This window comes from Phocoena phocoena, chromosome 7 (genome assembly GCF_963924675.1).
Source record: "Phocoena phocoena chromosome 7, mPhoPho1.1, whole genome shotgun sequence".
Taxonomy (NCBI): domain Eukaryota; kingdom Metazoa; phylum Chordata; class Mammalia; order Artiodactyla; family Phocoenidae; genus Phocoena; species Phocoena phocoena.
This window is the reverse complement of record NC_089225.1, coordinates 65,628,566-65,700,654: the sequence shown is the minus strand read 5'-3', so window position 1 is coordinate 65,700,654 and position 72,089 is coordinate 65,628,566.

The following is a 72,089-nucleotide window of genomic DNA, read 5'->3' as shown; positions in this document are numbered from 1 at the left end:
TTTCAATTTTTCTAAATTAATATTTAGGTTATTTCTAGTTTTTTGTTTGTTTTACCATTATATGGCAGAGCACAGTCAATGGGTGAGGATGTGTAATCTTACAGGCAAGAGAGAATAAATTACTTGAGTCAACTATACAATTTGCCTTATGGTCTTTTTATTTTTTTCTTTTTAACATATTTATTGGAGTATAATTGCTTTACAGTGGTGTGTTAGTTTCTGCTTTATAACAAAGTGAATCAGTTATACATCTACATATGTTCCCATATCTCTTCCCTACTGCATCTCCCTCCCTCCCACCCTCCCTATCCCACCCCTCTAGGTGGTCACAAAGCACTGAGCTGATCTCCCTGTGCTATGCAGCTACTTCCCACTAGCTATCTATTTTACGTTTGGTGGTATATATATGTCCATGCCACTCTCTCACTTTGTCACAGCTTACCATTCCCCCTCCCCATATCCTCAAGTCCATTCTCTAGTAGGTCTGCGTCTTTATTCCCATCTTGCCCCTAGGTTCTTCATGACCTTTCTTTTTTTTTTGGATTCCATATATATGTGTTAGCATACAGTATTTGTTTTTCTCTTTCTGACTTACTTCACTCCGTATGACAGACTCTAGGTCCATCCACCTCACTACAAATAACTCAATTTCATTTCTAGTTATGGCTGAGTAATATTTCATTGTATATATGTGCCACATCTTCTTTATCTATTCAACTGTCAATGGACACTTAGGTTGCTTTCATGTCCTGGCTATTATAAATAGAGCTACAGTGAACATTCTGGTACATGACTCTTTTTGAATTATGGTTTTCTCAGGGTATATGACCAGTAGTCGTATGGCTGGGTCATATGGTAGTTATATTGTTAGTTAATTAAGGAACCTCCATACTGTTCTCCACAGTGGCTGTATCAATTTACATTCCCACCAACAGTGCAAAATGGTTCCCTTTTCTCCACACCCTCTCCAGCATTTATTGTTTGTAGATATTTTGATGATGGCCATTCTGACTGGTGTGAGATATCTCATTGTAGTTTTGATTTGCATTTCTCTAATGATTAATGATGTTGAGCATTCTTTCACATGTTCGTTGGCAATCTGTATATCCTCTATGGAGAAATGTCTATTTAGGTCTTCTGCCCATTTTTGGATAGGGTTGTTTGTTTTTTTGATATTGAGCTGCATGAGTTGCTTGTAAATTTTTCAGATTAATCCTTTGTCAGTTGCTTCATTTGCAAATATTTTCTCCCATTCTGAAGGTTATCTTTTCATCTTGTTTATGGTTTCCTTTGCTGTGCAAAAGCTTTTAAGTCTCATTAGGTCCCATTTGTTTTTTTTGTTTTTGTTTTTATCTCCATTTCTCTAGGAGGTGGGTCAAAAAGGATCTTGCTGTGATTTATGTCATAGAGTGTTCTGCCTATGTTTTCCTCTAAGAGTTTGATGGTGTCTGGCCTTACATTTAGGTCTTTAATCCATTTTGAGCTTATTATTGTGTATGGTATTAGGCAGTGTTCTAATTTCATTCTTTTACATTTAGCTGTAGAGTTTTCCCAGAACCACTTATTGAAGAGGCTGTCTTTTCTCCACTGCATATTCTTGCCTCCTTTATCAAAGATAAGGTGACCATATGTGCATGGGTTTATCTCTGGGCTTTCTATCCTGTTCCACTGATCTATATTTCTGTTTTTGTGCCAGTACCATACTGTCTTGATTACTGTTGCTTTGTAGTATAGTCTGAAGTCAGGAAGCCTAATTCCTCCAGCTCCGTTTTTCTTTCTCAAGTTTGCTTTGGCTATCCGGGGTGCTTTGTGTTTCCATACAAGTTTTGAAATTTTTTTTCTCGTTCTGTGAAAAATTGCCAGTGGTAGTTTGAAAGGAATTGCATTGAATCTGTAGATTGCTTTGCATAGGATAGTCATTTACAAAATGTTGATTCCTCCAATCAAAGAAAATGGTATATCTCTCCATCTATTTGTATCATCTTTAATTTCCTTCATCAGTGTCTTATAATTTTCTGCATACAGGTCTTTTGTCTCCTTAGGTAGGTTTATTCTCAGATATTTTATTCTTTTTGTTGCAATGGTAAATGGGAGTGTTTTCTTAATTTCACTTTCAGATTTTTCATCATTAGTGTACAGGAAAGCAAGACATTTCTGTGCATTAATTTTGTATCCTGCTACTTTATCAAATTCATTGATTAGATCTAGTAGTTTTCTGGTAGCATCTTTAGGATTCTCTATGTATAGTATCATGTCATCTGTAAAGAGTGACAGCTTTACTTCATCTTTTCCGATTTGGATTCCTATTATTTCCTTTTCTTCTCTGATTGCTGTGGCTAAAACTTCCAAAACAATGTTGAATAATAGTAGTGAGAGTGGGCAACCTTGCCTTGTTCCTGATCTTAGTGGAAATGGTTTCAGTTTTTCACCATTGAGGATTATGTTGGCTCTGCGTTTGTCATACATGGGCTTCAGTATGTTGAGGAAAGTTCCCTCTATGTCCACTTTCTGCAGGGTTTTTATCATAAATGGGTGTTGAATTTTGTCGAAAGCGTTCTCTGCCTAGATTGAGATGATCATATGGTTTTTCGCCTTCAATTTGTTAATATGGTGTCCCACACTGATTGATTTGCATATATTGAAGAATGCCTACATTCCTGGGAAAAACCCCACTTGATCATTGTGTGTGATCGTTCTAATGTGCTGTTGGATTCTGTTTGCAAGTGTTTTGGTTGAGGAATTTTGCATCTCTGTTCATCAATGATATTGGCCTGTAGTTTTCTTTCTTTGTGACATCTTTGTCTTGTTTTGGTATCTGGGTGATGGTGGCCTTGTAGAATTAGTTTGGGACTGTTCCTTCCTCTGCTATATTTTGGAAGAGTTTGAGAAGGATAGGTATTAGCTCTTCTCTAAATGTTTGATAGAAGTCGCCTTTGAAGCCATCTGGTCCTAGGCATTTGTTTGTTGGAAGATGTTTTAATCACAGTTTCAATTTCAGTGCTTGTGATTGGTGTGTTCATATTTTCTATTTCTTCCTGGTTCAGTCTTGGAAGGTTGAGCATTTCTAAGAATTTGTCCATTTCTTCCAGGTTGTCCATTTTATTGGCATACAGTTGCTTGTAGTAATCTCTCATGATCCTCTGTATTTCTGCAGTGTCAGTTGTTACTTCTCCTTTATCACTTCTAATTCTATTGATTTGAGTCTTCTCCCTTTTTCTCTTGATGAGTCTGGTTAATGGTTTATCAATTTTGTTTATCTTCTCAAAGAACCAGCTTTTAGTTTTATTGATTTTTGCTATTGTTTCCTTCATTTCTTTTTCATTTATTTCTGATCTGATCTTTATGATTTCTTTCCTTCTGCTAACTTTGGGGTTCTTTTGTTCTTCTTTCTCTAAGTGCTTTATGTGTAAGGTTAGGTTGTTTATTTGAGATGTTTCGTGTTTCTTGAGGTAGGATTGTATTGCTATAACCTTCCCTCTTAGAACTGCTTTCCTGCATCCCATAGGTTTTGGGTCATTGTGTTTTCATTGTCATTTGTTTCTAGGTGTTTCTGATTTCCTCTTTGATTTCTTCAGTGATCTCTTGGTTATTAAGTAGTGCATTGTTTAGCCTCCATATCTTTCTGTTTTTTTGTTCTTGTTTTTTTTCTTTTTTGCAGTATGTCGGTCTCTCACTGTTGTGACCTCTTCCATTGCGGAGCACAGACTCTGGATGCGAAGGCTCAGCGGTCATGGCTCATGGGCCTAGCTGCTCCGCGGCATGTGGGATCTTCCTAGACCAGGGCATGAACCCATGTCCCCCCCATCGGCAGGTGGACTTCTCAATCACTGTGCCACCAGGGAAGCCCTGTTTCTGTTTTTTACAGGTTTTTTCCTGTAATTGATATCTAGTCTCATAGCATTGTGGTTGGAAAGGATACATGATACGATTTCAATTTTCTTGAATTTACCAAGGCTTGTTTTATGTCCCAAGATATGATCTATCCTGGAGAATGTTCCATGAGCACTTGAGAAGAAAGTGTATTCTGTTGTTTTTGGATGGAATGTCCTATAAATATCAATTAAATCCATCTTTTTTAATGTATCATTTAAAGCTTGTGTTTCCTTATTTATTTTCATTTCAGGTGATCTGTCCATTGGTGAAAGTGGGGTGTTAAAGTCCCCTACTATGATTGTGTTACTGTAGATTTCCCCTATTATAGCTGTTAGCATTTGCCTTATGTATTGAGGTGCTCCTATGTTGGGTACATATATATTTGCAATTATAATATCTTCTTCTTGGATCAATCCCTTGATCATTATGTAGTGTCCTTGTTTGTCTCCTGTAATAGTCTTTATTTCAAAGTCTGTTTTGTCTGATATGAGAATTGCTACCCCAGCTTTCTTTTGATTTCCTTATGCATGGAATGGCTTAGTATAAAAGGGAGAAAAAATAGAAGGAAAGAAGGAAAGAAAGAAAGAAAGAAAGAAGATAAAATAGTTATTAAAATAAACAATAATTATTGAGAAAAACTTTTTTTAAAGAAAAAATAAAACAAAAACTTGGACAGAGAGAACCCTAGGACAAACGGTAAAAGCAAAGCTATACAGACAAAATCACACACAGAAGCATATACATACACAGTCACAAAAAGAGGAAAAGGGATAAAAAATATATGTATCTTTGCTCCCAAAGTCCACCTCCTCAATTTGGAATTCGTGGTCTATTCAGGTATTCCACAGATGCAGGGTACATCAGATTGACTGTGGAGATTTAATCCTCTGCTCCTGAGGCTGCTGGGAGAAATTTTTCTTTCTCTTCTCTGTTCGCACAGCTCCTGTGGTTCAGTTTTCGATTGGCCCTTCCTCTGTGTGTAGGTCGCCTGAGGGCATCTGTTCTTTGCTCAGACAGGTCGGGGTTAAAGGAGCATCCGATACGGGGGTTCTGGCTCACTCAGGTCGGTGGAAGGGAGGGGTACAGATGTGGGGTGAGCCTGCAGCGGCAGAGCCCAGCATGACGTTGCACCAGCCTGAGGTGCTCCGTGAGTTCTCCCGGGGAAGTTGTCCCTGGATCACGGGACCCTGGCAGTGGCAGGCTGCACAGCTCCCGGGAGGGGAGGTGTAGATAGTGACCTGTGGTTGCACATAGGCTTCTTGGTGGCTGCAGCAGCAGCCTTAGCGTCTCATGCCCATCTCTGGGGTCTGCGCTGATACACGCAGCTCGCGCCTGTCTCTGGAGCTCCTTTAAGTGGGGCTGTTAATCTTCTCTCCTTGCGCACCAGGAAACAAAGAGGCAAGAATAAGTCTGCCTCTTCAGCAGTTCCAGACTTTTTCCCAGACTCCCTCCCGGCTAGCCGTGGCACATTAGCCCCTTTCAGGCTCTGTTCACGAAGTCAACCCCAGTCCTCTTCCTGGGATCTGACCTCCGAAGCTGGAGCCTCAATTCCCAGCCCACGCCCGCCCTGGTGGGCGAGCAGACAAGCCTCTTGGGCTGGTGAGTGCTGGTCGGCACCGATCCTCCATGCGGGAATCTCCGCTGTGCCCTCTGAACCCCTGTTGCTGCGCCCTCCTCCGTGGCTCCGAAGATTCCCCCCTCCGCCACCGGCAGTCTCCACCCAAGAAGAAGCTTCCTAGTGTGCGGAAACCTTTCCTCCTTCACGGCTCCCTCCCACTGGTGCAGGTCCCGTTCCTATTCTTCTGTCTCTGTTTTTTCTTTTGCCTTACACAGGTATATGGTGAGTTTCTTGCCTTTTGGGAAGTCTGAGGTCTTCTGCCAGCGTGCAGTAGGTGTTGTTCCACATGTAGATGTATTTCTGATGTATTTGTGGAGAGGAAGGTAATCTCTGCATCTTACTCTTCCACCATCTTGAAGCTCCCAATCTGCCATATGGTCTTTTATAATGTGTGTGTGTGTGTGTGTGTGTGTGTGTGTGTGTGTGTTTCTGTTGTGATCTTTGACTTTGATTCTTTTCCTCTATTGTTTCTGAACTTCCTGATTCCCTGACAAATCACTGAGACAAAATGAATGCATGCTGTACACAGGCCAGAAATATTGAGCAGAATAGGCAACTACTTTGTGGTATGAATTCATGGAATTTATAAAGACTCTATAATCACCTCAAATCCCTCTTAAATTGCTTGCTGACATTTCTTTGTCTTAAAGTAATTGTAAATTTCACTGAGAGAGCTAACACACTGTCTCATCAGAATTTTATGTATTATATTTTAATACTTTTGTCAAGTCCTGCATGAGATAAGTTTTTATGTAGAAAAAGCAAATGAGTTAAAGAGAATTTTAAAATATACATTAAACTAACTAAAATCTAAAAAAATGCATCAAGGAAGATTAAGACAAATTCATCTAAATTAACATTTTATAGAAAGGAAGACCTAAACAGATGATTGTGTCTCAAAAATATTTTGGAAATCAAATACAGTTCAATATGTTGTGTCAGTCAAGGGCCTAAGGTAATTGAAATATTCAAATTGGGTTTTATCCTTCTGCCTGATAATAGATGGCAGAAGAAACCAAAATAAAGCATATTTTGATGTTTCAGATGCATTCAAATTTCATGGTTGGCAGAGCCAAATTTTGTGAGTTTTTTTTCCCAGATGCAGGACTCTTGGGATCACCACTTTCCTTTCCAAGAGTAAGAAAATAGTGAAGTGTAGCAAAAAGCAGAACATCTGAGTTCCTGTTAGACTTTAGGGAAATTTCACAGCAACCATTCTCTGTCTGGTGGTTATGAAACAGATCCCAGTAATGAATGTAAAATCATTCTTTCCATCATAACGTACTTGACAAATATAAGAGGTTATCATTAACCATCCTAAGAACATTCCTATTTTTTAATCAAACAAAAAGTTTTTAAATGTGAAGAGACCCTGATTCCACACACACACACACACACACACACACACACACACACAATCCTTGGAGAACTAACTCCTTAGAGTATCTTAAGCAAAAATATTAGCTTTATGGATTTTTATTTTCTCTACAACCAGTTCCCCAGGGCCTGAAGTGCCACTGCAGAAAGACCTAAGCGGAACTAACTAAATAACACTTTCCTTCCACATCCAGGCAGAAACCATTATAATTGCACACTTTTCTTTCTGAATTGAACTTTACTTTATCAGAGACATTTCCTTAATCATAAGAAATGATCTCTTAAAGTCATAGGGCACGACTGTGGCAACTGATGCTGTGAAATCTATCAACAGAGGGAAAGCCTAACATTTGACATGCTCCAAGATTTTATATAAACTGACTGAAAGATTACTCTCCAAAAGTAAAATAAAAATGAATAAAACACAACTAAAAAGGGAAAATTAAACAGATACTTTCTAATAGTTCACATAGGATTATCAAACAAAGTTAAGAAAATATAATATTATAGTTATACAAGGTATTCATTAAAATGGGATATATTTGGCATTAAAACAGAGCCTGTAAAAGGGAGGTTTGATGATGGATTAACTTGAAAAGACTAATTAGGAAGTCATCATTAAATAGAATAGGGCAGATTTTAAAATAATTAAAGAAAATAATAACTATATTATTGAATGAACTGAAATCAATAATATTCAAAAATAACAACTTGATCCTTTTTTATGACCATCCTTTAAACTAGTTCCACTAAATTATTTTTTTCTGGTAGTAAAAATCCATTCTGATCTAATATCAAAGCTTTAGTTTTTCATTTATACTTCTATGCTCCTTTGCTCTCTCTGCCTGGGCCTGTCTTAGGCTGAGAACTCTTTAGTCTGAGAAAGGTCATAATTGGATTTTCACTGTTTCACCACTTTGTTCTTCTCCCCCTTCTCCCTGATTCATTTTGCTGACTTTTGGGTTAGAGTCTGGAAAAGAAGAGCAATAGTAAATTTACTAACACTTCTGGTCCCTTCATTTCATTATGTGTGAAATAAAAGAAATCAAATAGGTTACCTATATTTGAACACCTGAATAAATTCTCATTTTCCCCTCACTTATCCAAATAAAAATGAGTACAGAAAAGAAAGTGAAAAGCCAAATGCCAGTTTCACTTATCTGCCATTTTTTTCTAGGGCTCTTGTCATGACAGCAGCCTTCAAACCACTGAATGCCACATGTGTGCCATATATTCTGGCCTTACATACAGTCTCCTGTTCAGCAAACTGATTTTAATAAAGATGCATAATTAGGACTTTACAGGTCAGCTGAGATAAATGTGAAAGAAGTCATGAATAGCTAGAACTTTTGTTTCTGTCATCAAATACTGCCTACTATGTATTAGGCTCAAATCTAGTTCACTATTATGTGAACAAGACAGACCAAGACTCCTGACCTCACAAAACTTATGTTCTGTTGAGTCATAACAGACAATAAATACTAAATGTAAATTGTTACATATTGCAGAGTATGTTCAAAGTTGTGAGATGTAATAGAGAAAAAGGAAAACAAAAATCAGGCCAAGGGGATATGGAATGTGCAGGTGGTGGGGAAGGGGTTGGTTAGCATGTGGCAGTTTTAAACAGGATGGTCAAGGTAGCCTCATTGAGAAAGTAATATCTAAGCAAAGACTGGAAGCAGGTGAGGGAGGTAGCCAGAAGGAAGAGGCAACAGTCAATGCAAAATTCCTAAAGCTGGAGCTCATTCAAGGAAGAGCAAGAGTGCCTGATTGCTTGATGCTTAGTGACTGAGAGGGGAGTATGAAATACTGTGTTCATAACGCTAGGGTGGGAGTGAGGTGTCATATCAGGCAGGGTCTCTTCAGTCATTGGAAGACTTTGACATTTTACTCATGTGAAATGGGGGGAGCATTTCAGAGTTTAAATGAGATAAATTGCATAATCTGATTTACAATTCTAAATAGTTCACCCTGCCTACTGTGTTGAGAAAAGACTGGGTATAGAGAGGGGTCGTGAATCAGTGTAGACTAAATTATACTGTGGTAGCATCCAACACTAAAACTTCAGAGGGTTAGAAAGCAAAGAAAAATGAAAAGTTTCTTTCTTACATCACATAGCCATTGTGGGTCAGCTGTGGCTCTGCTCCAACATTCCCTTCTCTCTGGGATCAGACTGATAGAACAGTTGCTATCTGGGACAATTCCAGTCTCATGGCAAAGGGAAAAAAGATACAGGCTAGACCAAGAGCTGGCTCTCAAAGCTCCTGCTCAAAAGTGCTCTCTCTGGATTACATCCAATCACATCTCATTGACCACTCCAAGTCATGGGGTCAAGTCTGATATCAAAAGACCAGAAATCTATAATCTTCCCACTGGGAGGAGAAAAACCTCAAGAAAGTCATGCAAGTACTTAGAATAACAATACAATTCTCCAAAGCAGGGGAGAGAAAAAAAGGGAGATTATCTAGAAGGTTAGTATAATGCTTTAGGTGAGAGATGAAAAGGACTAGCTCTATCTTGGTTACATCTCAAACAATGGAATCTTGAGATTTCCAAGGGTATTGAATAGAAAGGATCTGGAGATGTGGCAAAGACTAGAGGTTCATACAAGAATCAAAGAAAAGAGGCATAGAGGCCTGTAAAAGGAAAAACATAAGATCAAGAGAGGTATGGAGGAAACTCAGTAAAAACTGGTAAAAAAAAAACCAAAAAACCAAACACCACAAATCATAGAAATAATATAAACTTATTACATCTAAACACTTAAAATACCTAATGGGTATATTTTCATGAGTATTTATAGTTAAAATTCTCCAGGAAAGATTCCAAATAAACTTATTTCTAGTGAAGAGAATGTGATGACCTATGCATTGCTTTTTGTAGATTTAGCTGACATTGTAATTCAGAAGGAACAGTTTTGCTAATAGCACGCCAATTTTGCCTCCTTTATTCAATTTGATCTGTTATCTTAACTTGACAGCAGGATCACTCTGTTGATTAAATCAAGTATTTCATTATCCCTGATTCCTCTACATGTTGTTGAGTAAGTGTAGAAAGGTGACAAAATTCAATTTATATTTCCTATTCCTACTCCTACATCTTTCCTTTGTAGACTCTTCAGGACAATAGTGAATCCCAAAGTTTAATGTCATTATGTCTTTTATTTTTTCTACCACAATTGGTCTATTTCATTTCTGTTTCATTTCTGTTTATTCCTGACATGTACCAGGAAACATGCTAGATAATACGGATACTAACATACAAAGAACTACTTCTGTGCATGAGGTTCTTATATTCAAGGGATAAAGATAAACTGGGTTTACTGAGGTAAATGCTATTTTGGAGGAATATGTGATGTGCAAAGATAACAGAGAAAGGAAAGTCAAACTCCACATAAGGAGGCTTCAAAAAGACGAGATGTTTTGGATGAGTCTGTGTGAAGACAGGAGGGGTGGATTTTTTTTTTAATGCAATAAAAGGAATTTCAAGCAGAAGAAAAAGCATATAAAAAGATGTGATAAGGTAAAAACAATATTTGAGTAACAGAAACAAATGGATGAAAAACAATATGTAAAAGGGCACTGCAGGAAGATGCAACTGAACAGATGAAAAGAGATGAGATCACAAACAAGCGCTTGTGTCAAGATTAAACACTAACCAGGGAGCTATTGAAGAGATTCAAGGAAGGAATTAACATGATTTCATGTTCATGACAGTTATTGATTGCTTTAAATAAATGATCATTATTTTTTCCCTATTACTGTTTGTGAAACACAGGAAAGCATCTTTGCAGGGAAGAGTCAGTCATGGAAATATGTGATGCCATTCAAATATCAAACCAGATCTAGAGGCCCATCAGGACTCCGGTCTTTGCAATTTCAGAACTCAGGTTTTTCTCTGTTGCCTTCCACTCTCTCAGGATTTCATGGCACACCTCTCAGAGTCTTTATCTTAATTTCACAGCTCTACAGCAATAGTTCTCGAACATTTTGGTCTCAGGATTTTATGATCTTAAAAGTCAGCAAAAGGGAATTCCCTGGCAGTCCAGTTGTTAGGACTCTGTGCTTTCACTGCTGAGGGCTTGGGTTCAATCTCTGGTCGGGGAACTAAGATCCCACAAGCCACACAGCAGGGCCAAAAAAAAAAAAAAAAAAAAGTCACTGAAGACTCCAAAGAACTTTTATTTGTATGGGTTATATTTATCAATATTTACTATATTTGAAAATAAAACAGGGGCTTTGGGGGTGGTGCAGTGCTTAAGAATCCACCTGCCAATGTGGAGGACATGGGTTTGAGCCCTCGTCTGGGAAGAACCCATATGCCACAGAGCAACTAAGCCCGTGTGCCACAACTACTGGACCTGCACAACACAACTACTGAAACCCGCGCGCATAGAGCCCATGCTCTACCACAAGAGAAGCCCCCGCAATGAGAAGCCCTTGCACTGCAGCGAAGAGTAGCCCCTGCTCGCCACAACTAGAGAAAGCCCGCGTGTAGCAACGAAGACCCAACACAGCCACAAAAATAAAATAAAATTTTAAAAAAAAGGAAAAGAGAAAAAATTTCATATTTGTTTATTAATCTATTTAAAATAACAATAATAATGCCATTACAACTAGTTAGAAGGGGTGGTTTTATTTTATTTATGTATTTTTTAAGTGTATTCTTAGTTCCCTGACCAGGGATTCAACCTGGGCCCTCAGCAGTGAGAATGTGGAGTTCTAACCACTGGACCACTAGGGAATTCCCAGGAGTGGTTTTATACATTTGCAAGTTTCCTTAATGTCTTGCTTAATGAACAGATTCTCATCTGCATCTGCATTCAATCAGTTGCAATATATTGTTTTGGTTGAAGTTCATGAAGATAATCTGTCCTCACACAGATATGTAACTAGGAAACGAAAAACCCTTTTCAGATAATTGTGAATATTCTTTCAAAATAATATGCCCAAATTCATTAAGTGGTAGTTTCACAAACTTTGTTGCAATGTGCAATCTGAAACAATATCATTGCAGTTTTTGGACTCTGTGGCATTAAAGTCTCTTGATTTACCTTTCATTTTAATGACTTTCTTACCCTTGCAAGATATTGTTACCACATGCATTGATCATTTGTAAAGTATTTGTTCATTGAGTTATGCAGATTTTACAAATTTGGGCACATATATTATACAATATTAAAAAACCACACATTTGTTAATACCTCATCAGAAATCTCTTACGTATTGTTAAGTTTTCAAGCTTACAGTGGCAGATGCAAATTTTCCAAAATTTTAATTTTTCTTGAAAGTTTACATTTTATGATTAATAACAAATACTTTCATTTGTTTCAAGAAAATGTATACCAAATATCCAAATTAGAATAACTATAGTTTGTCAGCCATTTCTCAAATGAAAATGGTGTTTCATGAAAAAGAAATTGGCTAGTTCAGCTCAGATACCAATCACACCAGGGCTTTTCTTTGAGATAACCAGCATACTTCAATGTACAGCAGAAGTGCTTCATGCATACTTCCTATTTCATCTTATACACTATTAAAACCCTTTTCTATTCAATTGTCTATCTTTTTTAAATGATTTGTATGAGCAAAATATATTTTCTTCATTGGATAAAAATACTTTGTTCATTGGATCTATGTATTGCAAATACCTTCTTTTACTCTCTGGCTTGCTTTTCCACTATCTAAGTGGTATCTTTTAATAAGCATAAGTTTTTAATTTTCATGTAGCTTAATTTATGATTTTTTTTCCTCCATGGTTACTGATTTTCTGTCCCATTTAAGAAATCTCTTTTTATGCCAAGATCATAAAGATACTTTCTTATGTTTACTTCTCAAAAATGTTTTGTAATTTTCAGTTTAGGGGTATTATATATGTTTAATTGGTTTTATTTTTAGGTATTTTACATATTTTTATGCTATGGCAAAGGATACCTTATTTTCTCACTTTCTATACTTTATTGCTTCTATGTAAGAACACAATTGATTTTTATATATCTCTGTATCCAGCAACTTGATTCATTAACTTAATAATTCCAATAGTTTTGCTGTAGTCTTCTGAAATTTTTCTGTATACAATCATGTCACATGCAGACAATGACAGTTTTGCTTCATTTTCTCCAAATTATAAACTTTTTATTCTTCTGTCATGTCTCATTTTACTGAATGGAAATTCTAGGACAATATTTAATGGAAGAAATGATAACAGCATTGTTTCAAGATTTTTTTCTTGATTAAAAAATACATTTTTATTCATAGTTTTAATATAAATTTCTGGTTTTACTGGAATCATAATCAGAGATTATGGCCTATAAGATCTCTTCTGTAAGACTAAACATGTAATGTAGATAATGGACAAAAGATTACAAAAAGAAAGAACAAGTCATCTGAAAGTAAGTCCGTTATTTACAAGGGAAATCACTGGGATTCATTACTTGGGCTGGGTAACAAGTCTTAAAAATCTTAGAGCTGTGCTAGGTAAAGCAGAAAGGTCATACTAGAAGATATCACCATCCCCTGAAAACAAAACAAACAAACAAAAGAGCTACGTGTGTGGCTTGAAAGAGACGTCTTACTAAACTATAAAACTTTAGGGCCGAGGATACCTTCAAGATGGCGGAGGAGTAAGACGTGGAGATCACCTTTCTCCCAACAAATAATCAGAAATACATCTGCATGTGGAACAACTCCTACAGAATACTTAGTGAACACTGGCAGAAGACCTCAGACTTCCCAAAAGGCAAGAAACTACCCATGGACCTGGGTAGGGCAAAAGAAAAAACAGACAAAAGAATAGGGGTGGGACCTACAACTCTGGGAGGGAGCTGTGAAGGAGGAAAAGTCTCCACACACTAGGAAGCCCCTTCACTGGGAGAGACGATGAGGGTTGATGCGCGGGAAGCTTCCGAGCCACAGAGGAGACCGCGGCAACAGGGGCAGAGGGCAAAGTGGAGAGATTCCCACACAGAAGTTCGGGGCCAACCAGCACTCACTGGCCTGAGAGCCTTGTCTGCTCACCCACCTGGTCAGGTGGGAGCTGGGAGCTAAGGCTCCGGCTTTGGAGGTCAGATCCCAAGGAGAGGACTGGGGTTGGCTGCGTGAACACAGCCTGAAGGGGGCAAGTGTGCCACAGCTAGCCGGGAGGGAGTCCAGGAAAAAGGCCGGAACTGCCTAAGAGGCAAGAGACCATTGTTTCGGGGTGTGCTAGGAGAGCGGATTCAGAGCACCACCTAAATGAACTCCAGAGATAGGCATGAGCTGAGGCTATCAGCACAGACACCAGAGATGGGCATGAGACGCTAAGGCTGCTGCTGCAGCCACCAACAAGCCTGTGTGCAAGCACAGGTCACTATCCACAAATTCCCTCTGGGAGCCTGTGCAGCCCGCCACTGCCAGGGTCCTGTGATTCAGGAACAGCTTCACTGGGAGAACACACGGTGTGCCTCAGGCTGTTGCAGCATCACGCCGGCCTCTGCCACTGCAGGCTTGTCCCATATTCTGTACCCCTCCCTCCCCCCGGCCTGAGTGAACCAGAGCACCCTAATCAGCTGCTATTTTAACTCAGTCCCGCCTGAGCAAAGAACAGATGCCCTCAGGCAACCTACATGCAGAGGCAGGGCCGAATCCAAAGCTGAACCCCAGGAGCTGTGTGAACAAAACAGAGAAAGGGAAATCTCTCCTAGCAACCTCAGGAGCAGCAGATTAAATCTCCACAGTCAATTTGATGTACCCTTCATCTCTGGAATACCTGAACAGACAACGAGTCATCCCAAAATCGAGGAGGTAGACTTACGGAGCAACGATATATACATATATTTTTTCCTTTTTCTCTTTCTTTGAGTGTGTATGTGTATGCTTCTTTGTGTCATTTTCTCTCTACCTTTTCTTTTACCACTTGTCCTAGGGGTCTGTCTGTCCGTTTTTTGTTTTAGTATAGTTGTTAGCACTTGTTAATATTGGTGGCTTTGTTTTTTGGTTTGGGTGCTCTCTTCTTTCTATCTTTCCTTTTTCTTTCTTTATAACTTTTTAATTTTTATGTTTAATAATTATTTTTCATTTTAATAATATTATTTTATTCTATTTTATCTTCTTCCTTCCTTCCTTTCTCTCTTTTCTTTCTTTATTTCCTTCCTTCCTTCCTTTGTTTCTCTCCCTTCCTCCCTTCCTCCCTTCCTTCCTTCCTTCCTTCCTTCCTTCCTTCCTTCCTTCCTCCCTTTTCTTCAGAGCTGTGTGGCTGACTGGGTCTTGGTGCTCCAGCCGGGTGCCAGGCCTGTGCCTCTGAGATGGGACAGCCAAGTGCAGGACATTCGTCCACCAGAGACCTCACAGCTCCGCATAACATCAAATGGCAAAAGCTCTCCCAGAGATCTCCATCTCAACGCTAAGACCCAGCTCCACTCAAAGACCAGCAAGGTACAGTGCTAGACACCCTAGGCCAAGCAACTAGCAAGACAGGAACACAACCCCACCCATTAGCAGAGAGGATGCCTAAAAACATAATAAGGTCACAGATACCCCAAAACACACCACTGGATGTGGTCCTGCCCACCAGAAAGACAGGATCCAGCCTCATCCACCAGAACATAGGCACCAGTCCCCTCCACGAGGAAGCCTACACAACCCACTGAATCAACCTTAGCCACAGGGGTAACACACCAAAAACAACAGGAACTACGAACTGGCAGCCTGCGAAAAAGAGACTCCAAACACAGTAAGTTAAGCAAAATGAGAAGACAGAAAAACACAAATCAGATGAAGGAGCAAGGTAAAAACCCACGAGACCAAACAAATGAAGAGGAAGTCAGCAGTCTACATGAAAAGAACTCAGAGTAATGATAGTAAAGATGATCCAAAATCTTGGAAATAGAATGGAGAAAATACAACAAACGTAAAACAAGGACCTAGAAGAACTAAAGAGCAAACAAACAATGATGAACAACACAATAAATGAAATTAAAAATTCTCTAGAAGGAATCAATAGCAGAATAACTGAGGCAGAAGAACGGATAAGTGACCTGGGAGATAAAATAGTGGAAATAACAACTGCAGAAAAGAAAAAAGAATGAAAAGAATTGAGGACAGTCTTAGAGACTTCTAGGACAAAATTAAATGCATGAACATTCGAAATATAGGGGTCCCAGAAGAAGAAGAGAAAAAGAAATGGACTGAGAAAATATTTGAAAAGATTATAGTGGATAACTTCCCTAATATGAGAAAGGAAATAGTCAATCAAGTTCAGGAAGCAAAAAGAGTCCCATAGAGGATAATTCCAAGGAGAAATACACCAAGACACATATTACTCAAACTATCAAAAATTAAATACAAAGAAAAAATATTAAAAGCACCAAGGGAAAAACAACAAATAACATACAAAGGAATCCCCATAAGGTTAACAGCTGTGCTTTTAGCAGAAACTCTGCAAGCCAGAAGGGAGTGGTAGGACATATTTAAAGTGATGAAAGGGAAAAACTTACAACCAAGATTAGTCAACCCAGCAAAGACCTCATTCAGATTCAGTGGAGAAATTAAAATCTTTACAGACAAGCAAACGCTAAGAGAATTCAGCACCACCAAACCAGCTTTACAACAAAAGCTAAAGGAACTTCTCTAAGCAGGAAATACAAGAGAAGGAAAAGACCTACAATAAGAAACTCAAAACAATTAAGAAAAGGATAATATGAAGATATATATCAATAACTACCTTAAATGTGAATGGAATAAATGCTCCAACCAAAAGACATAGACTGGCTGAATGGTTACAAAAACAAAACCCATATATATGCTGTCTACAAGAGATCCACTTCAGAACTAGGGACACATACAGACTGAAATTGAGGGGATGGAAAAAGATATCCCATGGAAATCAAAAGAAAGCTGGAATAGCAATTCTCATATCAGACAAAATGGACTTTAAAATAAAGACTATTGGGCTTCCCTGGTGGTGCAGTGGTTGGGAGTCCACCTGCCGATGCAGGGGACACGGGTTCGTGCCCCAGTCTGGGAAGAGCCCACATGCCGTGGAGCGGCTGGTCCTGTGAGCCATGGACGCTAAGCCTGCACGTCCGGAGCCTGTGCTCCGCAACGGGAGAGGCCACAGTAGTGAGAGGCCCGCGAAACCACAAATAAATAAATAAAAATAAAGACTATTACAAAAGACAAAGAGGAACACTACATAATGATCAAGGGATCAATCCAAGAAGAAGATATAACAATTGTAAATATATATGCACCAAATATAGGAGCACCTCAATACATAAGGCAAATGCTAAGAGCCATAAAAAGGGAAATTGACAGTAGCACAATCATAGTAGGGGACTTAACACCCTACTTTCACCAATGGTCAGATCATCCAAAATGAAAATAAATATGGAAACACAAACTTTAAATGATACATTAAACAGGATGGACTTAATTGATATTTATAGGACATTCCATCCAAAAACAACAGAATACACTTTCTTCTCAAGGGCTCATGGAACATTCTCCAGGATACATCATATCTTGGGTCACAATTCAAGGCTTGGTAAATTCAAGAAAACTGAAATAGTATCAAGTATCTTTTTTGACCACAACCCTATGAGACTAGATATCAATTACAGGAAAAAATCTGTAAAAAATACAAACACATGGAAGCTACACAATACACTACTTTATAACCAAGAGAACACTGAAGAAATCAAAAAATACGTAGGAAGGAATGACAATGAAAACACCACAACCCAAAACCTATGGGATGTAGCAAAAACAGTTCTAAGAGGGAAGTATACAGCAATACAATCGTACCTCAAAAAACAAGAAACATCACAAATAAGCAACCTAACCTTACACCTAAAGCACTTAGAGTAAGAAGAACAAAAACACTGCAAAGTCAGCAGAAGGAAAGAAATCATAAAGATCAGATCAGAAATAAATGAAAAGGAAATGAAGGAAACAGTGGCAAAAATCAATAAAACTAAAAGCTGGTTCTTTGAGGAAAATAAAAAAAATTGATAAACCATTAGGCAGACTCATCAAGAAAAAAAGGGAGAAGACTCAAATCAATGGATTTAGAAATGAAAATGAAGAAGTAACAACTGACACTGCAGAAATACAAAGGATCATGAGAGATTACTACAAGCAGCTATATGCCAATAAAATGGACAACTGGAAGAAATGGACAAATTCTTAGAAAAGCACAACCTTCTGAGACTGAACCAGGAAGAAACAAAAAATATAAACACACCAATCACAAGCACTGAAATTGAGACTGGGATTAAAAATCTTCCAACAAACAAAAGACCAGGACCAGATGGCTCAAAGGTGAATTCTATCAAACATTTAGAGAAGAGCTAACACTTATCCTTCTCAAACTCTTCCAAAATACAGCAGAGGGAGGAATACTCCCAAACTCATTATGTGAGGCCACCATCACCCTGATACCAAAGTCAGACAAAGATGTCACAAAGAAAAAGAAACTACAGGCCAATATCACTCATGAACATAGCTGCAAAATTCCTCAACAAAATACTTGCAAACAGAACCCAACAGCACATTAAAAGGATCATACACGATGATCAACTGGGGTTAACCCCAGGAATGCAAGGATTCTTCAATATACGCAAATCAGTCCATGTGATAAACCATATTAACAAACTGAAGGAGTAAAACCATATGATCATCTCAATAGATGAAGAAAAAGTTTTCGACAAAATTCAACACCCATTTATGATAAAAACCCTCCAGAAAGTAATCATAGAGGGAATGCACCTCAGAATAGTAAAGGCCATATATGACAAACCCACAGCAAACATCGTTCTCAATGGTGAAAAACTGAAACCATTTCCTCTAAAATCAGGAACAGTAGAAGGATGCCCACTCTCACTACTATTATTTAACATAGTTTTGGAAGTTTTAGCCACACCAATCAGAGAAGGAAAAGAAATAAATGGAATCCAAATCGGAAAAGAGGAAGTAAAGCTGTCACTGTTTGCAGATGCCATGATACTACACATAGAGAATCCAAAAGATGCTACCAGAAAACTACTAGAGCTAATCAATGAATTTGGTAAAGCATCAGGATACAAAATTAATGCACAGAAATGTCTTGCATTCCTATACACTAATGATGAAAAATCTGAAAGAGAAATTAAGGAAACTCTCCCATTAACCATGGCAACAAAAAGAATAAAATACCTAGGAATAAACCTACCTAAGGAGACAAAAGACCTGTATGCAGAAAAGTATAAGACACTGATGAAAGAAATTAAAGATAATACAAACAGATGGAAAGATATATCAGGTTCTTGGATTGGAAGAATCAATATTGTGAAAATGACTATACTACCCAAAGCAATCTACAGATTCAATGCAGTCCCTATCAAACTACCAATGGCATTTTTCACAGAGCTAGAACAAAGAATTTCACAACATGTATGGAAACGCAGAAGACCCAAAATAGCCAAAGCAATCTTGAGAAAGAAAAACAGAGCTGGAGGAATCAGGCTACCTGACTTCAGACTATACTACAAAACAACAGTAATCAAGACAGTATGGGACTGGCACAAAAACAGAAATATAGATCAATGGAACAGGATAAAAAGCCCAGAGATAAACCCATCCACCTATGGTCACCTTATTTTTGATAATGGAGGCAAGAATATACAAAGGAGAAAAGACAGCCTCTTCAATAAGTGGTGCTGGCACAACTGGACAGCTACATGTAAAAGAATGAAATTAGAACACTCCCTAACACCATATACAAAAATAAGCTCAAAATGGATTAAAGACCTAAATGTAAGGCCAGACACCATCAAACTCTTAGAGGAAAACATTGGCAGAACACTCTGTGACATAAATCACAGCAAGATCCTCCTAGAGAAATGGAAATAAAAACAAAAATAAACAAATGGGACCTAATGAAACTTAAATGCTTTTGCACAGCAAAGGAAACTATAAACAAGACGAAAAGACAACCCTCAGAATGGGAGAAAATATTTGCAAATGAAGCAAGTGACAAAGGATTAATCTTCAAAATTTGCAAGCAGCTCATGCAGCTCCATATCAAAAAAAACAAAACAACCCAATCCAATAATGGGCAGAAGACCTAAACAGACATTTCTCCAAAGAAGATATAAAGTTTGCCAACAAACACATGAAAGGATGCTCAACATTACTAATCATTAGAGAAATGGAAATCAAAACTACAATGATGTATCACCTCACACGGGTCAGAATGGCCATCATCAAAAAGTCTACAAACAATAAATGCTGGAGAGGGTGTGGAGAAAAGGGAACCCTCTTGCACTGCTGGTGGGAATGTAAATTGATACAGCCACTATGGAGAACAGTATGGAGTTTTCTTAAAAAACTAAACATAGAACTACCATATGACCTGGCAATCCCACTACCGGGCATATACCCTGAGAAAGCCATAATTCAAAAAGAGTCATGGGGCTTCCCTGGTTGCTCAGTGGTTGAGAGTCTGCCTGCTGATGCAGGGGGACACGGGTTCGTGCCCCGGTACGGGAAGATCCCACATGCCTTGGAGCAGCTGGGCCCGTGAGCCATGGCTGCTGAGCCTGCGCATCTGGAGCCTGTACTCCACAACGGGAGAGGCCGCAACAGTGAGAGGCCCGTGTACCACAAAAAAAAAAAAAAAAAAAAAAAGAGCCATGTACCACAATGTTCATTGCAGCTCTATTTACAATAGCCAGGACATGAAAGCAACCTAAGTGTCCATTGACAGATGAATGGAAATAGAAGATACGGCACATATTTACAATGGAATATTACTCAGCCATAAAGTGAAACAAAACTGAGTATTTGTAGTGAGGTGGATGGACCTAGAGTCTGTCATACGGAGTGAAGTTAAGTCAGAAAGAGAAAAACAAACACTGTATGCTAACACATATATATATGTAATCTAAAAAAGAAAAAAAAATGGTTCTGTAGAACCTGGGCCATGACAGGAATAAAGTTGCCGACATAGAGAATGGACTTTTGGACACGTGGAGGGGGAAGGGTATGCTGGGATGAAGTGAGAGATTGGCATGGACATATATACACTACCAAATGTAAAATAGATAGCTAGTGGGAAGCAGCCACATAGCACAGGGAGATCAGCTCAGTGCTTTGTGACCACCTAGAGGAGTGAGATAGGGAGGGTGGGAGGGAGGGAGATGCAAGAGGGAGGAGATATGGGAACATATGTGTATGTATAACAGATTCACTTTGTTATAAAGCAGAAACTAACACACCACTGTAAAGCAAGTATCGTCCAATAAAGATGTTTAAAAAAAAAAACAAAAAAACTTTAGGGCCAAATAAATCCCTGCCTAGAATCTCCATCTGCATCCCTAGACCAACCCTTTTCTAACACTACCAACAGATCATCACTACAATGTCTGAAAACTATTTTTAGCTGGAAAGAATCAGCAGACATCAAGAAAATAGCAAATACAGCCATGTACACAATTTTATATACTGATAAATCTGTAGATGCAATTTCTCAAATTTTGGTCAAAGAATATGAAATTTTAAAAGTAATAAATATCACCAAATTGTCTTCCCAAAAGATTACAGCATTTTATTCTGACAATAGACCACTTTTTCTTATGTCCCTCAGTATGTATGTCTTCAAATATTTTAAATTTTCTAATCTTACAGATAAAATAATGTTATCTCATTTTTGTTTTAATTTGCATTTCTCCAAGCACTACTGAGGTTTATATTGAAGCATATGAACTTTAACAATAAATTTATATAACTTCTTTGTTTATTGAAGACATTAACCCTTTGCCATTTGGCTTTCTTTTGTCTACAGACTTTGTCAAGTCTTTGCTGTTTTTTTTTTAAATAAGTAATCAAATAAGTACATCACTTGTATGTCTTCTGAGTGTACATTCTTAGGAAGATCTTCCCACTCTTAAAGTGCCAAAACGCTCTCATTACTTTTCTTTGACTATTTTATTTGTAGTCTTTACATCAAAATCCTTAATACATCAGTTTTCCATTTTTGTCCGTGATGTGGGTAGGGGATAAATGTTGCAATCACTTTACAACTGAGAAGTCTAGGACTTAGAGGTTACGTAAAGAGGGCATATAAAACAAAAGCAAAAACATAAAATGATTGATGGTGGGGGAAAAACCGCATGGAAGGATTTATTGTGTTTATCTTACTGTGCTAGGCAGTTTGATTGTTTTTCTTAAATTTAGTCAGCAGTCTTTCCAGGCCTAACAACTTGCCTATGTGAGAGTTTGTAGCATTTATGTATAGCAAATACATGCATGTTCTACCTACAATTTATTTGCATATTAAATATCATATTCCACTGGTAAGAACTGGGAGAAATGTTCGAGGATGTGAGAAAGGTTAGAAAAGGTCAGGAGCATCATTGGTGGTAGCCTCTTCTCTCTCAGTCATTTGAAAAATGTAATCATAAAACTGAATGCCATATAAACAAGAGCTCTCCTGAGCTTTAGTTTAATGAACATGAGGAAATGTTTGACAGCTTAAATAACAGAAAAAAATGTAATATGAACACCTTTACTAGATGTTAAAAAACATTTTAAAAAAATCACTGCAGGGAAACATATAATAAAATGCTAATGTAAAATAGGCTCACTGAGGCATACAGCTATATTTAGTCTATTCAATTAATGAGGGATATATGGGGAGTAAAAAGAGCAAAATTACAAAAAAATTAATTGCTTACAATACCCAGTGGTAGCCAAGTAAAACATAGAAACATTCATTCAGAAAATGATTTTAAGACTTAGGAAAAAACTTCTTTCTCAATATATATGCTTGCAACAGAAAACCTCCATATCTGGTTAGATAATTCATCATTAGATTCAAAGGATGAAAACAAATCAAAACTGTGTTAGTTTCCATTGCTGCATAACAAACTACCACAAACTTAATGGATTTAAACAACACACACTTATTACCTCACAGTTTCTGTGGGTCAAGAGACCAGGTAGAGCTTAAATGGGTCTTCCGCTTAAGGTTTACAAGGCTGCAATTAAGGTTCCTGTCATGGCTGGATTCTCATCAGAAGCTTGACTGGGGAGGAATCTGCTTTCAAACTTCCTCAGATTATTGGCAGAATTCATTTCCTTGCAGTTGTACAGCAAGTTGCTTTTTCAAAACCAGCAACAGAGAGAAACTCCAGCAATATAGGCACCACAATCTTATGTAATCATCTATCCGTAATCAGTGCATGCTATTGGTTACAATCACAGGTGCCACTCACACTCAAGGGGAGGTAATGAACAAAAGTATGAATACTAGGGGCTGGGATTATGGGGGCCAACTTAAAGTCTGATCACCACAAAAACAAAATTCATGGTATTTGAAATTCTCTTGGATATGATTTGCAATGTTTATTTTTTTAAGTCTATATTTTTCTAAAAGCAAAAATTAATTGCTTTAATGCATATTTCCCAGGTGATCCAGTGGTAAAGAATCCATCTTGCGATGTAGGGGACGCCAGTTCGATCCCTGGTAGGGGAACTGAGATCTCACATGCTGTGGGGCAACTAAGCCTGCGTGCTGCAACTACAGAGCCCACACGCCACAACTAGAAGAAGCCTCTGCGCTGCAACGAAACATCCTGAGTGCTGCAACTAAGACCCGAAGCGGCCAATAAATAAATAAATGAATAAATATTTTTAAAAATAAAATAAATAAATTGCTTGAATGATTTCATAATACTTAACTCCATCACTAAAAAAGTCTTAAGGCAAACTCATAATTTATGTAACATAGCAGTCAATCAAATGCAACCAACTACATGACATTATGGAGAAAACCATGAAAGTAGGAGCCAAATTTGAATTTTGGCTCAGTCACTTACTAAATATGTTTACTTGAGATATCTTCACGAACTTCTAGGGGCTCTGATGTCTTTATCTATAAAATGGAATGAATTTATACTTACCTAACATGGGTTTTTTATCAATTAGAGAAAATATTTTTAAGTACATTGAATAGGTCTGGTGCATAAGAGTTGTTCAGCAAAACACAAAAGTCAGTAGTATAATCACAGCACTTAAAGCCCACTGTGTACGTAACACATTTCATGACATTATGAGATATTTTTTAAGAGTTTAAGTAATATCCTCTATTTCTAAGGAAAATATAATTTATAAGGGGAAATGGGGCAAGTAAACTGACTCAGCATGCACCAAAACGAGCAGTCAAAATGTATACATGCAGACATGTATTGGTACATAATAAATAATATGTTCATGTTCCTTTGAACACTTCATGTACATTAAACTTCAAGTTGTTTCTTTTGTTTTTGAGTCTCATTTCTTCCAATAGATACCAAGCAGCCTTGAGTGTATCTCTCAACTTAGAGTACTTGCAGTGACATTAACTATGGAGATTCCCAGACAGTAATCTCTGAAGATGGAACCGAGTCTACATTTTAAATAAGGCCTCTTATTTGGAGGACTGGATTTTTATGCAGAACAAATGTTTAAGAACCACTGGCTTACTGTTAAACCAAAGGAATGAAAGTAGACACTCGTCTTCAAGATCTAGGGAGTTAGGACATAAATATTGCTGATCCTGACTCTGATTCCACTTCTGATCACCAACTAATGATTCTGACACCCAACTTCAGAGTGTGTGTGAGTGGGTAGGGGGTGGGAGGTGGTTTCTCACACCAATTCTGACACTATCTACCTGGAAATATCACCAGATTCCACAGGTTAAGGCTCAGTCCCACAAAACTGCCCTCACACTCTCACTTCAGATGTCAATCACAAGTCGAGGTTGTCCCCTCTACTTCTGACCAATTAGCTATAGATCGGAGTTTCCAAATTGGGCGATTACTTTGCTAGAGTGACTCAGAGAACTCAGAAACATTTTACTTACCAGATTACTAGTTTATCATAAAAGGCTATAACTCAGGATCAGCCAGATGGAAGAGATGCATAGGGCAATATGGGGAATGAAAGAGGAGCTTCCATGCCCTCTTCAAGCACAGGCCACTCTCCCAGAATCTCCATGTGTGCACCAACCCAGAAGCTCTCCGAACCCTGTCTTCTCGGAGTTTTTACAGGGGCTTCTTTATGTAGGAATGATTCAGTAAATCATGCCCACTGGTAACTGAACTCAACCCAGTCCCTCTCCTCTCCCTGGAGGTATGGGGGTGAGACTGAAAGTTCATACTCTCTGATCACATGGATGGCTCTACTGGCAACCAGCCCACATGCTTAGATTGGTTCCAAAATTCACCTAATTAACATAACTAAAGACACCTTTATCACTCCCCTCACTGGATATTTCAGTGATTTTAGGAGCTCTGTACCAGAAACAGGAACTAAGACCAAATAATACAATAAATAAATCACAATATGCTTACAGTATTATAAATATGTAAGTCCCTTTACATTGGCTCATTTCCCTCTTTCTGTTTTCAGGGGCATTGAAAATAAAATATCAGTTAGTATGCAGATATGTATGAGTGAAAACTAGGAAACATAACAAGTAAAATTAAGAGAACTAGAGCTGAAAGGGAACTTAAAATCATTTAGAGAAGATGGCTGGTTTCATTATGCTTCAAAGGGGGAAAGTGTTTGAATACTACTTAAAGAACGAAAGACTATAAGTAAAGGTTTATATGAAAGAAAATATAAGGTTGCAGATGAAGGTTGGGCAGACTGCAATGGATCTGTATTTAGAAAAATAATGAGTAATGACCTATAGGTTGTAGAATGGGTCCAGTAGATAAATAATGCTTTTGATAATGATAGAGTTCTATTTTGAAAATTATTTTGTTCCTAATGGCTTGAAAGACCACTTAGCCCTAGCCAAGTATTCATATACAATCTGATCCTAATGAAGTTGTTTGCAAGAGCAACATAAATATAATCCTTGAGACTAAAGGCCAACCTGAAAGGAATCAAAGTTTCTTATTGGATAGAACCATTTTAGGAATCAGCTCATAGCTTTGAAGAGAGGGAACAAAGTTGCAGCGGAAGTTATCATAGCAATCTGGCACAAAAATATATAATGTATATAATAGGATGACCAAAAACAAAGATCTGTAATGTCATTGTTACATTTGTAGTAACAGATTACAAGGGTTAGGACGAAACTTGTGGCTGCCGAGACAGGAGACAATGGCTAGATCAGGGTGATATAATGAAGGCAATAGCTACATCAATTCAGTTATTTGTAAAGGTCAAAAAATCCTACATTTTAGATAGTGAGGTCTGAAAATAAAAAAAATTGTATCATAATATGGTGTTCAAAAATGTTAAGGTTCACCAAAGAATTAGCACAGAGTTAACATGTAAAGGGAGTGGAAGCTTTAATAATTTATTCAACTTTTAAAATATTCTTTATTTGCATATTATTTACTCAACAAATACAAGTCACCTAATATAAGTCAGAGGAAAAACTGGAAACCACAGTCAAGCCAGCACAGCACTGATCTCTGAGCCAAAATGAAGCAGAAGTTTGAAAAGCTATTCTCATATTAATCCATTTGTATTTTCACACCTTCCTGTAATACCTTTTCTTTTTCCTGTTTGTAAAATAAAATATAATTCTGACCAAAGTAGAGGCTGCAATTGAGTTCTAGAGATTGTCTTAGTCTTCTAATATCACTTTTCTGCAAAAGTCATATGTTTTGAAGATCAAGAAGATATGGATATTTTTACTATGTTGGGTATCAGGGAATCTTCCAGGTAACAACAGTATAACCCAGTGCCTTTACCTTGATTCTTAGTGCACAGACTTTTTATTATACTAAATCAACCACTTATAGTCTTGAGTAAATGAAGTAATAGTAATTACTTTACTATCGATAACTACCATTATCGATTGCTAAGATTACTACGACTTAGAATTAGCTGACCCACCAGCATTACACAGAAATTATCAAGATGGCAATTACTAAAAGCAGTTTGATTCTTGATTAGTTGCTTGATAATACTTTGTAACAAAACAAAGAAAAATGAATTTGAATAAAACTCACACCACTTTTTGGCAACTACTAATGAATTCATTGTGCTCTTTGTATGTATTTGAATCCTGTTTTTTGACTACTCTCTATAAACATCAGGGGTAATAAGTTCTTACTTCTTTCTCAGCCTTATTTATGACAAGAAATGACCTTGTGTGGCAATTATTTCTTGTTACACTTGATTTTAAGGGTATGTAATTACAGGCTGCATGCTGATTCCCATAGAAGTGCATGGGATAAAGTGTTAGAATAAGCATATAATTTCAAATGTTTCCTTCTTTAAAAACTCTTCTATTTTTCATCCTCTTCGTTCATTTTATTATGATGATATATACATGGTAAAAACTTATAAATATCATTGAAAATTTAGTAAATAGAAAATATTGTATTTTAATCTTGTCATATCTATAGACATATTCAATCAAATGCTGAGTAATGCTCAAATTAGAATTACCATTCAGCCAGTATATGACTATTGAAGTTGTTTTAGTTCCAATATAGTTCCATTAATTTAGTTCCAATGTATGTTTTTCATAAAATTTTCATATATTTTAGGAGTATACTGATATATTCTGACTTCCTATATCAATCCTAAAAGTGTTTAAACCTTCAAAAACAATTCTCCATTAATGAGAATATCACAAATATACCACTTAGATAAAAAATGATTATCATCTATTAGTAATGGTTTCTTCTTTTGCAGTTCCCAAGGCTTACATGAGACCTTGAGATGAGAGTGCATGTCTACCATTTCTAGAGCAAGGTAGGCTGCTAATTAGCAGAGTCTTAGGAATTAAAAGCATAAATTAATTTTTATTTTAATTAAGCAAGTAAAGTTAATGCAAAAAAAAACCTTGCCAGAGAAGGTCATAATAGGCTTGCTTGTGTAGACATTCCTGACAACATCCTGCTGAGAACAGAATCAGCCTCCAAAGAGTGTCAACCTAAATAAGATCATTCTGGGAAAATCACTGGGGTTTTCAGAGATGGACAAGAGTCAGATCAACACCACAGTAGGTATCTGTGCAAGCAAAAGAGATTTCAAAGGGAGACATTGCTTGGAAACATGCTCTAATACTGTCTAGTTGATTAAACCATCTAGCACTTTCATTGTGCCTTAAGGCTTAAATATAATTGCATGCCATTATTGAAACATCACAGTGGTTATTTGATATTTGGAATGTTGTTCAAAAAGATTGCAACAGATAAGATCAGAAAAAAAGACTCTTGCATTCTCTTATGAAATGCTTTCTAATCGACGTCATTTTATAGCTAGATTTCATAATGTAAATAAAACTATTCCCCTAGTGGGGTACCATATACAATTATAAATGTTTATGTATACACATAGATATAACAGCTGCTTATTTTGGCTTCGCTTTGGTTATTCTCTATTTTATTTGGCATTATTGCCATAGAATCTTGGTCCTTTCTGTGTATCCACTGTTCCATTCAACTTCACTGACAGTTATTTTTTCCCTTGAGAGCAATCACTGTTTACCATACCTGGCTACACCTTGTGTCTTTACTGATAAACAATGACTTAAACACCAATGTCAAGCAATGTCATTCAACACATCTGTTTCCTTAATGCAAATTGTGATGACAATCTGAACCCTCCTCTCTGATTTCTCGTTGCATAACTACACCAGAAGCAAAGCAAGGGGACCATACCAGGAGCATATAAATGATGTGCCCCTACCACAACATCAGGGAACACAGAACATCTTTTAAAAGTTTCCTCATTATTGAGCTATTTAACTTGAGTAGTGACTAATTAATAATACTGTACTGCATATTTGAAAGTTGCTTAAAAAAGTGTCCCCAGGTAAAAACAATGTGGAGTTTTATTTTAAAAACAATAAAATACTATATTTTTATAATCTATAGATTCTAAGATTACGAAAAATATGTAATTTTCCATGTAAGTCACTTTTAATATCAAATATTTATTTGATTTTGATAAAGTCTAATGTTCTGATCTGCTTTTGGTGGTTGGAATTTGGAAAAGCAGCCCCTAAAATTCAACTGGGTATCAGGAAATGTGAATCTGAGGGTTTTTTAAATACATGGATAAATCACTTTAAAGTCCAAGAGTGAAGAACAAGATGAAATTGAAAACACAGAACAATTTTTCATAGCTTTCTCCAGCTTTCACCATTATTCTTCACCTCTTTCAGATTTAATCCCCTGTGTGAGGAAATACAGTTGACAGAGTTTGGTAGCACAATGTACCTGAAATCATTCATTCCTTTGTGCCTGAGAAATTCTCTATGTTATAGCGTATTTTGTTTTGGGTATTTGCATTCAGTACTCAGCTGGGGCTGTTTGGGGGTACATATATAACAAGGAGAATCATTTTAAAATTTAAGCCCGAAGTTCAAACTGGAGATTAGAATAATTTCCCAATTGAAAAATAGTCTCTGCTCTTTTTTTGTCACTGTTCTTATAACCATATAATGGTCAATGACCATATAAATGTGGGGTGTTTTTCTGATTGTCTTAAGTTTTCAAGCATTTTATTTGACTATTAGCCAACAATGTCATTTATGAGACAATGAATCTAGTCATAACATAGTCTTTAAGCCTAATGAGAGCATGATATTAATGTTTACTGGTATGTATTATTTGGGGCACAATGTCCTGTTTAATTATAGGGAAAATGTTTGGGATAGTTTCATTTTCCAATCATTTTTCAGCACTGTGCATGCCATTATCATTGAGCATTAATGATATATTAATGTTAAAGGGTATGGCCCCCATAGTCAGCATTCAGGTGAAAGCTAGGCTGCCAGAGCATTTTTAGTGCACGCAAGAGGAATACATCATGTCCTCAAACACCGTCTCAATAAGACTTCTGGCAATGAGGTGAGCACAAGAACAGCAACTTTCCAACTCGTTTTTTATGTCTTTTCTAAAGGAGGAACTCTTATCTTAAAAATCATCCACATGATCTCTCTTGATGTAGGTTAAAAAGGAAAGGGAATAGTTTAGTAAAGATCAACTGAAAAGTGACCTTGTGTTTTTCTTCGTTTCAGATTTTCATGGTGAGCCCAAATTGATGGCAGTATTGTCCTGAAGTTAGTAGTTGCTAGGAAATGTCTTGTATTTCACAGGTAGATATACAGATGTATGTATTACAAGAAATCACCAACAGGGCTCTCTAGCTCAAATGCACTGCTTTTATGCAACCTTATATTACTTTTACAGAGAAGTATTTCTATTCATGTATTCACTTTTGAAACAGCAAAAACAAATCGAGTAAAATCAAAGTCTTGTTCTGTACCTTTTTAAGGAGTTGTGACTGGAAAAGAGCCATCACCCAACATTCCAAAATTCCTCTGTGTTTAACTCAAGGGGCAGGGAATCCTGATACCTTCTGACAATCAGATAAAAACTGATACATGTTGCAATTTCCTCTGTGAGCTTGAAACAGTTTTTCTTGTATGCCACTTTATCAATTTATAAAGTGAATAGATCTAACACCAAAAGCAGGTTTTAATCTGGTGTCAGTTTTAAAGTATATGAGACCATCATGTTTTAAAGAAAAAGCTTAGGGACAGTTTTATCTAAAATGGGGAGGAGGAGATCCTTCCGGTTTCCTATAGTCTTCTAGTCTCAATCTCTCTCTCTCCTTCTCTCTCTCCTCTCCCCCACATCACACACACACACACACACACACACACACACACACACACACACACACACAATCTGTGCGTGTGTGTCTATCTGTCTCTGTCAATCTTCCTCAAGGCAGCTTCTCAGAGAATAATAATAAACATATTTTTAAAGTCTCTTCCTTCTATCTCAGTCCATAAGGTCAATGGGACTCTAGAGCATCTGTAACACTTATGCCATGTATTGGGAGGAAGGAAAACCGATTACTTTCTATGGAGTCAAAATAGTCATTCTAAGAACTGATCATAGTAAATACAAGGGGGAGGCTAACTTTAATACAGTCTAACAGTCTAGTCCCATGTGTTTTAATTAAATAGGTAGAAAAACAGATGAGGCAGATGTGTATGGGTAAGTAGATCAACCATTCTTTTATATTTTATAACATTTAATAACTAGATAATAATATATATAAGAATAAGCAATTAGAATCATCAGTCTATATAAGAATCAAGTAAGAATAACTTAGAACACTCCTTAGGTATTGACACTAAACCTTAAATAATTAAATCAACTAAAGGCAAAAGATCTGGGAGATTAGGGAAGTTGATTTTTAAAATATTGGAGCCATTGGAGCTAAACTTGAAGTGGGAACAATATTTCCAGTTAAAAATCCCTAACTAATTACAATAAATTTTATCGTACACAATCGATGACTATAAAACAATCAATGTAATAAAGTCTTAGAGATTATTAACTGCAGATCCCTTGGAAACATGAGGGTGTGAAGTGGTTAAATCTATAGCAACCTCTGCTCTTAGGAACCAGACTGGTATTCTCCTAGGCTGGATATTATTTCATAATTTCAATTCCTTTTTCAGTTTATGCAAAATGGGCAAATAACCAAATTATTCTTTTTTGTTAGTTAGCTTTCAAAATGGTTAAAGGACATCTCTTGTATATTATTCTTTCTGGAAAAGTGAAAGTGATTATATATTTTGTAGACTGACTTATAGAATGTGTGATCACCTAAGTAGTTTTTCTTTTTTGAATTGGCATATCAAAATCCAAGGGAAAAGGAGATAAAAAAATAAGCTATCTCTACTAAATAACTCTGTCAGTTTTCTAAAAGGTCTGTAAAATTGACGTCATTGCTTTCCTTAAATGTGTGCGACAGTATGGCAGGTTGTAGAAAAGACTCCCTCATGGCATGGTTATTTTGGTACCATGGTTATTTTTCCTCTGCTGGAGGTGGAGTAACCAGACTGATAAAGCCAAAGGCTGTGCTATCATAGACTTTAGAACTCAGAGGACACCCAACACTGGCAAACATATTGCTTTCCTTTTTATTTACAATTTGCACTTCCCTTAGGACCAAAAAAGGTGTTTAGGGTGAGCAAATATAGGCTGTAATAATAAACCAACTTGGCTATGAGATCTGTCTATTATGAATCTAATCTAATAGGGTCTTGAGTTGAGGCAAAAATACACGGCCCTTCCCACATTGCCCAATGAACTTTATCCTCAAATCAAGGTAACATAAAATTCCAGGTTTCCTTTCAATGGACATAATAAAAACAAGAATATAACTGAAATTCCATTCTTAGAACATGTCCTAAAATTTCTGAACATATGTGTTGAGGATGATCTTCATATATTATTATTTATTTTATGGCTTTTAGTGATACAAAGACTTGTGGTGCCTAACTTCTATAAAACTGGACATTTTAAGAAACTGAGATATTTCATTTTTTTAAGCCACTAACGTCTTACTTAATGACTTGTTGCCTGAGCAACCGGATGTAATTTAACTTTCCAACATTTATACAATTATGAGTGAAATGTCCAAGCTAGCATAATTCAGGAGACATTAATTGAATTACATGACCATGTTCTGTAAAGTTTTCTAGAAATTTTCCTCTAACTTTCTTCCAATAATCTTGGCAGAGGGCCTTCCATGTTAAGAATATGAATTTAGGAAGATACACACGCCAGCTTCAATCAATGTCAATTCTCCATATGCTTGTAATTAACTTATGGGTAGGCAATCATTTTGAAAGACACACTTATCAACAAAAATAAAAGAATCCTTCTATCCCCAGGTAAGAAGCATGTTGAAAGATAGACTGTGATGTTTGTGCAGGTATGTTTGCCAGTTGTCTGTAACTACCTTAAATGTGAGGTAGATGGATCTTCCTTGGAACACAGGTTCTGAGAGAATAACAGAATTTTACACAGTACTCAAACTGTGAAGCTACTGAATAAATGTAAATTGCTGGTGATTATAAAGATGGTAGAATAAGTGTGTTGACATTTTGAAAAGATTAGCTTCCAATTTGAAATGGTACATAAGCGACTGCCTTGACACAGAAACAGGAATGCTGTTCCTGCTTAGGAATCTGCCATCAGAACTTTGTGGATTCACATAGACATTGGGAGTGAGGTATCTGAGTGACATCTCTTTGGAATGGCCTAACTGTAAAATGTGCCAGTGATGAGGGCTATTTATCCTGCCAGACAGTACAGCAGCATGCTGCTCCAGTATGTTTGCACCCAAGAAAAAAATAATAGTTTTAGGATTATTTCTTTTTAATATGCTGCCTTTAAGAAACTGACCAGGTATTCCTTTAAATGGTTGGTTCCATTCATTTATTTTTAACTTCATTCAAAATATTTATTATCTATCACGGTTCAGACACTGCTCCTGGTGCTGGATATACAAGAGTTTGATTACAAATAGTGAGAATATTGGCCCAGATTCTACCATGGTGCCTGACAGAGCAGATGTTCAAAAGTATTAATTGAATGAATGATATGAATTCAAATTAAAATTTGATAACAAAAGGTTCTTGAAGACAATAGAGGGCAAACTGATCCTTTCCTTCCTGTGCTGCTGTTCAATATAGAAAATATGGCAAAATCCTTCTACAAGCAGAAAAAGCACTTTAAATTCTTTAACCCAAATATTATCATCATCCCTATTTTATTTTGCTCAAAATTTCATTTTGGATCCATATACATATTTCCTTGCTTTTACTAGACCATATCTTAACAGAAAATTATACTGACAAAAGAGTCTTAAGAAGTCATGTTTTCCACTTCTTGCAAACCTCTTACTTATTGAGGACATTTTAATTCAGTGAACTTCTAAAGACCTCTAAGACATATCATTATCCACTGTTTCACCTCTGACTCACTTCTGCCCACACCCAAAAGCTTAATTTTCTTTTCTTTTTAATAGACATCTGTGGCTAAAAATGATAGATAAGTAGCAGACAAGAACTCACTCGGAGAAGTTTGAATTTTGCCTTTGCTACACAAAATAGAAATGAGATGCTATACAACTTTTAATCCTTTTGAATTACAAGAAAACAGTAAGAGGTAGGTGCAGGCCTTGTTTTTTGCCCCATTAATGTATGAAGCTCTAGATCAGGGGATCTCAATGTGCAGTTCCCCAAACCATTAATATAAGCATGACCTGGCAACTTGATAGAAATCAATTTGGGGGAACAGCAATCTGTATTTTAACAAATCCTCCTAGTGATTCTGATTCACTGAAAATTTTGATAATCACTGTTGTACATTTTTGCAGTTATCTGTCTCCCTGACCCTGCTGCATCATTTGTTCTTTTAGTTTAAGAAATTGTCACATATAAATGTTAAAAAAGAGCCATTACCCTCAATTAATAATCTGTATTTAAAGGCATTTTTCCATCACTCAGCGAAAGTCTGGACACAAGGTCATTGGGAAGATTAGATTTGGTCTGTGCAGAACAAGTCCTGAGAAGGAGATTACTGAAGAGTCTGGAAGGGTGCTGTGTAGTTTCTGAAGCAAAGAAGCCCATTAGTGGATATCACTGAATCCAACAATAAAAAGTTATAAATCCTTAGTCAGGAGATTTCAAGTGCACAGTCAATCAGTGTGTAAAACACAGCTTCAGATTCGGAGTGTTTTTCTCATAATAACCCAAGGCCCTAACATGAGTTCAGAATGAACAAACAGAACACAGGAAAAACCATTTCATTTCAGAAATTGAGAGTCACACATGACTGAAATTGATGAAAGTGGGCTGCTGGTTAATACAGGAATACAGAAGTCACAAATTCAGCCTCTCTTTTTCTGTGGAACATAAACCTCCAATGTTTGATGATAATTTTGAGAGAATTACACCCTGCTTTCCCCATCAATTCAGAGAACTGACAACAAGTATCTCAACAAAGAAACACCTGAATGCAAGATTGATACACCAAATTTCTAGTCTGTTTTCCAAAAATTTGTGTCAGCCTAGTGTGATATAGTAGCAATGCAGTATAGTGGTTAAGGACAGAGTCTGTAGCCAAGCTGACAGGCTTTGATTCCTGTATCTACTACTCACTAGGTGTACGATCTTAGGTAATTATTTCCCCTCTGTGTCCCTCAGTTTCCTCAACTGAATTAAGACTTACTGCCTCTTACAGTTGCTATTTTGATTAAAAGAGTTAATGTTTGTATTTTAACAAATATTTTAAAAGACTTATAAAGGCTAGTATCTAGAACATCATAGGAATTATGAAAATGTTCATTAACAAATAAATGTCCTGTTGATGTTCTATTACAGGTTCAAGGCAATATGTGTGTGAGAAAATTCTTACAGTTAAAAATAAAACTATACATACAATTAAGACATGAGTTAGATATAAAAATTTTACATACAGCATTGCTTTTACTGGTTAATCGTACTGACAATTTTTTCCAGGTAGCTTCTGTTGAGACAACGTAATTTGCTCAAAACATTATCTCCTTTGCAAAATGTTACACACTGACTATGAAAAGGGCAAAGAATGAAGGTGTACTTATATGAATTAACAACTAATAGAAGACAGGTCCAAGTGACTACTGTTCCATAGACATGAAAATGAATTTATCACTAGCAGGCCTTGGATTGCTGGCATATAGTACTACAGTGTCAATAGAAAAAATTCACATTAAATATATAAGTAATTGAATGAGGTATATTGTCTGTATAAATTTTTGAGGTATATTCTTTGACTGCAATAACCGATTTTCATACTTAAGAATCACTAAATGAGAAAAATTTTGAAGGAAAGTGTATTTTTAGAAGCATCTATAAAAACTTATATTTGGTTACAATTTTTTTCAGTGCTCATACTGTCCAAAGGAAATATAAGAAATGTCATGATGTTGTTAAAGAAGTGGTGTAAGTACAGACTAGTAACAAGTGAAACCCAACCTATATCCACTCAAGGAAATGCGATTAATTTATTAATATTGAACAAGTTGACCATTCAACCTTCAATTTAACCTCCATTTCCCAATTAAAAGAAAATCCTGTTCAGCTTTACAAATTTTCACATGTCCATTTTACTTACTTTATGTGTAACAGCCAGAACTAGTCTTCTTTCTGCACGAGAATCAACAACTTATAATGACACATCCTGTCAAGTAATTTGCTGATCCAGCTAGAGCAGCAATAGAAAAGTCATACCTTTTGTCTTTCTCGCTGATAATTTGGGTTCCTCCTTGAAAAACCATCATCAATCATGTCTATAGTGAGTCTCTAGTTATTCATTTGCTATAGTTAAAGCATCATCCTTATAAAATGGCCCTCTCCCTCTAGGGAGTCTAAAGCAGTATTATTGCCAGAAAAATCCAGAATCAAAAAAAAAAAATTCCCACTAAAGTAATACTGATGACAAAGAGAGAAAAGAATGCTTTCTACTCACTGTGAGCTCCTCTCTTGGTCTCTGAATCTTCTTTCTCCTACTTTGTTTCTGAAAAATAAAAAAACATTAAAATCTTAAAATGAAGAAAACATAGTTGAAAAAATATTTTACATGATATGCATATGCAGACTATTTTATTATAAATATGAAATGATTAAACAGTAAAACTTAGTGTTGCTGAAACACAGGGAGTACAAAGACAGCCAGGGTTCTCCAACATGAGAGAATTAACTTTAAGAACAGGTACTGGCTAAAAGTTACCCTTTCTGTCCAAAAGAAAAGTCTAACAGGGAACCACTGCAGAGGTAACATAGCACTGAGGAAACTGGCAAAGAGGAGACATTCAAAATCTGATCAGAAAAAAGAGATAAGTAGCTAAACGGCTGGGCTGTGATTTGGAAAGAATTCATTGATAAATAACATTAGGCATTAGGCATTTTGAGAAAGCATTATTAGAAGAAGTAACCTTAAGCCTTAATAGAATTAAGACTTTGTCATATAAAAATCTGAACATTGAGCATGCACTGATACCGAGATTAAGAGTGCCGTGCAATTGAGAAAATGAACAAGTTGCTGATGATAATACTAATGATAAAACATTTATAATACATCAGATGTGGTAGGTAATTCACAGACATTATTTCATTCATTCCTCAAACATTTAAGCCAATACTACTGTCCATTCTTGCAGAAACCAAGGCTTACAATGGGCGGGTAACTTGTCCAAGATCACCAAACCTGTAAGTGGTAGAGTCAGTGCTAGGAAAATGAACGCCAAAGCCAGTGCTCTTAAATTACTAAACGACAAAGGCACTGTTTCACCACGGAGTACGATAGGCTACAAGAAATTTTATCATCCAAAACCTGAACGATGAGGGAAATGCAGACTGACAAGAGGAGAAGAAAGACCATGTTTTTATCCATATCTGCTATTAGGTATATCAGCATGTATAAAGTAAGAAGAAATTGGAAATCAACATAAGAATGTCATGTATACCATTTATAATTTGTCAGACAAATAATTATATGAATGGCACACTATTCTCATCCCATACAGTTGATTTAGTCATGTCATTAATCCTTTTGTTAACTTGAAATGTCTTGAATTAAACGTGTGATTTTTTGGAGCTATCTGACCTGAAGACCACCAATTTACTCTGACCTTCAAAATTATGATACACAGAGTAGACAAATAAGTACCAGTGGTTTCTGAATGCTGTCTTATCAGGTTTGTAAAACATGCTTATAATTACCATTACAAAAGATGCTTACGTAATAATTACCAGTACAGAGTATGTATTTTCTATTTTTTGAATTTTATTAAATTTTAACTTCTTGAGGATAATCTATGTGCACTTAAAGAAACTTCCCCAAAGATATTAAATGCTGTCTAGACATAATTCCATCTGGGATGGTCTTAGCAATGCAACTGCCCCCTCTACTTCCCCTTTTCCTTTAAACTTGGACAGAAGAAAATAAGCCCTGGACAGTGCTTATAGTAGCAATCACCTTTACAAGGCAGTCAAGTAATAAAACAAGGTTTTTCTATATCCCTTGAACAACTTAAATTCCAGAGGAAAGTAGCAAAGTAAGTAATAGGGAGCTACAGCAGAATTATCAGAATTATCTGGACATTGCCTTATATTCTCTTCAGAGCATCATGAAATGCACTGTCAACTGATATCACATGAAACTATAGCAACATATTTATGCTGGCCCTTAAATGGTTTGAGACACTTATTCAAATAGACAATTTTCTCTATTCTGACACTAGTGATTTCTCCCTAAGTTCCTACATCTTCGCATAAGCAAGGGACTTTTTATATCTCTTTGACTAGCTAGAGTGAGCCGAAGTAGCCTCTACTCCCCTAAAATAAATAAATAAGTAAATAAATAAAGGTATATTTTTATGTTGTACATCTTAAATTTCAGTTTACATTATGAGTTTTGTCAGTGAGATAAAAGTACAATAAAATAACCACCTATCTCCACTTTCATGCAAAATCAGATGAAGGCTTCTCTCACTTGCACCAAATACTGGAATAACTGATTAGCTATTCCTATCATAATATTGAAAAAGATTTGTTGACTGCTTACCATGTTATCAGGGATTGTGCTTTACCAGTTCTTAAAGTAACTATAAGAGGCACCAACCAGGCTTCCCTGGTGGTGCAGTGGTTGAGAGTCCGCCTGCCGATGCAGCGGACACGGGTTCGTGCCCCTGTCTGGGAGTATCCCACATGCCGCGGAGCGGCTGGGCCCGTGAGCCACAGCCTCTGGGCCTGCACGTGCGGAGCCTGTGCTCCGCAATGGGAGAGGCCACAACAGTGAGAGGCCCACATACCAAAAAAAAAAAGAGGCACTGACTTATTATTCCAGTTTTACAGCTGAGGGAAATGAGACTCAGAGAAAATCACTTTCCATGACATCGTGCCCAAGCTAACACTGTTAAAGGATTGTAATTGGAGCCAGGTCTTGAATCCAGGCAGTTTGTCACTAGGGCTCATGTTCTCATCAACTCTGCTTCCCTGACTCTCATCTGAAACTCTCTTTTCCACTGATTCCCAGGACAAAGCTTGCTCATGGATCTCACCATCTCTTTATGAAGCAAATTCCCAACCACTGGTCCCACTTTGTGTACCTGTCTATTAAAAGATACAATTACACTTTTTATTATTTCTCTGCTCTACATTCTAATTGATCACACATACATCTACCAATAATCATCTATATTTCATTGACTTCCAAATCTAGACACCACCCTCACATGTACCTTCAGTTACAAGATAAAATCCCTGCCTTCCTATGTATCTGTTTTATTTCATATCGACCTGTCAAATTAAGAATATCCAAATCTGAACTCATTTCACCCCCCTCACTGTTTCTTGGATTTCTTACATCATTTATGGGATACTAACACCCGCCACTCTATAGCATGGCACAATTACATCTGTCTAGAAACCTAGAATCATCTTACTTAGACTTTGCCCTCTAGTTCACACTTGTACTCCACTTTTTTTTCTATCCATTTCATGACCAAACTCTGTTAATACTACCTCCCCAAATCTCTTTATCTCATCTCTTTCTGTGAATTAAGACTGCTTTCATAGAAGTCCTCATTATGTCTCACTTAGGTGTCTAAAAGTCTGTCCTATTTTCTCCTTTGTTTCTCTTCTCTCCTCTTTAATACATATTAAACTTTCAGAGTTATCTCAAACTCAAATCTTAGCCATTTAACTACTATAAAACACGTAATCTCCTTAATTACTACAAGATAAATATAAATTTCTAGGTTTGACAAACAGAACATTTCTAGACCTCACTCATTATTATTTAGGGTAATCCCCTGCCTGCCACTACTGGCCTTGAACCTGATTCTTCTGTCACATTTGACTGCTTGAAATTCTCTATGTTTTCTCATATTTCAATGTCCTTGCACCCACCATTGCATATATCTAGAGTCCTTCTTGCCCTTTCCTTTACCTAGGAATCATTCATTCAAGTATCCATAATCACACACGGTCATTCTATATTGTTATTTCTTCCTCTGTGACCATGACACATATTATGGTCATGTTGTTTCTCAAAATAAATTGTAATGATATTTTTGTTTACATTACTGGATATAAGTTCCTTCAGATCATGGACTGAAATTCATCTTCATTTAAGCAGTGCCTGTGAATGCCATAATAGGTACACAATAAATATTTACTGAATAAATAAAGAAATGGATGACTAGATGAATGAGAAGTGTCATATGTTCTGGACTTCACTATACTGGCAGGAAGAAATTGAATCTGTGTCAGCTCCCATCATAAAACACTATAAATGTATTTTGTTTCCTACTCTTTAAAGTAAAATAATACTTGCCTTTAATAACAAGAGTTTTCTTTTAGTTTTACTGTATGTTCCTTAAATTTTGAGGTGAAAAAACACTGGATATTTTCATTTAAATATAATTAACATATTTAAATTATAATTAAATTAAGCAATCTACATAAATTTAACACATATTCTAGCACATAGTAAGCTCTCAAAAATGTAATCAAGTGATATCAATTACCTAAAAGAATACATTGGAAACTTTAATTACTTAAAGCAGCAACTGAATTCAAACATATACCTTTTTAAGTAAAATGTGAACATAGAGCTTACTTTAAAAATTATAAAACAAACAGGAAATATAAAAGAAAGCATTTATCTTCAAGTAGCCACTCCCTAAATTACCCACATATAATATTTTTAATACAGCACACGAAATAATTCTAATAACCCAATGTCTCGTCCTCTAACTACTGAATCACACTGAGTATGGAGAGTTCAGGTCATTAAGTAGACATATATTCTGCCATTAAATGTCATTCTCAAATATAATTTGATGAATTATACCAAGAGGCACATAAACTGTTTGCATAAAATATTCCAGGAAGGTATTCTTAACCTCTGTTGAAATAACAAAATAGTAGGCTCAAGTGTTTGTTGTCTAATGGATATTGAATAAAATACTGTCAAACTCTTCTAGAGTGAAGCAATGTCCGTATTGATGGAACACAAAAGTATAATAAATGAATATTCAGTAGCTTTACAAAAAATGATTGGATTTTCAATTGCATTTAAAATGACTATTCAAATCAATAACCTATTATTTCAGAGGACATAGTCTGTTTCATAGATATGGAGCATAATAATTAAAAGTGCTATTGTCAATAGACTAAAGGTTAATTGCAAAGGCAACCAGAAGGCCAGTGTTCTCTGGACAATATTCAAAATTAACAGTCAAGTGTAATGAACATTTGTGCATTTGCAAGAAATGTTTCAAAATCAATCTTGCATTGAATCAAAAGCTATTGTAAATGTTTTGCACAAAAACTGTGGACAAATATTAAAATGATATTGGGAAGTTACCAGAAGCTAATCACTCAAAAGCTAAAAATAAAAAAACGCAGTTTACTTTTAAGTATGGGTATGTGAATTTTCAATATTTCCCAGTGCACTCTATTGTTCAGTAACATGGTCTTCTGCAGATTCATTGTTATTCTTAACAATTCATATAATTCATATAAATTGATATATAAATTGGCTAATTTGCAGTTTATAAGAAATTAACTTAGAAACTCATATTTATAAAAGCTAAAGAAAGGGAACTATGAAAATAAAAGAAGGAATGTAATCTCATAATTTGATTTTATTTATAGAATTTTTATGTTTATAATGAGGTTCTTAGGTTTATACTTGTTTTATTGACACTTGAGCTACCAAAATAATGCATTTAGATCAAATAATGCAGTGGCACATAAAGAAAAAAATAATTTCCCTCCCCTCTGCTTCAATTCCATATCCTCTCAAATGTAACATTAAACATTTAATTTTGTATATATTATTCCACATATTTCTTTCTATACACGTAAACACTTGAAAATATATGCTTATATTTTTATTTGCCTACAAACACTGGTAAAAATATACACAAAGTTCTGCCACTTGTTGCTTTATCATATAAAATGCACATGACTTGAAATGAAAAAGCACAGATTTAATCAGTTTTAATGACTGTATATTATTTCATATTATGGCTACATCATAGTTTATTCAACTATTCCCATATTTATGGACATTTAAATTACTCTCAGTGGGTCTTTTGGCATTAAAAATAATACAGAAATAAACACACCTGAATATATGACCCTAAGTGCTAGTATACTTATTTAAATCTCCAAGAAAGATTTTCAGAGGTGAAATGACTGGGTCAAAGATATACATGTTTAAAAAATTATTGTTAAATATTGTCAAATATTTTCCAAAAGTATGTAAAAATTCATATTTTACCAATAATAATAATAATATTTGCTATTCAAATATTATTCAACATATTACGTAGACTTTAGCTAATATTATAACAAGATAGGGCAACAAAACAGTAAAAATGTATAAAAAGAAGGGTAAAAATATTTAAAACTACTCTTCAATATTTAATATTATCATATCATTTTGTATATCTAGTAACCCCAAGAGATTCTATTAAAAACATTAGAGGGCTTCCCTGGTGGCGCAGTGGTTGAGAATCCGCCTGCTGATGCAGAAGACACGGGTTCGTGCCCCGGTCTGGGAAGATCCCACATGCCGCGGAGCGGCTGGGCCCGTGAGCCATGGCCACTGAGCCTGCGCGTCCGGAGCCGGTGCTCCGCAATCGGAGAGGCCACAGCAGTGAGAAGCCCGCGTACAGCAAAAAATGAAACAAAACATTAGAATTAATAATTGAATTGGTAATGTGTTTGTATATAGAGTAAATATGCAAAGGTAAGCTGTCTTCAGCAAAAGTCAGTTGAAAATGGTATTGAGAAATAACCCATTTGTAACAAAACTTAAAAATATGAAAATATCTAAGAATAAATTTAACACGTAACATATAAAACTTATATGAAGAAAAAAGAAAATGAAATTAACATAAATATGTTGAACACATAAAAGCTAAATAAATGAAAAGAGAGACCATGTTCTTATATGGAACACATATATATATATATATATATAGATATCACTTTTTCTTCAAATAATACTCATTTAAGGCAATTTTTATCTGAACCCAATATGTTTAAATTGTACAAAATGATTGAAAATGTTATAAAATAATAGATGTGGAAAAACTGTCAAATTTTTGGAAATAAGAAAAGATAGCTACTACACCTTACCAGCTATTAAAAGCTATTACAAGGCACTGGGGGAGTGAAGTTGTTATAGCTTTTCAACTAGGATCAGATCCACGTCCATGCCAAGCAAAATGATTTAGAACAATGGATAGAATTCAAGCAACTACAGCAACAGAAAAATGAGGAAGGACATCTTAGAAAAGAGATTTGGAGTGGTAGTCCAAAATTCTATGTGTAACTCTACCCAAATTTCTGAGTAACCCCTGATCTCGCATGTATGAGGCAGAAACCAGGCAGCCCAGCTAAAATTAAATGAACTAAACAGAGATTTCTTCTGCGGCCATGTTCAGGAGAGGCACAGGTTCAGTTACGTTAATCACTTAATAAAGCAAAATATCAGTACTCTTCAGAAACAGAACCCTGAGTCTCTAAAATACATCACAATATTCAGGAGACAGTTCAATATCACTAGGCTTATGAAGAAAAAGAAGAAATTTAGAAAAAGGACTGACCCTGAGATGACTAAGATGTTGAAATAGGCACACACCGTAACTATGTTCAAAGACTAAAGCAATATATGCTCATAATGAACACATAGAAAATCTCAGCTGAGAAATAGAAATTATAAAAATGAGCCACATAGGACATCCCTGGTGACACAGTGGTTAAGAATCCGCCTGCTAATGCAGGGGACACCGGTTCCATCCCTGGTCTGGGAAGATCCCACATGCCATGGAGCAACTAAGCCCGTGCACCACAACTACTGAGCCTGCGCTCTAGAGCCCATGTGCCACAACTACTGAAGCCTGTGTGCCTACAGCCCAAGCTCCGCAACAAGAGAAGCCACCACACTGAGAAGCCTGCGCACTGTAATGAAGAGTAGCCCCCACTCACCACAAGTAGAGAAAGACCACACGCAGCAGTGAAGACCCAAATGCAGACAAAAAAAAAAAAAAAAGAGCCATGTGAAATTATGAAACAAATACACAATAATGATTTTTAAAAATCAGAGAATGATCATGATAACAGAGTGGATATTATTTTTTAAAGGCATGCAAACTTGCACATAGATCAATAGAAATTATGCAGTAGGGAAAATAGAGTAAAAATATATTGTCTTAAGATAAAAAGATTTTATTTTTTTTAAGTCTAACAAAAAAGTAATTAGAGTTCCAGAAAGAGAAGAGAGAAAGGAGTAGAGAAAAAAATTTCTTTTGAAGAAACAATGTTTGATAAAACCTGAATTTTGGTGAGAGACATAAATATACAGACTCAGGAAGTTCAATAAACCTCAATTATGACAAATGCAAATACAAAGAAAAGGACACCTAGACATATTATAGTCAAATTGATGAAATCCAAACATAAAGAGAGAAATCTTGAAAGCAGCTAGAGAAAAGCAACACATTACCTATGGGGGAAGATGACAGGTAGCGGAATGACACATTTAAAGTATTGGAAGAAAATGTCCTTCAAGAATGATGGTGAAATAAAGGAAAACATGAAATAAAGATAACAGAAAATGAAGATACTTGTCACCAGCACACATGCTGTACAAGAAATGCAAAATGAATTCTTCGGAGTGAAGTGAAATTATATCAGATGGGAATATGCATTTGAAGGAAGAAATAAATATAACCAGATACTGTAATTCTGAAAACAATTATTAAAAAAAATATTTTACTCAATAAATGTATTTAAAATACATACAACTATTTAAAGCCAAAATTATAACATCATAGCATGGGGTTTATAATGTCTATAGATGTAACATACATGACAAAAATAATATAAAGAACAGAGATGGATAAATATGGTTGCAAGCTTCTTATATTTTATGAAAAGTGATACAATATTAATTTCAAGTAGGGCAGGGAAAAATTTAAGATGTATATTATAATCCCTAAAGCAAACCTAAGAAAATAATTCAAAGAAATATACCTAAAAAGTCAACAGATTAAAGAAAAGTCCTAAAATATTTGATTAACTCAAAATCTTTGGCAGAAATAAGGAACAGAGAAACAAAAAATAGAGGGATAAATGATAACAAACAGTAAAATGGCAGACTGAAGCCACGTCATAACAACAGTTACATTAAATTTTACATGGTCTAATCACTCCAACTGAAAAGCAATGATTATCAGAATGAAAAAATAGCAGGATTCAACTCTATGTTATCTGTAAGAGACCAAATTTAAATATAAAGACAAAGGGAGAAGGAAATTGATAGAAAAAATATACATGCAAATAGAATGCATAAGACCACTGGAGTGGTTATATTACTATCAGATAAAATAGGTTTCCAGACAAAGAATATATGAGTTAAAATGTATTGTAGTAAAAGGTTAATTCATCAAATACATGAAAATCATACATGTTTATGTAACTAATAACAAATCTTCGAAAAACAAAAGTTGACAGACTAAATGAGAGAACTAGATAATTCCATAAAATAGTAGTGTTAACATCCCTCTCTCAGCAATTGATAGAATGACTAGACAAATATATAAATCAGGAAAGACAGATAAAATGAACACTATCAACCACCTTGGACTAATTGATATTTACAAAATATTAAAGATAGCAATTGCAGAATGCACATGCTTATAAGTATACATAACATTCATCTAGACAGACCATATGCTAAGCCATAAACCAGGCTCCAATATATTTAACAGAATTAAAATCATACAGAATAATTTCTCTCACCAAACAGATCAAATAGTTTTGGAAATTAAAACACGTTTATAAATAACTCCTGGATCAAATTAGAAATCACAATGGAAATTTTTAAATGTCTGAAACAAAATTATAATGAAAATACAAAATAACAAAATTCATGGGATCAGATAAATCGGTGTTTCTGAGGGATTTATAGCTGCAAATCCCCCTAATAAAAATGAAGATTATTATAAGATCTCTGTCTTCACTACACTACACCATTACAAGTGCACACACAAACGCACTCACACACACACACACACACACACAGAGCTTATGACCATAAGAAAACACAAATAGCTGGCACAGACTAGCAATCAGAAATAGTGGGAAGGATAAGGGAATATATCCTTTGATATAGGGAAAGGAGGGTCATAATTTTAAAATAAATTTTTATTTTATTTGGAAAGGATAGTTTATATAAATAGCTAAAATTAGCTAGAGCTTAGAATAATATTATGTTCATATCATATGAGTGAATATTTAAATTTAATAATAATTTAAAAGAATATTTGTATTACATTGTTATTTATTCTTAAACAAAATAGAAAAATCAGAATCCATAAAGCAAAATATTGATATTATAGATCTCATAAATTTTAAATTATTCATTGACAAAATATATCATAAACAATGTTAGAAGAAACAGATTATGAGAAAAGGTATGCAGCATATCTCAGACAGAATACAGGTTTCTTTGATATATAGACAGAGTTTAAAAATTAATTTTAGAATATGAATAAAATAATGCAATTCAGGGCTTCCTTGGTGGCGCAGTGGTTGAGAATCCGCCTGCCGATGCAGAGGACACGGGTTCGTGCCCCGGTCCGGGAGGATCCCACATGCCGCGGAGCGGCTAGGCCCGTGAGCCATGGCCTTTGAGCCTGCGCGTCCAGAGCCTGTGCTCTACAATGGGAGAGGCCACAGCAGTGAGAGGCCCGTGTACCGCAAAAAAAAAAAAAATAATAAATAATGCAATTCAAAAAAGTAATATTGGAAAATAAATAAGCAAGTTGTTTAGCTTTACTGTTAATCAAGTAAATACCATTTAAAACAGTGATGGATCTATTTTTGGTCCAAAATATTGGCAACAAATTTTTAAAATTGTAAAATCATGTTAGCATAATTAGATTTTTTTCATCAACCATATCTATCTGGAAAGTTAAAGTTCTAAAATGGTATTTGAAGCAAAATTAACTTGGGAGCAAGAGCAGGAAGAGCTAGATTATGAGCACTTGGAAAACAAAAGCCAGTGATTCACAAGCCTGGACAGTCAACAATAAAGGCAGCCACAGAAAAGATGGAGAAGCTGAGAAACAATCATATCAGGAGTAGGTCAAACTTGACCTCAACAGCAGCTGTTTAAAAATAATAATAAAATGTAGGGACCTATCATGCAGAAGAAAATTGCTTCAACTTCCCCAGCAGGGCACTATAACTACTAGTTGCAGGGCAAAAGAATCTCATGGTATCCTGAGCCCGCAATTCACTTCCCCCATAGGGAACCTGCCACTAAACGTTTTCTGCTCCTTAGAAAAAGTGAAGTGTAGTTGAATCTGTCTGGCTCTGTGGCCAGACGGACTGCATTAGAATGCCTGTTTTCTACAAAGCCTCACTTTCTTCATCTAAAAAATGTAGGTATTATCTACACTGTGAGGATTAAATAAAAGAGCAGTGAAAGTTAATGGCACAGTCTCTGGAACAGAGGAAATGTGTACCAAAAGTTAATTCTCCTTCTTTTCCTATTGCCTGTACAGATCAAATTAAGCATCAGGGATGCTTTGTACATATGGCTATGTAGTTGAGTAAGCCAATTAGTAATCCTTTGACTTCATGTCAATTGACAGAATCATTTGATAAAATACCAGACATGAAAGAGTTTCTTGAGTTGAATTTGTCTACTGAGGGGAAAAAAAAATACTGTTTAGCACTTACACTTTAATCTTACTTTTACCTAAATGACTCCTTTCAGGTTTATTCTCCTTATTTCATTCTTAGGTACAGTGGCAAAAACATTGGAATTAGAGTTTGAAAAACTTCATTCAAGACCCAACTGTTTTTTAGACTAATCAGCTAACATCTCTTACCCGTGAACTTTTTAATAAGAAAGAGGTAATAATAAGAGCTACCTCATCATGGTATTTCAAAAATCAAAAAACTACTGTCTACAAGAATCCTTCTTTTGGCCAAATATAAAAGTCCTTCTCTTAGTTTGGTCCCCCCCAAAACAAACACTGAGATAAAGATTAAGACGGTCATTTTGGGGTGATGCAAATGAAAACAAAAACAACAGCAAATACTAGGAGATGAGAGAAGTGAAAGAGAGAAGGGGAGAAGATAGAGTGATAGATTAAAGATGGACACATATTTTAAGATCCCTATTATTGAAAGAAAGGATCTATCTCCTGCTCCTTCATTCTGGTGGGAGGAGAAGGGGTCATGACTTCCTTGACTGAGTATGGCAGAGGAATGGGGGTGCCAATATCCAAGATGAAGGCTTAAGAGACCCACGGCTTCCAATTTCTGTCTCTTGAAATACTTGGTTTTAGGATGCTAAGCTGCTATGTATGAAGGCTAACTGTCAGGAAGAGAGATCAGGTAGAAAGACTGATAATTCATGGAAAGAGAGAGAGACCCAGCTGGGCTAAGTTTTTCAGCTATCCCTGTTGAGGCAATAGGCATGTGAGCAAAATCATTTTGGATGCTTCATGCCAGTGCAGCAACTAGCTGAACACCACTGAGTGTCCCCACTTAATGCTGCACGAATCAGAAATGTGTAGCTGGGCACTACCCAAATTCATGATTCATAAACTTGTGAAACAGTAAAATGCTTGTTTTAAGCCACTAATATTTAGAGTAGTTTGTTAGACAGCAGTAAATACTCCAAATAGCCAAAATGAGCACGTCATCAAGCCTCCTACCACCGTGAGCAAATGAAGCTTAATCTAGGAAACTTCTAGGAAACCGTGTCAAACACATCTTAGAGTTATCTCACTGGAAGGATGAGAGAGCTAGAGTAGTTATACATCCACTGTCAGTTGAATGCCAATTCTCTCTGGCTACCAGTGAAATCTACAGTAGTACATCCTAAAGTGGTGAGTCCCAAGAGATAAAGGCACAGCTGACAGCATCTTCTACTCTCCTCTAAAATGTAAAGTGTTTTAGCAGGTTTTCCTTTGCTTTCTTACAGATATCAAAATTCTACTTTGTCTGATCCTGATTCTGGTATTTTTTTTTTTCCATGAAGAGTTCCTTGGTATTTACTTTTTTATTTTTTGAAGAAACCAAAGGAAGAAATGTCTGAATTTTTATTTATTTAAATCCATTCTTCCTTTTTTATGTCTTTCTAGTATTGTTCTAATAGGTTTTTTTTTAAATCAGCTTTTATAAATCCTAAAACAAAATACTACTGTCCTCACCGAGACAGAAAAAGCCATAAATTTTTGCATTTACAAATTTTAGTTCCCAATGTTACTACCTTGAATTTAAGAACAGTTAAAAGCCAAATGAACCTGTCTATGAAGCAGAAATAGAATCAGGGACATAGAGAATAGACTGGTGGTTGCCAAGGGGGTGGGGGCTGGCAGAGGGTTGGATTGGGAGTTTGGAATTAGCAGATGCAAACTGGTATGTACAGAATGGATAAACAAGGTCCTGCTGAATAGCACAGGGAACAATATTCAATATCTTGTGATAAACCATAATGGAAAAGAATATGAAAAAGAATGTGTATATATATGTGTGTGTGTGTGTGTGTATAACTGAGTCACTTTGCTGTACTGCAGTAATTAACACAACATTGTAATTCAACTATATTTCAATAAAAAATAAATTTTAAAAAATGTTAAAAATAAAACAGCATTTAACTACTACAGAAATTTTGAAAAATGTCCCAAAAAGAACAATTAAAAGCCAATGGTCATATATATAAATAACTACCAATTAAAAATGCTTTAAACTTTTGGTTGTCTATCCCATTTGGGGCTGCTTATTTGAGTTTGTTTTTATAGGCAAATGGTTATGGCACAGGGACTACAGTCAGACTCCCTGAATTTTAATCTCTGCTCAGCCACTTACTAATTCTGTGCTCTTGGGAAACTTAGTATTTCTGTGGCTTAGAATATTTCATTATTGGTTCAAAGGGGGGAAAATAATAGTATTGTACTTATAGGAATGATATACGTATTGAATAAATTATTAAATATAAAGTACTTGCAATAGTGTCTGGCATATTAATATAGGGCCTTAATAAATTATGTTAAAAATCATAATATAAAATGTAGAGATGACATAAAGATCTAAATTTGTCAAAAGACTATCAAGAGGCTCAAATAAATTATAATTCCTTGTAATGTCTTTGCACCAACGTAACTGAAAAAGGTTATAGAATCATAACTTTCACAGAGCAGAACATTCTCTAATATTTTTAGGCTATCACTTCAACAGAACAGTCATGTGCAAGAAGCACTGCATAGATCAAGAAGCAGAGATGATAAAAAGCCTTAGTGCAGGCATTTAGTGTACATTTTAATGCCATCCACAGACTCTTTCTACGTTCTGGGAACCAAGTGCTCAAATTTCACTCAGTAATCTTACTCATTTTTCTTACTGCAAGATCTGCCTTTTAGACCTTCAGATTGAAAATTGGAGAAGATATCAGCATACAAGCAGTTTTATAGTTTAATAAGCTTAAGCAAAATCTTTTTATAACTCAGATTCTCTAATACAATTCAAAACTGCAATTCAAGCTTGCAAAAAAAACCTACCTCTGGGATAAGCTAGAGAGGGGAAAATGTATGGAAATGACATTCTTTTACTGTTCTTCTCTCTTTCATATGATATTCTGTAATTAATGACTGTTGTTCTCTGAGTTCCCACTGAAATTACTGCTTTACTCTCTTCCCTGCTGGTAACTTTCATAATGATTTGTATCGAAGGTCAGAGGCAAAAAATACTACTATGAATTAGGCTACCAAATTCTAAAAGACTAATTGACAATTTTTTCTACAATATATAGCACCATGCCTAAAATCCTAGTCAGTCTTTAGTCTTTTCTTGATCTTAACTCTTTACCTGTGCTCAAGACCAGTCCTGAAAATGGGTCAAATTTTCTCTACTGCCTGTGACTCTCATTAGGCCAATTAGAACCGTTCATGAGGCCAAGGCTTGATGTTACTCTTTCTGCTAAAAACAGCTGCCAGGTGCCCCACTTCTCTGCTCTCTCCTCCTCCTGACACAATGCTCATAATGAATGAAGCTGGGTCATGTCCTCATGAAGGTTCATTTTATTACTTCTCTAGTGAAGGTTGGAAATTTTCCATAATAAGGTAAAAAAATGATAAAGAGATTATTACTCATCTTTATATTTTACCAGAAACTTTATTTAAACATGTTCCTGCCAAAAACTTTTAAAGAATTTTGACAACTTATCAATACAGGAAGTTTTTAAGCAGTACAACATTGCAGCTAATCTGTCTATTCACCCCCTTCTCCTCCGTTGGCTAGAAAACAAACATTGGATGAAAAGGATCATAAGGCAAAACATATATATATTTTCTTAAATGTGAACTTTTATTAAGCAATAGTGAACTTTTTAATTGGACTGTCATGACTTAAGTATTTCTCAATGAATTCATTGTTAGATGTCTTCCTACCACTCTGGAACATGATAAAAGAAAGCTCACGCCAAGCTCCTCTGCTGTGAGTTAGCAATATTTATTAAAAATTTGTCTAAATTCAGTAAAGCAAAATCTAATGATTTTTCCCCATACTTTTACTTCCACTCTTTCCTTCTCCATGCTTTCTTTTAACAGGAACTCAGAAAACTTAAATAACTTTAGAAATAGTGGAGTCATATTCCACATAGGACTGAGGTTTTGCTAGTAATTCATAAGGTAGAGTTAAAATTACCCTTGTTAATTTCTTAACATTTCGCCTTCAGTTTAAGTGAGAATACAACCCTGCTTAGTACTGTCTTTAAATATGCCAAGTAAACACTACAGTAATATTTTATCACATAAAAGAGAAAGAAAGGGAGTGGAAAAGATAGAAGAACGGTAAGACAAAATGCTCAGGATCTGTAATATTGCCTGGATTGCCCATATCCTTGCTTCCCTCTAGTTTAACTTTTTTAGTCACACACACACACACACACACACACACACACACACAGACACACCCCTAACAAAGCTCCTCTCTTTCTCTGTCTCTCATCTTCTACCTCTCTTCTTCCCTACTTTTCTCCTTCCTTCCTTCATTATTGGTGTACATGAAGAAGGAAAGAAGGCGTAGAGAGACAGGAATACTTGAATCAGTGTAAGTTAGTCTATGACACAGCATTACTACATTATTTTTATTCCTTTTAGTTGAACAATAAAATATCTTTTAAGGAGTTCAAGACAGTCCCTCCAATCAGGAAACTTACACAAGCCTCTTCAATAGCCTCATCCACCAGAGAGCAGACAGCAGAAGCAAGAACTACAATCCTGCAGCCTGTAGAACAAAAACCACATTCACAGATAGACAGACAAGATGAAAAGGCAGAGGGCGATGTACCAGATGAAGGAACAAGATAAAACCCCAGAAAAACAACTAAATGAAGTGGAGATAGGCAACCTTCCAGAAAAAGAATTCAGAATAATGATAGTAAAGATGATCCAGGACCTCAGAAAAAGAACGGAGGCAAAGATCGAGAAGATGCAAGAAATGTTTAACAAAGACCTAGAAGAATTAAAGAACAAAAAACCAAGATGAACAATACAATAACTGAAAACTACACTAGAAGGAATCAATAGCAGAATAACTGAGGCAGAAGAACGGATAAGTGACCTGGAAGACAGAAAGCTGGAATTCACTGCTATGGAACAGAATAAAGAAAAAAGAATGAAAAGAAATGAAGACAGCCTAAGAGACCTCTGGAACAACATTAAATGCAACAATATTCACCTTATAGGGGTCCCAGAAGGAGAAGAGGGAGAGAAAGGACCAGAGAAAATATTTGAAGAGATTAGAGTTGAAAACTTCCTTAACATGGGAAAGGAAATAGCCACCCAAGTCCAGGAAGTGCAGAGAGTCACATACAGGATAAACCCAAGGAGAAACACGCCGAGACACATAGTAATCAAATTGGCAAAAATTAAAGAAAAATTATTGAAAGCAGCAAGGGAAAAATGACAAATAACATACAAGGGAACTCCCATAAGGTTAACAGCTGATTTCTTGGCAGAAACTCTACAAGCCACAAGGGAGTGGTATGATATCCTTAAAGTTATGAAAGGGAAGAAATTACAACCAAGATTACTCTATCTGGCAAGGATCTCATTCAGATTCGATGGAGAAATCAAAACTTTTACAGACAAGCAAAAGCTAAGAGAATTCAGCACCATCAAACCAGCTGTACAACAAATGCTAAAGGAACTTCTCTAAGTGGGAAGCACAAGAGAAGAAAATGATCTACAAAAACAAACCCAAAACAATTAAGAAAATGGTCATAGGAACATACATATCAATAATACCTTAAACGTGAGTGGATTAAATGCTCCAACCAAAAGACACAGGCTTGCTGAATGGATACAAAAACAAGAACCATATATATGCTGTCTACAAGAGACCCACTTCAGACTTAGGGACACACACAGACTGAAAGTGAGGGGATGGAAAAAGATATTCCATGCAAATGGAAATCAAAAGAAAGCTGGAGTAGCTATACTCATATCAGATAAAATAAACTTTAAAATAAAGAATGTTACAATAGACAAGGAAGGACAGTACATAATGATCAAGGGATCAATCCAAGAAAAAGATATAACAATTATAAATATATATGCACCCAACGTAGGAGCACCTCAATACATGAGGCAACTGCTAACAGCTATAAAAGAGGAAATCGACAGTAACACAATAATAGTGGGGGGCTTTAACCCCTCACTTACACCAATGGACCGATCATCCAAAATGAAAATAGATAAGGAAACACAAGCTTTAAATGCCACAATAGACCAGATAGATTTAATTGATATTTATAGGACATTCCATCCAAAAACAGCAGATTACACTTTCTTCTCAACTGCACACAGAACATTCTCCAGGATACATCACATCTTGGGGCACAAACCAAGCCTCAGTAAATTTAAGAAAATTGAAATCATATCAAGCATCTTTTCTGACCACAATGCTATGAGATTAGAAATGAATTACAGGGAAAAAACGTAAAAAACACAAACACATAGAGGCTAAACAATACGTCACTAAATAACCAAGGGATCACTGAATAAATCAAAGAAGAAATTAAAAAATACCTAGAGACAAATGACAATGAAAACACGACGATCCGAAACCTATGGGATGCAGCAAAAGCAGTTCTAAGAGGGAAGTTTATAGCTATACAAACCCACTTCAAGAAACAAGAAAAATCTCAAGTAAACAATCTAAACTTACACCTAAAGGAACCAGAGAAAGAAGAACAAACAAAACCCAAAGTTAGCAGAAGGAAAGAAATCATAAAGATCAGAGCAAAAATAAATGAAATAGAAGCAAAGAAAACAATAGCAAAGATCAATAAAACTAAAAGCTGGTTCTTGGAGATGATAAACAAAATTGATAAACCATTAGCCAGATTCATCAAGAAAAAGAGGGAGAGGACTCAAATCAATGAAATTAGAAATGAAAAAGAAGTTACGAGAGGCACTGCAGAAATACAAAGCATCCTAAGAGACTACTACAAGCAACTCTATGCCAATAAAATGGACAACCTGGAAGAAATCGACAAATTCTTAGAAAGGAATAACCTTCCAAGACTGAACCAGGAAGAAATAGAAAATATGAACAGACCAATCACAAGTAATGAAATTGGAACTGTGATTAAAAACCTTCCATCAAACAAAAGTCCAGGACCACATGGCTTCACAGGTGAATTATATCAAACATTTAGAAAAGACCTAGCACCCATCCTTCTCAAACCCTTCCAAAAAATTGCAAAGGAAAGAACACTCCCAAACTCATTCTATGAGACCACCATCACCCTGATACCAAAACCAGACAAAGATACTACAAAAAAAGAAAATTACAAACCAATATCACAGATGAATATAGATGCAAAAATCCTCAAGAAAATACTAGCAAACAGAATCCAACAGCACATTAAAAGGATCATACAGCACGATCAAGTGGGATTTATTCCAGGGATGCAAGGATTCTTCAGTATACGCAAATCAACCAATGTGATACACCATATTAACAAATTGAAGAAGAAAAACCATATGATCGTCTCAATAGATGCAGAAAAAGCTTTTGATAAAATTCAACACCCATTTATGATAAAAACTCTCCAGAAAGTGGGCATAGAGGGAACCTACCTCAACATAAGCAAGGCCATATGTGACAAACCCACAGCAAACATCATTCTCAATGGTGAAAAACTGAAAGCATTTCCTCTAAGATGAGGAATGAGACAAGGATGTCCACTATCACCACTATTATTCAAAATAGCTTTGGAAGTCCTAGCCTTGGTAATCAGAGAAGAGATAAAAATAAATAAAAGGAATGCAAATTGGAAAAGAAGAAGTAAAGCTGTCACTGTTTGCAGATGACATGATACTATACATAGAGAATCCTAAAGATGCTACCAGAAAACTACTAGAGCTAATCAATGAATTGGGTAAAGTTGCAGGATACAAAATTAATGCACAGAAATCTCTTGCATTCCTATACACTAGTGATGAAAAATCTGAAAGTAATTATGGAAACACTCTCATTTACCTTGCAACAAAAGGAATAAAATACCTAGGAATAAACCTACCTAGGGAGACAAAAGACCTGTATGCAGAAAACTATAAGACACTGATGAAAGAAATTAAAGATAATTCCAACAGATGGAGAGATATACCATGTTCTTGGATTGGAAGAATACAAAAAATAAAAACCAAAAAGAAGTTCGAGACTATGCATCCTCCTCTCGTCACAATGCAAAGCACACTGGGGTCACGAATCAAGAACTCATCAGTGCTTTCCCTGCCCAGGTCTATGACACGATCATTCTTAATTTCTCAAAGATAGGAGACACTCTTAATGTTCTAGATTTTTTTAATTTTTAAGTTATCAAAGTAAGTACTCCTACTCTTGGAAAATGAATACATTGGGTACAAATGACAGAGGCTTAATCAGCTTAAGCAATACGGAGAAATATACTGGTTCTCTTCATTGGGAAAGAATTAACAGTAACTTACAAAATCCCTAGAACAAAAAATTCTACAATTTTTATGGAAACACAAAAGACCCCGAATAGGCAAATCAATCTTGAGAAAGAAAAACAGAGCTGGAGGAATCAGGCTCCCCATCTTCAAACTATACTACAAAGCTACAGTAATCAAGACATATGGTACTGCCACAAAAACAGAAATATAGATCAGTGGAATAGGATAGAAATCCCAGAGATAAACCCACATACATATGGTCACCTAATCTATGACAAAGGAGGCAAGAATATATAATGGAAAACAGACAGCCTCTTCAATAAATGGTGCTGGGAAAACTGGACAGCTACATGTAAAATAATGAAATTAGAACACTCCCTAACACCATACATAAAAATAAATTCAAAATGGAACAAAGGCCTAAATGTAAGGCCAGACACTATAAAACTCTTAGAGGAAAACATAGGCAGAACACTCTTTGACAGAAATCACAGCAAGATCTTTTTTGACCCACCTCCTAGAGTAATGAAAATAAAAACAAAAATAAACAAATGGGATCTAATGAAACTTAAAGGCTTTTGTACAGCAAAGGAAACCATAAATGAGATGAAAAGACAACCCTCAGGATGGGAGAAAATATTTGCAAACGAATCAACGGACAAAGGATTAATCTCCAAAATATATAAACAGCTCATGCAGCTCAATATCAAAAAACAAACAACCCAATCAAAAAATGGGCAGAAGGCCTAAATAGACATTTCTCTATAGAATATATACAGATGGCCAAGAGGCACATGAAAAGATGCTCAACATCACTAATCATTAGAGAAATGCAAATCAAAACTACAACGAGGTATCACCTCACACCAGTCAGAAAGGCCATATCATCAAAATATCTACAAACAATAAATGCTGGAAAGGGGTGGAGAAAAGGAAACCTTCTTTCACTGTTGGTGGGAATGTAAACTGATACAACCACTATGGAAAACAGTATGGAGGTTCCTTAAAAAACTGAAATTAGAATTACCATATGATCCAGCAATCCCACTACTGGGCATATACCCAGAGAAAACCATAATTCAAAAAGACACATGCACCCCAATGTTCACTGCAGCACTATTTACAATAACCAGTACATGGAAGCAACCTAAATGTCCACCAACAGAAGAATGGATAAAGAAGATGTGGTACATATATACAATGGAATATTACTCAGTCATATAAAGGAATGAAATTGGGTCATTTGTAGAGATGTGGATGGACCTAGAGACTGTCATACAGAATGAAGTAAGTCAGAAAGAAAAAAAACAAATATCGTATGTTAACGCATACATGTGGAATCTCAAAAAATGGTATAGATGATCTTATTTGCAAAGGAAAAATAGAGACACAGAAGTACAGAACAAATGTATGGATTCCAAGGAGGAAAGTAGGGGGTGGAGTGGGATGAACTGGGAGATGGGGATTGACATATACATACTATTGATACTATGTATAAAATAAATAACTAATGAGAACCTACTGTATAGCACAGGGAACTCTACTCAGTGCTCTGTGGTGACGTAAATGGGAAGGAAATCCAAAAAAGAGGGGATGTATGTATACGTGTAGTTGATTCACTTTGGTGCACAGTAGAAACTAACACAACATTGCAAAGCCACTATAGTCCAATAAAAATTAAAAAGGAAATAAAATATCTCATGTACCCTTGAAGAAACTGCAGCTCAGGTAAGGGAAAGGTCTTTGTGTCCACAAAAGGTTTTTTAAAAATTTTGAATGATATCTTAATATTTTTAGACTCTCAGGGTGCCATAATATTTTAACAATTATTCTAAACAGAAATCTAAAAAAAAAAAAGTAGGAAAAATAATAGGTCTCATCTGAAACAATGTATAGGAATTAACCTTAGACAATTGAGAGAAATCTTCCAAAGTGTGTGTGTGTGTGTGTGTGTGTCTGTGTGTGTGTGTGTGTGTGTGTGTGTGTGTATATATATATATATATATATATATATATATATATATATATATATATATATATGGTGCTAGAAAATAAATAAGAAGTGCTGCAAGTTCCAGGGCCTCAAAGATTTGAACCAGGATCTAGTCAGCTGCCAAAGGTTTGGGACACACTTTCCTCAGCAAGGCAATCCAAGGAGAAATAAAGCTTCCTTTTCCAATGTCTTCATAGTAATCTCAGAAGCTTGTGTCTGAGGCTTGCCTCTAAGATATTTATTATTCTCTAGAAAATTTGTTACTGTCATTGGCCAAACCTAGAAGACACATCTATACCTATAATCCGAGGGTTGGATATCTTCTCAGAAGAAAGAAAATGAGAGAAAAAATACACTTGACAGTCAAATACAATAGCTACTTTGTGGCCCTTGGGACATTCATTAGGATATGAAATCAGCTTTGTTATACCAAATGTCTTTTTTTTTTTGCAGTACGCGGGCCTCTCACTGTTGTGGCCTCTCCCACTGCAGAGCACAGGCTCCGGACGCGCAGGCCCAGCGGCCATGGCTCACGGGCCCAGCCTCTCCGCGGCATGTGGGATCCTCCCAGACCGGGGCACGAACCGCGTCCCCTGCATCGGCAGGCGGACTCTCAACCACTGCGCCACCAGGGAACACCCCAAATGCTTTTTCTGTAATTCTCTATAATGTGTATTATGAACACATCCACACATCAGTCCCTAAATAGTCCAGAGATTTGCATTCTTAGAAAAATATCGTTTTCATTTAAAATTCTACATTTCACTTTCAATGCTAATATGATGAGCTAGATATGTTTAGATATATAATTGGGACTGCACACATCTGGAATTTTAAAGCATTGTACTGGGAAAGGAAAGGGCAAGCTGTGAGGGTCTAATGCATTGCAAAAATAGGAGAATAAAAGATATCTGTACCAGGGAGTGAAAAATTAACAATGATAAAAAGAATTCTGACCAAAGATTTAATTCAATCTCAATATATTTTCTTAAAACATCTTTGTCACTTAAAGAAACTATGTCAGAAAAATGGGTTAAGGTAAAATGGACTAATTGATAAAGAAACTTAAAAGAACACAAATCAATAGTCTAGTTCCTTTCTAAAATCTGAAGCCACAAAACTGAATTCCATCTCATTTTTGTCAATAGTTGTTTAAGAATACTTTGAAAAACTATAGAGGATTGCTATCATAGAGGTGAATAAATGGGCTAAAATCCAGAATAATCAATAGCATCTTTTTTTCTTAGATTTATAAATATGTTTTAGATATATTCTGTAAGATCAGAGAATAATGAGATATGATAACATATTTAACTGATTATTCACAATCTGAAGAAAAAGTAATCAGTCTTTAAATTCTTGAAATAAAGTCATTTCATGAAAATTCATAAGCTGTATATACTTGTGTTAGGCCAAATATGAGTGCATAAAATATTAAGCTTCTTAAATTTAACATGACGTGCTTATACTGCTATTTGGTTTATTTAGTTTCCAGTCTCACACAGAAATGCCGAAGCTTCACCCTTTCCTCTCTAAACAAAGTGTACAGTGAAAACCCAGATAATTTTTAGAGCGTCTATGGATACATCTATGACAGTCTTAGCAAGTTTGTTAAGATTTCTATTGAAAAAAATAAGGTTGATTATTTTCATATGGTCTAAGAAATGGTAATAAATTGTTGGGCAGGCTACTATTTGCCAGTCATTTTTAAGGCAATTTAAAACATAACTGCTTTATAATAGACCATTTATCACAGATATTAACATATTTTATCAATATGAAATCTAAGGCTTGGAGACAATCTGTGTCAACAGAGCCAGACAGAAATCAAACAGGTTCAACTCCAAAGTCAATACTACTGTATTTACTATAGTAAACTGTCTCCTAATTATAGACTTATACTGATGGGGAAAATAATTGTTCTCAACTATTTTTTTCATTTCCTCTAAGAGGATTAGATGGCTCTATCCATTGCCATGTGACCTACAGCAGCTCCCTGGAGACAAAATATATTCCCTCCTAAGTATCAGGCTTATCCGTGTTACTCACCTTGATCCATGGACCACGAACATGTGTGATGTATGTCATGTCTGAGCAAAAGCTTTAAGAGACACTGAACGTTTCCACCACTTTCTCTTTCTCTCTGCTTTGAGAACAGCATGTGACAAATGCAGTTTTCTCCTCTTGCCTAATTCCCAGAATGAAAAAGATATGTGCAGCCGATAAACAGCCAACAGCCACCAACATTTAATATCAAGGAGAAATAAATGTTTGTTGGTGTAAACCCTTGAGAACTGGTGCTACATGTTATTGCAAACAGCTGATAAGTATAAGAAGTACTGTGAATACTGATGAACAGAATATTATCACTCTAACAGGAATGAAATAAATGTAGCCTTATTAGAATGTTATGCTTTTCCATTATTGAGACAAAACTTCAAGTGGGGAATGCTGCTTTTTGCATTCAGTATTTGCTATTGGTAAGTAATTCTGATGCCTAGGAGTGCACCTTGGGAGCATGACGACAAAACCAAAATATTTAGAAGGAAAAAAACAGAAGGAATCTGGACACCCCCTGACACTGTTGATCTACCACTCCAGGCCTAGAATGCAACCTCCAGACTCCTTCTAGTGGGAGAAAAATAAACACTGCATGTGTCTAATTGTTAAGATCATACCACTTATGGCCAAATGAAATCTTAATTATAACAAGATGTCTTTGCAACTGCCTAAAAGTCCTTCATGTATGTCTTTGGAGTGAGATGGGGAAGAAAGGCATAAAGCTAGAAAGTGCGGAGGGAAGGAGGAGAGGCAGAATTAGGAAATTCTTTACTGGATAAGAGGTATGACCTCAGTTATGACAGACTTAGCTCTCCTCCAAACATCTGTTTAAGAATTTCCTCAGAATAAAAAGATAAACCATAAAATTACATCCTTCTGCAAAAGCATTAATTATATTTGTGAAATACTTCCTGGAAATATTTGTGTGGTCCCTTGTGGAGTAAAAAACTTTACCACATGTTGAATTTCTCATATTATTCTTTTATTCATGATGTAAATCTTGCTCAGTCATACTATTATTCTTTGAGTAAACTGTTACATTCTATTTGCTAATGGTTAATGTGATAAGCTTGATCTATACTTATGTGATATTGATTTACAGTCCCTTTTTTACTATCAATATCAATTTTTATAGAATTATAAATTCTTTGTCAAGTAGAGGAATTTTCATATTTTTCTATGTCTTTACCTATTTTAAATAGCATTTACATTACCAATTCAAAGGTTAACTAACATTAATAAATGTAGCATCTATGGTAATTGGTGTATCTGAATGTTCCACTTACTCTACTGTCAACTTTAGACATTCATATTGACCATTTTGTCAACTCAGGTTATTTGGCCACAAAATTTGCCCTTCCTCTCTAGGTTTGCAAGTTTTTAAATTAATAGATTACTTTTAGAACGGTTTTTGGCTTACAGAAAAACTGACTTGAAAGTACAGAGTTCCAATATATCCGCTGTCTCCTTCCCAACACTCCCCCACAGGTTCCCTTATTACTGATATCTTGAATCAGTATAGTATGTTTGTTATAATTGATGAGACAATATTGATAATTATTAACTAAAATCCATAGCTTACCTTAGGGTTTATGCTTTGTGTTGTACAGTCTATAGGTTTAGACAAATGTATAACAGCATTTAATCACCATTAGAGTATCATACAGAATAGTTTCACTGCCCTAAAAATTCCCTATGCTCCACCTATTCATACTTTCCTCCCTCCCCTTAACTCCTGACAACCCCTGATCTTTTTACTGTCTTCATAGTTTTACCTTTTTCAGAATGCCATAGAGTTGGAAGCCTTTTCAGATTGGCTTCTTTCACCTAGCGATATCAATTTCTTTTGATGTCTTTTTGACAGGAGGCCTCAAGTAGCCCAGTGTAAAGATGCTAATGAAGAGAAACTGAGACTTCATGACAAAAGTCAATAGCAACTTGTTGGCCATTGTGAGAGAGCCACCTTGGAAGAAAATCCTCTAGTTCCAGTCAAGCCTTCAGATACCTTCAACCCTGGCTGACGTGTAACAGCAACCTCATGAGAGAGACACGAAGCCAAACCTTGTACCCAAGCCCTGTCTTACTCACAGAAATTAGGAGAGAGAATTTTTTAAGAAGTTAAGTTGGTGGGATAATTTTATTTATAGCAATAGGTAATTAATCCATATACATTTTCCTCTAAGAATAAATTTTGCTGTGTCTCGTATGTTTTGGTAGGAACTGATATCATTGCACTGTTTTCTAAAGAATTTCTATTCTCTTCTCATTTTTCTGTGCTATGCAGATTACCTGAAAGTATTTTATGCCTTAATTATCAAGAGCTGTCTTTGATTTCTTACACAGCTCTATTTCCCTTTAACTGGTGAACGACTTCTCCCCTAGTTAAATAATTCTCAAGTTGCAGTCATTTTCTTTCACCAGTTTATAAAAAGTAACAGCCTTCTGCCTTCTACTTCTGTGGGTGCAAAGTTCAATAATGGTCTGATTTTTTTTCCCCGTTTATACATAGGCTTTTCCTTGTTTTAATTTTCTGAACACTTGTGAGATTTCTTCTCTTGCTCGTTTACCAGGATATGCCTGTGAGTATCATTGTTTGTTTTTTCTTCAATACAGCCTATAACTTAGGTGAACATTTTATAACTGCAAATTCAGGCCCTTCTTCAGCTAAAGAAAATTTTCTGATATTGTTTGCTTGCTCTCCCTCCTGTTCCTTTTTCTCCATCAGTAAAACCTATTATTCATAATCAGTCTCTCAGATCTGTTCTATAGGTCTTTCCATTTTTACTTATTTTACTTGTCTGTGCTTTGAGGTATTTCTTGCATCTGATCTTCTAAGGTATTAATTCAGTTTTCAATCCTGATTATGCTCTCCTTTAGTTCATAAACTCGGTTTTCTGGCTTTGACTAGTGTATTTTTATGCTCCAGGAGGACTTTATAATGTTGCCATTAGAACTTTAAGGGCTATGATTTTTTTGTTGTTGTCTTTTGTCTCTGTAATTCAAGATTCCGTCATTTTTTCCCTAGTAATTCTGCATTACCAGGTACACATTTGATTATTCAACCTGATTCTTTTCTGTGTATGGAGGTTATCAGAAGAGAAGTTATTTAGTTATTGGTTTTATTTGGGATCATGTCTAAATGTGGGACATCATTAAGATGTAAACAGCAAAGGTATTACATATACTGTGAGTCGGTGGATTAAGGGAAAAGTGCTAGCCCCTGCTTAAGGCCCTTGAAGTAAAAATTTCCCCTTATGGGTCTTTCCCAATTTCTGTATAGAGGAGACCCAACCTGCTTTCCCTCCCCCCACCACCCCCAATCTCACCCTTTTCTCTCAGTATTTTGGGAAGATCCAGCTTGTTCTTTTCGTTCCTTTCTGGCATTTTGACACTCTCACTAAAGGCTGTGGCATTCCTCCCAGATCTTAGTAATCCCCCCCACAAAAAGCTTCTCCTAGAAACCTCTTTATTCCACTAAATCTTTGGACTTTCTGGCCACATTCAAGACAATTTCCAACCCCCTACATCAGTCTTTAAAAGGATGCCCATAATCTTGTGCCCTCAGACCCTCCCAATAGCCTGTAAGTGTCAGCAACCACTTGGCTCAGGGGAGGCAAAGAACCTAGATTTGTCTGGGGATGGTAGGGGAGGAGAGCCATGTTCAAGCTCTGCATTTCCAGAATTCCCTTTATTGTGTTGACAGGAAAAGATTTAGCACATGTATTAATTTTCTATTGTTGCCCTAACAAATTACCACAAACCAAACAGGTCAAAACAACATAATTTTTTTTACTCACAGTGTCTGAAGGTCAAAAGTGTGAGCTGCAGAAATCAAGGCTTTGGCAGGGTTCCGCTCCCTGCTGGAGGCTCTAGAGAAATATCTGCTTCCTAGCAGTTCAGGGTGTTGGCTGAATTTTGTTCCCTGCAAATGTAGGATTGAGGGTCTCATTTCCCTATGACTGTCAGCTGGGAACCAGCTTTGCTCCTAGAGGCTGCCCATATTCCTTCTTATGTTTTCCATTTGGTCCCTCCAGGTCTGGTAGGTCAAGTCTCTCTCATGCCTCTAAACTCTCCATCATTCTCTCCTGCAATATCTCTTTGAAAGTTCACTGCTTTTAAGGATTCATGTGATTACATTGAACCCATCAGATAAACCATAATAACCCTCCTATTTTAAGGTTCATAACCTTACTTACATCTGAAAAACCAATTCTTTCATGTCATGTAACACAGTCACAAAGTCTAGGGATCAGGGCATGGATGTCTTGAAGGGCCATCTTGCCTAACATGGCATATTTAAATACTGTTGGGAGAAATCCATTCTATATAGAGTGGCTAAGTATAAAGAAGAAAGGTGATTATGGTTTCAAAAATAATAAGAATGGGGTGGGATAGGGAGGGTGGGAGGGAGGAAGATGCAAGAGGGAAGAGATATGGGAACATATGTATATGTATAACTGATTCACTTTGTTATAAAGCAGAAACTAACACACCATTGTAAAGCAATTATACCCCAATAAAGATGTTAGAAATAATAATAATAAGAAGAAGAATGAATAGTATCCTAATTACAGATTATTTGATTGACATTAGAATGGAGAATGAATAGTTTCTATAAAGTAAGAGGAGGGAAAGATTGGCTGGTAAAAGTGTATCCAAAGAAATTAAGGGATAAGAGAAGTTCAAGATGGAGAAAGTGGGTCACAGAGCCTAAAGCTTTAATGAGAATGAATAAAACAAAAAAAACCAAAAAGTTTTACTTAATTTGGTAAGTAGATTTCCTTGAATACTTCTTAAGGGAAAGTTTCTAGGAAGTGTTTGAGGTAGGGGAAGCAGTAGAAAACAGACTGCAGTGGATCAAGGAACTAATGAAAAAGTAACGTTGGATATATGTAATACACTTTGAATAGATTTGGATTGAAAATGCAAGGAAAAAAAGTATAACTGGAGCTAAATTGTCATGTAGTTATAAAGCACCCGTGTTTGAAGGGAGTTAAGAATCTTGAGAATATTTGCATGTTTGGAGATGGAGTGAGCGGGAAAAATAGGTGTCAAGAATGACTGTCAGATTTCTGTTGTTCATTGGCCAGATGGCGCTACAAACAGCCCACGGGAAACAGTGGAAAAGAACTCAACTGGATGAGAAAAAGGATGAATTTACTGTTATGCTTTGTTGCACAGATTATTACTCTTCCAATTCCAATGCATTCCTTTACTTTTACAGCACCGTAATTATGTGCAGATGAGCAATGTGCTTGGCTAGAAGACATTATTTTCCAGCTTATTTGGCAGCTAGGGATGGCCAAGAGAGGGAAGTGGCCATCACTTTGTTGGGCTTCCTAGATGGCTCCTTAAACAGGACTAATGCAACTAGGAAGTAAAACTTCCTGCTGCCTTTCCCAACCTTCTTCCTTCTTATGTGAAATGTGTGAATATCTGTAGCTCCAAGAGCTTTCTTAGATCATGAGGTAATCTTGAATAGGGAGTGACCTCAGTTTGGACATTGAAAAAAATAACTAATATTGAATCTCTTAAAGTTCAGAACCAAGAATTGTGAGGGCAATGAGAAAGGAGTTCCTTCAGAAAGGAAAATAAAGATTGGCTAGATAGACTAATTAAGAAACTTACTTCACTCTCAGAGCAGATGATCTTTATTATTTCTGGTAATAGGATATGACAATTGCTATGTGCCAGTAAACCCATGTGTTTCTTAATGTTTTTTCCCAAATGGGATTTTTTATGGTGGTGAAACTATCACTTCACTCTCATGCACTGACTGTGTTAAGGAAGAAATGTGCTTTTGAGTTTACGGTTTGATAAACCAAAAATAGCCGAATCCATGCCCAAAGGATAGGACAATAAACACAGAAATTTTAATCTTTCAGTTAGATTTCATACCCTTATGGAATTTTGGGTTTGTCCCCCTAAAGAAAGGGATTAGTTTATCCCTTTCATGGAATGAAGGTTGTTCATGAGCAGCTGAGTGACCTTAGAGCCAAAATATGGCAGAACTGTCTTTTAATCTCCATGCTTCTATTCTTTCTCATGTATCAACCCAAAGTGATAAAAGAAAGAAAAAATGACATCAAACTAATGAAAATATCTATTAATGGCAGAACACTGATTGAAACAAAGTAAAATATTTTTGTAATTTCTTCTTATGTTAATGAGGAATATTTTAGAGGCAACCTAATAATATCAATATTATGCTTGATTCCATTTTGGCCCTTACTTTCACATCAATTGCTTTCTTTCAAAGGTATAAAAATATTCTGTCAAGTTTTACAGCTCCTAACAGCTTGTGTTTTCACAACAACTTATTTAACAACTTCAACTAACACCTTTAATTTCTAATTATTTTCATTGATATTGGTTCAGAAGGTGCAGAAACCCAAAACATTTATTCACTATTATGTATAATAATATCTTCCTGTGATTTTATCAGGATTATCCATAATTGCCCAATTTTAACATTACAGTGTTCAAATATTAAAAGAAATCGAATAAGAAAAATGATAGTATTTGGTGTACTATCATTTTTCTTATTCAATAAGAGCAGGAACCCTCAATTTCCAAAAACAAAATAAAAAGGAAAATGATAGTATAATGGTCAAATTACTAAGAACTATGTAACTTATTCAAGTCTTTTTCTTGTAATGATTTAGAATTAGAGCTTTGTAATAATTATTTGGTTAAGTTCTGAATCACTCAACTTTTAATTTTTTCTTAATGGCTTATTTATTTATATAATATAGATAATTCATTAACTTTCTGTAATTTTCATAACAAAACAAATGAAAACTTAAAAAGTGAGCATATCATTATTTTTAATTTTGACATAACTAAAGTTTTGGGGCATCAAACATATAAGAACAATTATAAATTACTACAAGATATTTGTTTAAATATACATTAATGTATAGATTTAGTTCTATTGATATTAAGTATAATTTAAAAAATAAATTTTTGCAATTGGGCAGTAGTCTATTTTAAGTATTCAAGTCTTTGAAAGTGTTTATCTTTTAGAATCCCTGGCCAGCAGTTTTTATCACAATAGTAGGTAAAATATTTTGATTTCTTCACATTCTGATAGCCATATTTTCCTTGCACCTCTTTATAAAATTTGCTATCTTTTTTTCCAAATTCCTAAAAAATCTTGGATATATCTTTTTAACATCCATACTGCAAAGTGCATTTTTCTTCAATCTATTAATTGAGGTTCATGGAAGAATAGGAGGTAGATAAGGTGATATAAACAAGGTGGGGGACAAGGATTCAGTAACTTGCAAATGATGACATATTCTTCATCCTTTTGGAAGACAACTTTCTATGAGTTTCATTTCTACATGTTTTGTAAGTGAGGCATTAATTGTCTTTTTTTTCTGTGCAGTTTCTGTACTGGAAGATAGAAATAGTGTCTCCCTCCAGAACAAATGCAGGAATGCTCACTGCCTGTTATAATATAAAAGATTTCGGCTCCCAAGCTCAGGGTTCCCTATAGTGTAACCCACTGTATGTATAGATATCCACCTGAGTCCACTTATATCACCTCCATGGGATTGGGCAAAAAGGGAATGGACACAAGTATACTAATGCTCATGCTGCTTGTTGAGCCATGAATAATAAACCCTTCATCTCTGATCCAGGGTTCTCATGTTTCCTGCCAACATCCATGAATACTGTGGCAGTCTAACATGTTAGCTTACAAGTATGGTAAAATCTCAGACCCTTTACAGTTTTTTGGCAAACCCTTATAACCACATTAGAATTACTTAGCATGTTTTTCCTTTTATCTCTTCTCAGCTGAATACTGAGTAAAGGCACATAGGTTTGATCAAATCAAATCTAAATTTAGAATATAATGCCAGGCAAATTGTATAAGCATAAGTCCAGACAAGATCCTGGCCATGTCCAGAGTCAGAGTTTATATCCCATATAATTTGGAGTTCTGTCAAAATATCACTCAATAAAACCAGAATGAAAAGAGTCAGGGTGGTGGATTTAAGTCACTATTTTCCAATGTATGAAAGAACACTAAATATCCCATAAAGTTTACAGTGAAAAATAAGCAATTGATTAGTATCTACAGATGTCCAATAGGCACAAGATGTTCAACATCGCTAATTATTAGAGAAATGCAAGTCAAAACTACAACGAGGACCACCTCACACTGGCCAGACAGGCCGTCATTAAAAAGTCTCAAATATCAAATGCTGGAGAGGGTGTGGAGAGGAGGGAACCCTCCTACACTGTTGAGGGAATGTAAATTGGTGCAGCCACTATGGAAAACAGTATGGAGGTTCTTCAAAAAACTAAAAATAGAGTTGCCATATGATCCAGTAATCCCGCTTCTGGGCATATATCCAGACAAAACTATAATTAAAAAAGGTGCATGCACCTCCTTATGTTCATAGCAGCACTATACACAATAGCCAAGACATGGAAACAACCTAAATGTTCATAACAGATGAATGCATAAAGAAGATGTGGTACCTATATGTAATAGAATACTATTCAGCCATAAAAAAGAATGAAATAATGTCATTTGTAGCAACACGAATGGACCTAGAGATTATCATACTAAGTAAGATGAGTCAGAAACAGAAAGACAAATGCCACATGATATCACTTATATGTGGAATCTAAAATATGACATAGTGAACTTATCTACAAAACAGAAACATATTCACAGACAAAGGACAGACTTGTGGTTGCCAAGGGGGATGAGGGGTAGGGGAGGGATGGAGTTTGGGGTTAGCAGATGCAAACTACTATGTATAGAATGGATAAACAACAAGATCCTACTGTATAGCACAGGGGACTATATTCAATATCCTGTGATAAACCATAATGGAAAAAAGTATGAAAAAGAATACATATATATATACATTCATATATATATATATCTGAATCACTTTGCTGTACAGCAGAAATTAATACAAGATTGTAAATCAACTATGCTTCAGTAAAATAAATTTTTTAAAATGATTAGTATCTGTTAAAATAGCAACTACTGAACCAAGCTGTTTTTCAAGTATTTGACTGGGACATAAATCAGGAAAATTCCAAATTATTAGCTCTGTTTTTCATATGATTCCCCTACCTTCAGAGTCCTGACTGTGACTAATGAACTCTGTAGTCAAGGGCTCACCTTAGCTTTCACAGTCCAGCTAACCATGAGAAGGCTCTTAATAAAGGGAAAGCCAACCATGAAGCAGACTTGTGAAGGTGAGGTTGGGAGGTGTGCAACAAACACTAAGTGACATTATATTAGCTATTCTGTATTCCACACGACAAAGACCTTTTAATATGTAAACAGTTTCATTGATTTGTAGCAATTTACTATTTTTCAATAATCTAATACAACTATTATTTTTTAATATAGCTAATTTGAAAACTGGTAAGCCATTCCCAGAAAATAAATATTTGATTAAAGGTCTCAGAGCCAGACATCTCTATTTTTATGACAATAACATCTTCACCACATCCTCATTATTATATTCATACACAGCTTGTAGATGGTCATTAAATTAGCAAGAATTACCTACATTATGGTTGCTCTTTGAAAAGAATCCCCTTAAGGAACCTCAGCTTACTTTTTAGGAAAGGTGCCAGGACAGCTTCACAGCTATTAGATGATGATGTATATTAGATGCTACATCTGATAGACCTGACCTCCAAACTTTAACCATCTTCTAGTTTTTGGACTAAATATTAAGAGGATATCTTGAGTTTCAGATTGGAAGTACCTATCTTATGATATAAAATGGAAATTTGATGTGAAGCTACAAAGCTTCTAAAAACTCAGCAACCTTATTTTCTTATTATTATATTAGTAAAATTTTCTAATTAATATATGACATTTAAAAATTGTTCTCTTTTATTTCTATAAATCTATTTTACCTTTGTGATCAATAAAATTACTATTTCTTATTCTCTCATGATTTGCTGGGCCAATAACCTTGATGCTTTACAGCATGTACTTCAGAAATGTTTAACTCATTACCATCCTATACATTATTGCACGTATTGATTTCATAGATCATAATTAACTCCAAACTTCTGAAGTAGTTAAAAAAATAAAGGGATTTAATATTTTACTCTTACATTTCTTTAATCACTTACTTAATTAAATTAATTTATTTAAATTATGGTATGGTTTACAGGATAAGAATTCAATGCTTCCAGAAGCCCTGCTCTGTAATTTAGACATATTAATATAAAAGTAAATAATTAAACAGTGTGGGTATAAGTATATATCATGCTAAACCAAAAAAATGTATTTGTAATATCAAACAAAACAAGTTGCTAAGGGAGATGGAGTAATCATTTAACTGCAAAATCAAACCAATTCTTTCTAAGAATAAAAAAAGTTTCATTGAGCTTCTGAAGATTATCAAGGAAATATGTTTTATGTTTAACAACACAGTAATATTTACAAACAGGCTATGTCACAATAACATAATACAGGCAAGAGTTTTATTGATTAAATGAATATTTACTTATTCAATTTTGAATTTTAATTTACTGATAGCTTTTAAAAATACATCAGATTTTTGTTAGCTTTTAAAAATACATCAGATTTTTGCTTTAAAAGGATAATTTATGTATGAGAAACTGTAAGGATTCAGACATTCAGGGATTATAAATGTGAAAAAGAATTACTTATCTTTTTGGCAGTATATATACTTTAGGACCTTCTCAGAGTCATATTTTCCATTTTTAGTGAGAAGAATATTCTGAAGAAATTAATAATAAAAGTTTATCAGGGTACTTCAAAGGGGTGTTGTTAGTAATGAATATGTTTCTTATCACTGACTTTAATACAGAATATAAAATAGTAAGTATATTAACCTAAACATGTTATATGTACATGCTATTAACATCTTTAATGTAGTTACTCTCAAGCCCCAATTCTCATCTAGCTTTTTAAATATTTTATAAATACATGCAAATAGGTAGTAGAAATATATTTCTGGAGCTCAAGAAAGCTAACTGAGCCTAAGTAAGAATTCAGAGTTTCATGTGTGCTGTTCATAACTGAAAAAAAAATTCAGCCAAAGAAAATGAGACTGTGTTAGTAATAGCTAGAATAATAAAAGAAAAAGAGAAAATCAAGAAAAGAATCCTGGTGTATTTCAGCATTTATAGGATGTATGAGCTAGAATATATAAATGGGAAGGAAGGGATACAGAAGATGCTGGTTGGAGAATGTAACTAGAAAAAACTTTATAAATTTTCAAGATACTATTTTAGTATGCATTTATCTTTAAATAATAACTTTCAAGACTTACATGCCTTATTCACAGAAGAACACAATAGTGTCATTTTGGGCACTATTGCAAGTCTAATAGAAAAGACAAATACATGGAGGAAGGAGTAACTTTCAACATCATTCAATGTATATTATCTGGGCAATGATAGATCCCACTTTCCTCATCAAGTGCTTCAAATAAAAAAGATAATCTATAGGAAGGTTCTTTGTGGCATGAAAATCATTCTACGAATTTAATTTGTCGTATCTGCATCTAGAAAGGGATACATAGCAAAACAAACTTGAAGTTCCTTTGGAGGTGTACAGAGGGTTAGAAAATGACTTATATTTTATATTCAGCTCAAGCTTGTTTTGTGTCTGTATATTAGAAGTGTTTGGGGAGTTTTATTCCCTTCTATTATTTTTTTAAAAATTCTATTCAGATAAACATTTAGGGTTTACATTAAAAATGAACATCATCTTTTCCCAAATCCTTAATGGATTAAGTTGAGTTTGGAGTATTGATCAGCAGAAGAATCTTAAGGGAAGGTCATCAGAATTAGCTAGGTGGAAATAAAAAGCATCAGCGCTTTGGACAAACTTGGGCAGAAAAACACAGAGAAAGAGAACCAATATAAAGAAAACAATCTATAATAAACATGATGTCAAAAAAAAAAAATGGAGAATAGTAGGGGTTGACCAAGAAACAAATTGTTCTCTGATCAGAGTTAAATGTGTCTGTGTTGCTCTTGCAAAAGATTTCCACCTACAGTATTAGAGTTATAATGAGAAAATACACATCAAATGGGTCTGGTTAGCTCCACATTATGGGAAATTTGGAGAGGTGTTAAGGGAAGTGATGGTGCCTCAGGTAAAGGAACTTGGAGTCTGCAGTGCTCCAGAACAGTCTACTCCCAAGTGTGGAGTAGACTCAACTCATACATCAACAGTATGGTCATCACTCAAGAGATTGTTAGACCTGCAGAATTTCAGCCCGACCCCCAATCCCAGACCTACTGAATCAGAATCTACAATTTAACATAATTTCAAGGGGAT